At 39.5% G+C, this 70764-nt stretch overlaps 6 protein-coding genes across 13 annotated transcripts in view; 5 read left to right on the top strand and 1 right to left on the bottom strand.

Annotated features, from left to right (window-relative positions):
- The window catches only part of ldlrap1b (low density lipoprotein receptor adaptor protein 1b), a 24283-nt gene extending 20393 nt beyond the window's left edge, over positions 1 to 3890 (top strand). Inside the window, exon 9 of the mRNA XM_060871760.1 lies at positions 2640 to 3890. Coding sequence (XP_060727743.1) covers positions 2640 to 2769 — 130 coding nt within the window. The 3' untranslated portion in view covers positions 2770 to 3890. The remainder of the gene's footprint in view (positions 1 to 2639) is intronic.
- A 752-nt stretch (positions 3891 to 4642) lies between these two features.
- Positions 4643 to 11130, top strand: LOC132846937 (S100P-binding protein-like). Its single transcript, XM_060871757.1, has 6 exons — positions 4643 to 4730; positions 7021 to 8381; positions 8471 to 8583; positions 9870 to 9964; positions 10139 to 10238; positions 10492 to 11130. The coding sequence occupies exons 2-6, from the start codon at positions 7065 to 7067 to the stop codon at positions 10613 to 10615; spliced, it is 1749 nt and encodes a 582-aa protein (XP_060727740.1). The 5' UTR covers positions 4643 to 4730; positions 7021 to 7064; the 3' UTR covers positions 10616 to 11130.
- A 792-nt stretch (positions 11131 to 11922) lies between these two features.
- Positions 11923 to 15150, bottom strand: LOC132846938 (calcium/manganese antiporter SLC30A10-like). The gene is made up of 4 exons (XM_060871758.1): positions 14478 to 15150; positions 13564 to 13632; positions 13122 to 13361; positions 11923 to 12792 (listed from the first exon to the last, which is right to left on the bottom strand). Exons 1-4 carry the CDS (start codon positions 14959 to 14961, stop codon positions 12359 to 12361), a joined length of 1227 nt encoding a protein of 408 aa, XP_060727741.1. The 5' UTR covers positions 14962 to 15150; the 3' UTR covers positions 11923 to 12358.
- A 6591-nt stretch (positions 15151 to 21741) lies between these two features.
- Positions 21742 to 32396, top strand: eif3s10 (eukaryotic translation initiation factor 3, subunit 10 (theta)). Of its 8 annotated transcripts, none has more exons than XM_060871748.1 (22): positions 21742 to 21933; positions 22837 to 23027; positions 23712 to 23848; positions 23976 to 24139; positions 24295 to 24494; positions 24607 to 24815; positions 24890 to 25061; positions 25139 to 25243; positions 25336 to 25434; positions 25610 to 25726; positions 25820 to 26005; positions 26236 to 26583; positions 27086 to 27190; positions 27372 to 27485; positions 27924 to 28046; positions 28175 to 28328; positions 29782 to 29966; positions 30417 to 30526; positions 30684 to 31084; positions 31213 to 31351; positions 31517 to 31683; positions 31775 to 32396. In XM_060871748.1, the coding sequence occupies exons 1-22, from the start codon at positions 21885 to 21887 to the stop codon at positions 31969 to 31971; spliced, it is 3672 nt and encodes a 1223-aa protein (XP_060727731.1). In that variant the 5' UTR covers positions 21742 to 21884; the 3' UTR covers positions 31972 to 32396. The 8 variants fall into 8 exon arrangements, with proteins under 8 accessions (XP_060727731.1, XP_060727738.1, XP_060727736.1 ...); XM_060871755.1 differs by having other exon boundaries at positions 21743 to 21933; positions 30444 to 30526; positions 30684 to 31075; XM_060871753.1 differs by having other exon boundaries at positions 21743 to 21933; positions 30444 to 30526.
- Positions 32397 to 35700: 3304 nt separating this feature from the next.
- On the top strand, positions 35701 to 38730 carry LOC132846624 (interferon alpha-inducible protein 27-like protein 2A). The gene is made up of 4 exons (XM_060871317.1): positions 35701 to 35817; positions 35925 to 35954; positions 38283 to 38444; positions 38546 to 38730. Exons 1-4 carry the CDS (start codon positions 35808 to 35810, stop codon positions 38644 to 38646), a joined length of 303 nt encoding a protein of 100 aa, XP_060727300.1. The 5' UTR covers positions 35701 to 35807; the 3' UTR covers positions 38647 to 38730.
- Positions 38731 to 43645: 4915 nt separating this feature from the next.
- Positions 43646 to 50141, top strand: emx2 (empty spiracles homeobox 2). Its single transcript, XM_060871315.1, has 3 exons — positions 43646 to 45124; positions 46656 to 46840; positions 49407 to 50141. Exons 1-3 carry the CDS (start codon positions 44674 to 44676, stop codon positions 49572 to 49574), a joined length of 804 nt encoding a protein of 267 aa, XP_060727298.1. The 5' UTR covers positions 43646 to 44673; the 3' UTR covers positions 49575 to 50141.
- Positions 50142 to 70764: the final 20623 nt, after the last annotated feature.

Here is a 70764-nt window from a genome sequence, read left to right as displayed (position 1 = left end):
AGCAAACGTTAAGATTTCCTGACTTGGTTTTATCTGGGAACTGTAAGCCAAATTTCTTTTTATTAAAGCCCACAGCTTAGAGTCCTAAAGCTCTGAACACTTCTTTGTTCATTACACGTTCATTTTTCTTACCGAGTGCCTCAACTGGACAAATCCTACATATTTAATTAGTCACACCCAAAGCTAATTAAATCAGTATGATTACAAGCTCAGTTTCATTCCAGTTAGAGCTAATGTGAGTGTGTAGCGTCTCTCTGTAGTGTATCTGCACTCACCAGCTCAGGTAGGTCTTTTATAACAGATAAGTTGCGCAATAGCTTTTCTAAAGGTTTGTGCCCACCACTTTTTTGTTTGTTTGTTTGTTTGTTTTGGACCATTATCCCATACACAATGGGGAAAATGAACAGAAATCGAAATTATTTTATCTTTTGTTAATTAACGTTAACCTTTATGACGCTCAGGATAAAGTCATCTGCCGACTATTGTAAACGATGTTTGTGTAAAATAGATTTATTCGTTTCTGAGGGTATTTTTAAATAAGATTTAGTTTAAATGAAGCAGGTCAATCTGCCACTGAACTGTTTCTCTGCCCCGTGCCACTTTATGCACAAAGAGCATGAGAGCAGGTGTATAACGGGTTCATACAGAGACAGACTCACCTTTAGACTGTCGGACGGTTCGCTGTCGGACGGTTCGCTGTCGGACGTCTGACACGTTTTTTTAATTTTAATCTCCGGCTCCGAGGTGAATATTTAACGTGTCCCGCTCTGTCATGGCCTTTTAGAAAGTGTGCTGAGAATTCGCTGCTTGTTTAGAAACTAGGAAATACTGATTTGAGTTTTAAAGAACATTTAAACTGTCCCTAATGCACAGCAACCGATGCTTTTGCATGATGTAAATAATGTTAAAAGTAGTCCAGTCTTGTACAAATTCTGGATAATTTGTCACGTTTCCTCAGAAATTGTTGTCGAGTTGTGTTTATAAAGCTGTAGGACTTTATTTCAGCTTCATTCTGCAAAAGTTTTTCAGTAAATTTGAAGGCTTCTTAATTAAAATCAAGGTTTTTTTTCCCTTTATCTGATGAATAATGAGAGTGCGCAGGGTAATTACAGGGAAATTGGGCATTGATTGCATTAATGTGTATGCCGAAGCACTTGAGTAAGTTAATACACACTGTGTTTTATTCCTCTTATATTTCACACTATTATATTGACAACCATTCATGGTTTTTTATCAATTAAAACATCAACATGTGTGTGGAGGCTGAAAGTCTGAGTAAAAGATGTCCAGCGCCATCTACAGGCTGAGCAGAAAACGTTTCAGTCATAAAGTGAAGCTGATTAACGTTTTTTTGTGATTGTGTGTTTTCCTTCAGCCACAGTTTGGATAGTTTTGAGTCGTGTTCAGGTAAAAACGAGCTTTATTAAGCGGACGTGTCGTTAGCAGACCCGTCGCATCCTCCGTGGTCCATTTGACTCCATTCACATCTACAACCATTAAACCAAGCAGTGCTGTGCAGTGATCGTCTTCATCGTAGCTCATGTGTAGAACTCTCTCATCTTGACTCTCTCATAATTCCCTGCTAAGAACCCTGTTCAGATCCAAGAAGATTTAATAATGATTTGTTGTTTAAAAAAAATACATAAATTTAAGTAGTATATATCTATTTTAAAGTGGCAGGGTTCTTTGCCTGCTCTTAGCCACAGTGTTTATTTAAGTCTGTAATTTTCATTCATTCATTCACTTTGTTGTCTAATAGTAGTAAGTCGAGGTGAATTAACATACGATCTTTAAGATGAGTTAACGCTCACCCGAGAGCCTTTATCAGTTGGAATGAGTTAAAGAAGTCATCATGAGTTTACACTCGGGTATTTTAACATGACAAAGTTTTATAGCGACGTTCATAAATTCATGTTTGGGTAACACCGAGTAAATCTGAGCAATTTCCACACAATTCACTAGAATATCTAGTGAGGTCCTGGAATGGATGAGAACTCCAACAAATCCAGTCTGACTTACTACAAATAGACTTGTATGTCCTTAGTGCATTTTTTTTCCCCCATGCTGTTCATCCTCCGCTTTATATAATATATATATTATGTGTGTGTGTCTGTGTGTTTTGATATGGTACTCGTACAGAATGTAAAGTGCCATCTGACTGTGTCACTGTTGCCAGACTGAATAAAATCCAGTGATTTACAAAGTGAGAGTCTTATAAGAGCCTATTTGAGATCAGATCATATTTCCTGACCCCATTAGACATTTGTCACAAGTCACAATGTCAGTTCCAGCAGTGTGTTTCTTTTTTCTTGCTTTATCTGTAAATATTATTTAAAATTTCAAAATAGTAATTGATAAGTTCTGTCGTTGCTGTAGGATTTTTATGAACACTGAAACACAAAACTCTAAATAACCTCCAGGCCTGGAATTGATATCCCCTGATAACCCCATTTTTAAGAGCTTATGAAGCTAAAAGAACGCTTTAGTTTGTTTATTATGCATCTCAGCATGTTTTTATTTATTTTTTTGTTATTGTAGTTTTTTTTTTTTATTCTGCTCTTAATTTTCAGGCCAGCAATAAAATGTAATGTTAAATTGATTCACTTGTTAATTGTCGTCTCCGTGTTTGTGACCCGCAGACTCGCTGAGTGTCGTGCTAACCCCCAGGTCCTGGACACTGGGCTAAACCCTCAGGACTACAACGCTGACGAGTGCCTGTCGCCCAGCAATTGGGACAAAGCCGACGCAGAGGATGGGTTCGGCTTTTGAGAGAGCAAGACAGAAAGGATGGACGGAAAGGTGAAAAAGGGAAAGAGGACGACCGTGACACTGATTGATGGACAGAATGATGCGTCTTCATCAGAATACAAGAACTGCACAGACCAAAGCAATAATTGTTTTTATATATATATATATATATATATATATATATATATATATATATATATATATATATATATATATATATATATATATATATATATATATATATATGTATATAATATATTAGTATTCCTGTGAGCGGTATTTGGCTTTAGTCTGCCTTTGTATTACGATGCTTTCTGTTACAGTCCGTATTGTAATTTTGATTTCTGGCATTTTATTTGTCTGTTTGTGTGTATGAAATGCACGTATAAAAATGCGTGTAATTTTGATATGTATAATTTTTTTGAGCGGTTCATTTAAGCTTTGCGAATTGGGCTATGCAGTTTAACACTGTAATGTTCTCTCATTTAGAGAGATTAACATCACTTGGGTTGTTAACATTTAAAGGTATCTGTGCGTTGATGATAGAACGTGGCGTTTGTGACCCAGGTCTGGTAATCTGTAGGACAGAACACGTTCAAGAAACGTGTGATCAGACATGTTGACACTGCTTATATGACAGGGTGCTTTTATTTCACAGCTCCGGCCGAGCTCCAGCGTCTCGGATAGTCCAAAATACACGGAGAGAGTTTATACCGAAGACAATCTTTTACTTATATTTTCTATTGGAAAATGTATTTTTGTACTCCCTGCAAAGAATCTTTTCAAAGCACACAGTTTTAATTTCAGGGAACTAAGTTTAATGACTAAATGATGTGTTTTGTGTGTTTTAGTTGTATTTTTTATTTTGTTTTTCCACCCAAATTTATCAGTGAGGTCATGTTCACGATCAGATCGTTACATAAGGAACGTATACCTGCTGTGCGTAACTTTCCTGCTACTTCATAATCTTTCACTTACTTGGTTTTACATGTTTCTGCCCCCACTGGGTTTATTATGATTACTATTTTTACTGCAGCTGAACTCAGTGTTAAAATACCATTGTTTAGATTGACCTTTTCTCATTTCAGTGCTCAGATTTTTGACTGCATAAAACATTTTTTGTATTAAAGACCATAACTTTACAGTGAGTGTATGAACATGTTGATAGAATTGAATGACTTGGATTCTTTTGTTTTCTCCTCCTGCCTCCTAAATTCTTGCAGATACACTATATATATATATCTATCTATATCTATCTATATCTATCTATATCTATCTATATCTATCTATATATCTATTTCTATATCTATTTCTATATCTATTTCTATATATATATATATCTATATATATATATATATCTATATCATATCTAGACATCTAAACATGGGCTTATTCACCTTGAAGGACTTGAGTCTCCTATAGTGAGCACAGACCCTGAACCCATCTAAATAGCTTTAGGAGGGAGTGGAACCGCGTCTGCATGCCGGACCTCCTCTCACAATGACCTCAGTAATGCTGTTGTGGCTGAATTAGCACAAATCTGCACAGCTGCCCTAAAATATATATGGAGGCAAGCTTTCTCCAGATGAAGGCAGGACAGGAATGGGGTGTTCTAAAGCACACACAACCTATAACCTATTAACCTATGCCTGGCCTGAACCCTATGTGTGAAGGTGAAGAATAAAGTGTTTAGCAGTAACCACATAGGTGCACTAGTGCGCTGTGATGTAACATCTGTGATGTTAGGGCTGACGGACGTACGAAGTGTACCTAATAAAGTGGCCACAGACTGTATGATGTATCTCTATCCACTAGATTTGTGCACGTGGACGGAGAGCACGCGCTACACAAATCAGCCAATCGCAAGCCACGCCGTGCGGAAAACTATAAATAGGAGCGCGTCTGATTTTCAAATCAGTGTGTTGCAGTTTCTTCTGTAACGGTAGAAAATGTGCTAAACTCGATAGTGTCCTTAGTTTCAGGTAAGTTTTTACCTCGCAGCTAATTAACCTGAGTCTAATTAACCTGAGTCATCTTTAGTTAATCCTTAATTAAATTAAGTTTTTTTTATTTTGTGTTTTAAACTAGCTACGTATAGACTAGCAGAGAAAATTAGCACAGATTAGCTAACACCGCTAACTAGCACAGATTAGCTAACTAGCGCAGATTAGCTAACACCGCTAACTAGCACAGATTAGCTAACTAGCGCAGATTAGCTAACACCGCTAACTAGCACAGATTAGCTAACTAGCGCAGATTAGCTAGCACTGCTAACTAGCACAGATTAGCTAGCAAATATTAGCTAACACCGCTAACTAGCACAGATTAGCTAACTAGCACAGTCGTACATTTTTGTAATTTATTCCTATAAGCACATTTACACACACATATACATATATATATGAAGAATGAACATATAAACCATTAAACCTTACTGTCTGCCTATGTTTGTTAGCTTGCTAGCTAACAGCTAAACTATCGATCTGGTTAATGTTTTGGTGACAACGATCACACTGTTAAGTGGAGTTTATGTAGTTCTTAGTAAACGATACCCTTTTAACTAATAATCAGGTGTTTAAAAAAATAGATGTTAATTTAGTGATTTGTGATGGTTTCATTTGTTTTGACACTTGGGTCATTATTCTATCTAGGATGTTTTTCTTGTTGTCGCCTTATTAGCAGCCAGTGACTCATTCAGGGTTCCCACGCGTCCTGGAAAACCTGGAAAATTAATGACCAATGTTCCAGTCCTGGAAAACACATGGAAAATGAGAGAACATAAATTGTCCTGAAAAAAATCTTGTTGAAAAAAATCTTGTTTTTTATAATAATAAAAATGATTATTTTTAAATGTTCTTGATCATTTAAAGAACAGTTTACAACTGGGCGAAACAATTAACGTTAGTAACAGAAAGCGCTCTGTTCAGGGACGCTGAGTTTTGACGGGTTTTTTGTTTTGCTGTTTAATCTCGCTGTGACGGATGACGCTGTCTTGTGTTGGTGGTTTCATGTGCTAGGAATGGTTTAAGTGCTCGAATGTTTGGTAAGCAGGTTATATTAACCTTGTTAATCTGAATATCATGTGCAAGGGGAATGCACAGCAAACTAAAGCATGCATGACGGCATTGGCCTGAGAAAGGAAAGGGTATTAATATGTGCCGTCTTTTTATTTTATAAATGTTGAAATTTCATTCACATGACATGACTTCATTTAATGACTTCTGAAAACAGAGGACAGGAAACTTGCAGACAATCTAGCAAAGACCTACAAGCAACCACTGTAGATGTTAAAAGTGGCAATCAGGAAAGCACAGCTTTTCAAGTATCCAATACAAATGAAGAGGCAACATGCTCAGACCCACAAAGTCAAAGTTCTTTTCCAGCCAAGCTGTGCTTGAAGCCGAGATTCGTTGGGTAATCAAAATGGTCAGGTCACACTACTCATTCAACTCCAGCTCTGATGTGTCAGTCATTTTTAATCAAATGTTCCCAGACAGTGGTACTTCCTTTGAAGTTCTGTGCTCGTCGATGGGTAGAAGACTTGGCAGTTGCAGAGAGAGCAATCGAAATTTGGCCCACAGTGCAGATGTACATCAACAGCCATAGGAAACTTCCCGAAAAGTAAAGTTCCATCATCAGCATCATACTGCACAGTAAAGGAGGCTACTGCAGACCCTCTTTTTGTAGCTAAGCTCCATCATTCCAGACGGACGCTCCAATGGTTCCTTTTTTAGCAAAGGAGCTCCAGTCAACCACGAGAGGCTTGCTATCAAGATATATCAAAAGGGAAGAACTGGAAAAGTTAAAGACACCTCTCCAACTGCTAATACTAGATCCACAAGACAAAGCAAACCATGTACCACTTAAACAGCTTGACACTGGATTTGGTACGAAGCAAGCTTTAGAAAAGGCATCTGAAAACCTCTTTTTTTCCTAAATTTGAAATGTCCTGGAAAAGTCCTGGAAAATGATCTCTGAAAAAGAGGGGGAACCCTGCTCATTTAAATATGAAAATCTGTTTCCTGAATATTCATAACCTTGTTTAAAATATTAAGATTATCATTTAAACGTGTACAATAATTGTCTGGCTATTTTATGCTACTTGTTTTTGGATGAAACTCTTTCACTTTGTCGAATCAATCAACAAATATAGTACTGTAGCTTGAACAACTTAATAGTGCCACATGTTGTATTAAGCAAAGGGAATGTAGACTGTAGCTACTTTTTCGCTGTGTGAAAATGTAATGATTGTTTTTTATTTCTTTTTTTAAGGTGCCACGACTCCTGTGTAAAATTATCGCTGTATAGTTTCCCTGATGGCAGACAGAAAGGAGCCCGTCAAGGCCATTTCCTATAAAGGCTCAGATAAGAAGTATTTTCAGCACTTGAAGCCCCTCTCCATCTATTCTCGCATGGTCTATTGCAAAGCCTTTGGTTCATGTTCGGGCAATCGGTCATTGAGTCCTGACGAACCTTCTTGGACCTTGACAGTCGAGTTCGGTAACAGCAGGGCGTCTGTTGGACGCAAGAGACGATTGGATGATTCATGCCTCGATGATACGTACGACACCCCACCGAAAAAACCCTGCCTTGACAAACGCTCTTCTCCAGATTCAGCCTCCGTTTTAGAGTCCTTCGGTACCTTCCGAAAAGTGAAGCTAGTCACCCCACAACCCTCCACCTTAGCACTAGATCGGATTAAAAGAGTTGAGAAAACTCTGTCTGATCAGGAATCATTAGGCCTGTCCTGGATCGATGGAAGTGATAAAACTGATGGTCAGAGCAGTGTGTCATTTTCTGATGTTCACTCAAGCAGCCCGGTGATTTTACACAAGGAAGTCATCGCGTTTGATTGTGACGTAGATGAGATCATGTGTCTGAGCCCGATTGACACTGCTGATGTCCGCGCCGATGGACTAGAGGATTTTATTCAGAGCTATCAGTCTTCTTATGAGGAGCAGCGTCAGGCTGAGAAGAGGTGTAGCTCCAGGCAAATACAAGGGAAAGCGGAGTGCTCGCTAGGCAGAGACGACCAAACTGGAAGCGATGAAGGTTATGTTACTAAATCATTTTTCACGCCTGAACCTGGGGAGACAAAAGACACAACAGAAAGCGAGATCAGTAAAAACGAGGAGTTGAATTTTACAAAATCGTATAAAATGACGATCTCAAATTTGTCGAATGACAGATCACCACCTGTGTCCATCCCAATCGCATCCACCCCGTTGGACAAATCTAGGGAGTTTGTTAGGCGAACTCCATTAAGTCCTAAGCTAAACTTGGAGAAAGCGAGCTGGTCCTCACCTGCAATAATTCGCCAGCCTGTAAAAGACTCCTCGGCCGTTTCCTTAAGCGCGTATGTGAATTTGGCCGCTGATTATACAGAAGCATCAACCACAATCCCCTTCTCGATTGTTAACGAGGGTAAAGAGGCTAACGTACCTCGTGAAGGCACTACGGCGATCCACAAGTCGTTAGTGTGCCGCGATCAGGAGAATCGCACTGCTATCCGGGTGAGGGAGGATGTGCGTTCGGTCAATCAGCAGCAGGCTGCCTCTGACATTCAAGTGATGTTCAGGGAGGAAACGGACTCCGAAGACAGCTTCAACGACTCGCTGCCTCTTCAGGTCCAGGTTTGAGACAAAAAAAAAAGTCCACATGCTACATTCCATAGATTTGTTAAAAGTTATGTTTAAGATTATAATCAAGTTGTCCTGCTTAGGTGAAATCAAAGGTGGTTTTGCCCAATAAACAGCAACCAGAAGCAGTCAAAGCACCAGCACACCAACAGCCAGCATCTGATGGGCGAAGAAATGCTTTCAGAGATGTCCCAAGGTACTCTACTTTTGATTCGCTCCTGGCAGGAGCTTTATATTCCTTTATTTTAAACATACTTTAACATTCTGATAATAATTCATAATTAATAATGTTTAGAGATTCATAGGTAGTGATCAACTCCAGTTATTTACATATATTTGTTTTTTATTGATCATGTGTCCATATTTTGCATTTGTAACTGCTGACTGACAGATATTGATGACAATAAAGTCAGTTGTGTGTTTAATGCTCAAGTAAGTTAAATTAGATTTAATTTACAGTTATGTACTAAATACATGGGAATCAAAGTTTTTTTTTTTTTTTTTTTAAACAGTAGCTATTTGTGTTGACAACTTTTCTCTGCAGCAGTTTTGATCTTCCCTTCGATGGATCATAGGCTCACATATGAAGGTGTTCCTGCCGTCTTTAAGCTTTTGTGCTTGCTTGCCGGTCCTTCTGCATGTGTAGTGTGTGTTATATGTGAGATTTACTGTGCGTTTATTTTATTCTTCTTCAGGTTTCTTGATTTTTTTTTTTTTTTTATTTCTCTCAGGTTTTTAAATAAAGCACTGGCTTTTTCACCTCCGGCTTGAGCTGTGACATTAGGATATGTTGCACTATGTAGGCTAAAAGTATGTGCACACCTGACCATCGCATGCATGCTTGTGGCTCTTCCCCAAACTGTTGCCACTTGTACGCTGTTGCTTTTAGCAGTTTTTGTCCATGGAGCTAAGAGGCCCAAACCTGGTTCAGTATGACAATGTCCCTGAGTGCAAACTGAGCTCTATTAAGTCACGGTTGGTGTTGAAGTACTCACGAAAGAGTGGCCTGATCTTAACCACACTCAAACTTGCCTGAGAAGTGGTGAGATTATTATAAAGTTAAAGTGTGGGATGTTTAAAAAGCAGAAAGGGGTGTGATGGTTGGTTGTCAACAAATTGTTTGGCTGCTTGTTTAGTTCATATCGTGTAGTTCATATCACCCTTTTACAAGTGTCTGGTAACCAGCCTGCAAATCTTTTAGTAGTTATCCTCAGAGAAAAATGTGTATTTATTCTGTTCATTTTAACCCTAGCACTAACAGTTTTCCCTTTTTCTTTTCTTTTTTTTTTTTTTAATAACAAACACTATTAAAACCCTGAATGTAGAGTGCACTATTGCACAACCACCAAATTAAAGATTAATAACAATCATAAATTACTTTGGTGTGTGTGTGGGTGTGTGTGTGTGTGTGTGTCACTGGATGTTAACCATATCAGCCTGTACGTTATGAAGTGTTTGTGATCCATCTTGTGTGGTTTGCAGACCAGTGGTGTTGTACAGAGAGGAGGACTGGGAGAAAAAGAAGGAGGTGTACGTCGACTCCGTGACGAGACACATAACCGATAACGTGAAAGATGGTAAACAATTTATATGGATTGTTTCACTGCTTAAAACAAACTTCGCCATTCAGCTCATGGTAGCGCAATCGGAGATAAGGACATTTGTGGCAATATATTTTATCAGCGATTAGGATTCCTTCTACAGATTATCCCTTGCTGACGTGTCTTCCCTGATTGCCGATTGCTTTACAGGTGTAATGACTGAGCTTTTTCATCTCATGAACACCGTAGCCAATCAGGATAGAGCAGGCGATGGGAGAAAGTGGCAGCACCCGTCCGACCTCACGCGCAGGTACGCTGACGATGTAGGAGGCAAAGAGCATGCTGATGTGTGTGGGTGAAAACAAAAACACTGGCAAGGAGTGGTTTAAATATAAATATTGAGAAATGGAGCTTTCATAATTATGGTCACGTATTAAATCCATATTTTACGTTGATTGATTTGTTAAGTCAGATTTATGGAAACGTGCTCATTTTTTTTTTCCTTTACACCGAGTTATGGTAATCGTATCTGTATAATGTACATGACTTCTCTGTTCCTAAAGAAACTACCGGTTGCGTAACACTGGCCGCTTGCTCTCGTTGGACGAATGGCAGATCCTGAACTTTCGTAACCATCGGCGCTTTGTTAAAGTGCCTCAGGTGTTCCGGCGAAGCTCTGTGCACTGAGTCTTTACAGCAAAGCAAACGTCGCGCCCTCCCCAGCCCCAAATCCCTGGTTTTCCTTCTGTGTTCATGACACTGAACTCGAGCCTCTTTCCATATTTAACATGGACCCAGTGGGGACCTCACGTGGTCTCATGCACTTCTCTCTGACTTAATTGTGTATTTTAAAAAAGTATGTTGTTTTTTGAATACTTTGTGTCGTGTGCGTATGTGTTAGATTTTAGTTGTTTGTGGTTTGTCACTGATGTAACATTTACAAATTTGCAGCGTTCTCATAATAAGAAATGAAGCGATTTCCGATTCTGCCTTTCTTCAGGCATTTGTGTTGTAATTTCCCTTCAACTATATTTACACAACGCTGTGAATTTTATCCCTGTCTTCTAAAGTACGTACCTCTAACAGCCACTTACAGAAGTACCCAGATCCTGCAATCTTGTACTTACGTTTGCCTTTGGACTTGCTGGATCTGTCCCTTGTTATATTTTTGTGGATTCCTGTGTTCTTGTTTGTACATTTTGCAGGTTTTTGCTCTGTGTTCACTTTTTTGCTTTGCACTTTTTGTAGCACGTTTGATTTCAAAGAAAAATTAAATTATAGAAATTCTTTGTCAGCTTGTTTTCTACAGTTCATACATGGGAGTTCATTTGATGCAGAAACAGCTCTTATTTTGTGTTCTTATTTTGTTTCCTGGGAACGAAAACCTTCTGGCTAGCAAAACCCTTTCTACATCCAGACTGGGATCCTGCTGGACTAAAAAAAAAATAAATAAATAATCAGTCTGATATGAAGCAAAGACATGGAATGTTCTTTCACACAGGAATGTCTTGGACGTGGTGCAGTGCTCATGCGTGTGTTCGTTAATCTTCAGTAAATGCTTTGTCCAGGATCGAACCAATGACGTTAGCATACGCTTGCAAACAAATAAGGTCAGATTTCTTTGCAGCCAAGTAGAAGTAAACAGCTCCTTTACACATTTCTTGTCTGGAGCCATCAGTCAGTGACGTCGGTCACAATAAAGTCATCAGCAATAACCTTTTAAGATAAGATGTGAACAACAGTACAATTTACACTATATGGCTGAAAGCATGTGGACATGTTTTAAACATATGAACAATGTTTTAATCTCATGGTATCTTAAGTATGTAACCTAATGAACTAGCATTAATGTATCCAATGATGGAGATTTAAGCACTTATGTACGTTGCTGTGGATAACGGCGTCTGCCAAATGCCGTAAATGTAAATGACACCTGAACTTTTATGTCCAGAAATATTTCTTCTCCCAAATTGTTGCCACACAGTTGTACACAATTGTCTGAAAAAAGTACATTTATCGAGGGAAGAAAGTGCTTTACAAAACAATCAGAACCATTTCCAGTACACAGGAAAAAAATATTTCTTTACAGCACAGCTATAAGATTAATGTACAACAAACCATTAAAAAAAAAAAAAATAAAAATCAACAAAGTGTATATACATATAATTGTGGTCCTCTGTACATGTTAAGACTTCATTGATTGTGCAAAATGCAAAAAGTATTTAGAAAAATAAAATGATTTCCCAACAAAGAGAATTTGTTGTAGTCTATTGAATTTAGTGTTTTCGGCTAGAGTCCCAGTTTAGGATACATTGGGTCAAAAGCAGCAATATTTGTTTTGTCAATGACACTGTGGTATTTCACTCTGACCCAAATTAAGCCTTAGGGTCATGCTCGAAGTCAAACAGAAAAATTTTAGTCGTACGGCTGTTAAAGCTTTGTGCCTGTGTAGGAATGTATTGATGGTCTTGGCGCTTGTATTTTGAGTACATTGCTTATTTCATACATGTCTGTGTTGTATTCTCTGTGGTGAGGGAGTTGGTTTGCTTTACACAGTGGAAGTCCAGCAACATCAGGAGGGCAACAGGACACTTTTAGGCAGGAGGGGGATGAACACGGAGTGCTACAGTAGCTCTTCTCCATGCTTCCGTCGCCAAATTCCAACTGAACCGTCAGGCTGTGGATGCCGAAGTTATGGAGAACGTTCCTGATCTCCTGATGGAGCATTTTGATTGCACTGAGAGAACTATGGAGCTCGGGGAAGACTCGTACGTGCAGCGAGGCCACGTATCGTCCCTTCGTCAACTCCCACATGTGAGCATCGTGGATGCTCAGGACCCCCGGAAGGCTGCACACTTCTTGCACTGTGGGGGTGGGTCAAGAAGAAGAAGAAGAAAAAAGAAATGTTTTTTTTTTTTCTTTCCACAATAACAGGTATTGGTCGTCAAACCCAGCTTTTCAGTTCGAGGGGTCAATTTCTTAGCTATAAACAGATGACTTATCAGCAGATGCCCACTCCAAAAATAAAACTAATACATGCATTTTTTTTAACACCTCATCATTTGACATTTTATTGTTTTTTTTATTTATTTATTTATTTTATAATTTATTTTTTATAATTTAGAGAGAGAGAGAGATTGGCAGCATAATAATTATTCCTGTTACTCAATAATCATTAATTCCTGTTACTCACAGACTCTTTTGAAGGGCATGTTGCGAGGGATGATCTGCAGCAGGATGGTTGCTGTTTCTCGAGCTAGGGGAATGGCAGAGGGCATAATGACAGCCACCATGACCAGCGTCAGGCTTGGATCCACATAGCACTGCCAGTTACATGGGGCATCCTGTGCCTTGGGCCAGACATAGAACAGAGCTGAGGTAACCACTACCACCACTGATCCGAGAGCATCGTTCAGCATGTGGAGTAGCACACCTGAGAGAGGAACAGAGGGAAAATGTATTTAATGTATCAGGTTGGAGAAGAATTCAGATCTCAAAGCCCCTTAAAACTCTCGACTGATCCATCGACTAGTTTCTGGTCCACTAGAACTTTTAGCGAAAAGGAAAAGTTGTATTTTATGATAAACAGTAACTGTTTGTGGCGTAGACTTTCTGGTGCACGTGGCCAGACGTACCTCTAATGTTAAGGTGGTGGCCTTCATCCTCAAATTCATCCACTTCTTCCAATTCTGTCTGCTGGAAGCCTGTGAACAGAGAACATCAGTTTCACACATTAGTCAAATCAACTTTTACAGCATATTAATCAGTTACACTTTATTCACCAGGGGCATAAGCAAGAGTCTCTGTTAACCAAAATAAGTCTACTGCTAACAGAGTCTCCTGAAAGACCAGACTGTAAAAGTGAAATCAAAGAAATTGGTGACAAACTAGGATGTGAGAGGCGACACCAAAACTACAGAAAAACTAGTATTTAATTAATTCATTCATTTATATTAATATACGAGCTTTATTTAATGTTACATTAATACCTATTCCTATCAGAATCATTCACAAAATTAGCTACGGTATATAAACATCTGTATTTCCATTTTCTAAAAAGTGCAAATAGAATTTATATTAAATGATTTGAAAGGTTTCAAAAAGTGGAAAAAAAGCATTATGGGGAATTAATTTGTTTTGTACAAATATTATATTTGTTTTGAAAATTCACATCCATGAATCTTCAATCTATAAAACTCTGGATCCGTGATTTTGAAGTCCAGATTATATATAGTTTTAGATTTATGTGCCAAATTCTTCTTGCATGTTTCAGTGGACGTGGTTCCACTTTGTGTGTTTACTGCTGCATATTATGTCTCTGAACTTCTATCTTGTGTTCAGACTTTTTTTCTTATTGACGAAAAGTTTCTAAAACTAAAATTAAGCACAAGAATTTAATTGTGAAAATCCCCTGCCCGAGGATTTGGCCCTTTAATTACTCCTAGTGAAACAGTTTAGATTGTGAACTAAATAAATTGGATTAAACCAGTAGTTATCGTTAGATGTATACTTATAAACCATGAAAGTTATTGCTTTCGCTCGGATCCACCTGCTTCTGTGTCCGTGTCGGTCTTCGGTTCGCTGTCGCGGCGCGTCGTGCGCGCTCTTTTCTTGCGCAGGCATCTCCAGTCCTGAAACACAAGCAATCCCACCACGTTGATGCAGAGGCCGATGCTGCCGACGACAAGCACTAGAGCGGGTTTGTCGATTGCCTCGGGCTGTGCGAGCCGCTCAAGTGCTTGGGCCGACACGCAGAAGCGCACGGCGGCCAGGAACACGGCGTTCGCCAGTGCGCCCAGCACCTCGACGCGCACCAGTCCGTACGTGCAGCGCGGAGAGGAGGAGCGGCGACGAACGCGCGCAGCAATCAAACCCACCGAGAGCGAGATGATGTCGGAAAGCATGTTAAACGAGTCCGACACCAGCGCTATGGAGTTCCCGACATAACCGGCCACGATCTCAGCCAAGAAAAACATGCTGGTCATCGTCAGCATGAAAACCAGACGACAACTTTTCCCGGTATAGCGACCCATTTCTCACTGGAACAGAGTGCTTTAATTCACCGGAACGTTAAAGAGACAACTGATGATTCGGTGCAAGTTTAACAGCTTGAACCGATTCCACTTTAACTCCCTCTTCACTCGAACCGTTCACTGATTGTAATGAACCCTGGACTGCAATTAGCGCGATGATGTTTCTGAGCTTAGACACCAAACAACACACTCTCACTGTATGCGAGCTTATGTTTAAGATAAGTGTAGTGATAACGATGGACTTTGAGACGCGTGTGTGGTCTTTGGGACTTCTACTGTATATAAAAATATACACATCTTACAAGACACCAATAAACAGCTATATGTGTTTTACACTAAGTGTTATTGGGACATTTTACATTTATTATTATTTTTATTATTATTATTATTATTAATATTATGTAATTTTTGATATTTAATTGGTCAGTTTTTAAAACTTACAAACAAAAATGTTAAATGATTACAGTAACGTTGGTGTTTTTATTAGCAGGTAATACCGTAATAGTGTGAGTCACTAAAACACTAAAGAAGTGATAGTGATGTTGTGGGGCACCAGTAAATAATTTTAGAGTTTTCTTCCTCGGCCGTGCAACTGGTCAGACGCTGCTGTGACTGAAACCTTATCAGGATTTATTCTCTTATTTATTCTCTCCACCATTAATAGAGCAAGACGGCATTAAAATGGTGACCGGTGGCTCTCAAATTTGCCCCGCAACTCTGAGGTTGTGGGTTCGATTCTTGTAAAGTGATGCTCCTCATTTTGCTACATGATTTGAGTTGTCAAAATCCCCTGGCCACTATTACTGCTCCCAAAAGTTAGGTGTGATAAGCTCACTTTATTTTGCCTTGTGTGGGAGTTATCAATCATTGACCAAGCAAAAATAAATGCAAAAATTTGAATAAACTTATAGATTTTTTCCAGGAAGTTTTTTTTTTCCTTTTCTAGTGCTAAAAGTTGTTTAGATTGAATACGTCCTCATTTTAAAACGATGTGAGGTTACTCTCACTCTCATTCTCTCACTCTCATTTTCTCTCTCTCTCTCTCTCTCTCTCTCTCTCACACACACACACTCACATGCTCTATCTCGATTTAACAGTCTAAACTTAAATATGTTTATCCATGACACAGTTTGTCCTTATAATAAAAACAGTGTTTTTTTTTTCACTTAGTGGACTTGAAACTTTGTCCAATTTACTAAATTTACTGTAGTGGTTACGAGTTTTAAATCACAAGTCCACCAAGATGCCACTGCTGGGTCTCTGAGCAAGATCCATAAACCTTCAGTTGTATAAACAACGAGATAAAATGTTCGTACCCCTGCATAAGGGCATCTGTCAAATGCTGTAAATTTAGCCCCAAATTGTAATTTTTTTTTTGTTCTTTGGGTAAATTCCCAACTCTAAAATTCACCCACTAATCTCTGTTTTATATTGCTGCGTTTCCACACGCTCACACACACACACACACACACACACACACACACACTCACCGGTATTGTGTGTGCAGACAAAAATTTATAAAGAATTCTGGGTTTTGGACATGAGTATTTTACTAACATAAAAGATTTTACTAACCTCTCCCTATAAAGACTCCTGTTTACATGCATTTATGTTCCTACACAAATTTGTTCAACTGCGGATTTTATTTCGGTCAGAATTCAGACAATCCATTCAGCCTTTTTACTCTGAGGTACTCAATTTAATTTAATATTTTTTATGAATAAATATATTAGAATTAAATTGATTAATACAAGCCATATGAACATTTTTGAATCCTTTATTGAAGATATTTATTCAAACTTAAATTTTACGACTTTGTATTGTAATTGTACGTAATTGGTGTTAGCGTTTTAAATGGATTTTAAAATTGAAGGTAAACAATCCAGAAAACCTGCTGCCAAAATTTTACTATAATTTTACAGGACATTATCTTTTACACCTCGTCATAATCTGCTCTTTGTTTGTTTTTTAAAATGATTTAAGAGGTTTGCATTTTGTGACGAATTTTCTAATTTAATCATTGTTTTTGTTTCTCATTATGAGGGCATCAGGTTTGCTTTTTATCTACTGTAATAAATTCCATCAAACACTTCACCTTTCTATATGTGGTCAATAATTGACAGGTACAGTATCTTTACTGTACAAGATAATGTATCGTTTATGATCCTTACAGTTGATAAGCGGATTTTTGTGACACAACACCGCTCAAAATACTAAGCTACTGTATGCAGACAGAAAATTTCCGTATAATTTTAGGTTAAAACTAAACTCGTTCCAAATAATTGTGAACTTAATTCTTTTCCAATGCTATGATTTTATTTGAATTTGCAGTAGCACAGTTTTAAAGTTGGCTTTTTATTTTTATTTGAATTCTATATTGACCAAAAACTTCTTTTTTTTCTAGTTTCCAAAATCAGTCATATTCTTTTTGTTTCCTTTAATTATTATTATTATTATTATTATTATTATTATTATTATTATTATTATTATTAATTTTTTATTTATATTTATTTATTTATTTAAATTTAAATGTAATTAAATTTAATTTAATTTTATTTTATTATTACCATTTTTCTACAAAGTCAGCACATCCGCTCCAGGCTACTAGATGCTCAATTTGCTGAATTCTTTGTAATATGGGAGGAAACAGCTAAAGACGAATAAATCAGTTAAATAGATGTGGGAAGTTGGTTAGTTGTGGACCAGTGCATGCTGGTTAGTTGTGGACCAGTGCATGCTGGTTAGTTGTGGACCAGTGCATGCTGGCCCTGTAGGCCACTATTGTACAGCCCGAGTAAAGAAGCTGTAGTTTGAACGAACCGCGCTATGTTAGAAATTACCATCTAAGCATTTGTAGTTTTATCTGAACAACTTTCATTTAAGAGAATAACTTGATGTGTCACAGCTTCATGCCACCCTGATGGTGGATGTAGCTGACTAACACAGTGCTTGACATTATACATTACATTACATTACAATTATGGCATTTGGCAGATGCCCATATCAAGACTTACTGTATGTTTTATCTCATTGGGGTAACACCTTAACCACTAGGCTTCCACATCCATTATGGGGTATCACCATTACGTCTTTGATGTCTTTGAACTGGTAAAAAGCGCTTGAGCACCAGCTGGATTGTCATCAGTTCTGGCTGGTTGATGTCCTCCATATTATATTGTATGAAATCTACAAAAAAAAAAAAACACCTGCAGCTTGAGAGAGAGGCTGAAAGCTAGGAGCAGATAGAAAAATAAACACTGTTATGGAATGGTGAAGTCTACCTGTTTTCTCTGTACACACACCCACACACACATCATATTTCAGTAATAATAGGGCAGGATGTCTAAATGACAGCTGATATACAAAAGACGTTCCAGGAGATCAAATTCCTTTACTGATAGATCAGATTTTGAACACATTTCAAAGGCCGTATAACATTAACAGGAGTGCCTTATTGCCTCATATATCTGTCTTCGTATGCTACAAAGTACAGTTCGCCGTGTCAGTTCTCGTGAAACACCTGTCCTTGTGTGCCCTTAGTTATTCATGTAATACCACATAATACCCAAAAAAATGCTTTATAGCAAAGCCAAAATGCTACAAATGCACTATAAATCTATTTACATGCAATTATTTATTAAAGATTCCATAACTTGAAAGTACATCTCAAACTGTGTTAAACTTTCTTTAAAAAAAAAAAAAAAAAAAGACATTGCATGAATTATATTTAGTCAGAAGTGCAAAAGTAGATATTTTTGACGTGATAAAATAAGAGTAAAGACATAACAATGATAACTCAGCAGTGTTACAGTTAAAAGTAATCATTTGGAATTATAAAACTTCTGATGAACCTCCAGTTACATCAAGTGCAGCAATAAAAGACCTTTTGAGTGATTATTGATGTGACCTTGTAGTGATTCCGGCCTCTCGTTTGAAGCTCATGTAGTTTATTAGTATAGAATTTTTCCCCCTTCTCACTAACATTGCTAGGAAGAGATTCCACAGCACATGGTACTGAAAAAATAGTTCATGCCTTCTTGTCTGGATGCATTATAAGATTTAATCATATTACCCCTATTCTATCCACACTTCAATTGCTTCCATTAATATTTTACAGCTATAATAAAAAAACAAAACCACTGATGATCTGTAAAGCACCAAACAGTGTTGAGTCACAGTACCTGAACAAAGTTTTTTCTCTTATGATCCACCACGCTTGCTTCCATCAGTAAATTAAGGTTCTTTCTTAACACCTAAAATAATGAGTATACTTCAGAGTTAGCCTTTGGTACTTAGACCCAGTTCTTAAGTATTATATGTTTAGTCATGCATGTGTTAAATATTGTATTATTTTTTTTTGTGTGTGTGTGTGTGTGTAAAGGTGTTATGCTTTGTTCTACCCTCTCCCATGACATATGACTCTTAAGTTGTATGCTTGCGTTAAATCCTAGCTTGTTCTTTCAATTATGCTGTCATAGCTAGATCTGCTGGAGATACTGCTTGTACTCTGATCACAATATACGCGGTTTTAAAGCCGCATACAGCATACATAATACGGTGCCAAATCCTGGAACGTCCACCAGATCCACTTGGTGGATCCTGAGGTTCTTGTGCTGGGAATTTTGACTCAATGTCTGCAGCTGTGGATGATCTACACAAGTGACCTAAAGCTTCCTTAATACTTGGATAATCTCAGCTATACATAAAAACTGCTGTTGTAATCCTAAAGACTGTCCTGTGCTCATCCGAGGAAACCTATTCTCTGTTACTCATATCGAACATCCTTTCATCACACTTAGTATTGTTTGTATTTATTATCTTACACACAGGCGTCCTTCTGACTCTGGTTCTTCTGGTTCCATTGAATCTCAGAGGATTTCTAAGTTTAAATCTATATTCAAACTTCTAGAAAATTGCTTTGCAACAATGACTATTTTACGGTTAACAATGCTATACAAATAAAAATAAATAAAAGTTACTGTTGAACTAAATATTTAGTTCTAAAGAGGATTTGTTTTATGGTCAGCTAGTGATTACGGTTTATCCAAGTCAACAAAGCACAGCTTGTTCGGCACAAACACCTTGTGTAATACTCGTACAACCCAACGTCGCAGTCTTGGTTATTTCACCGTGAAACAATTCCAAGCTCATTTGCATTTTAGCATTGTTACTATGCCTTAAGAACCAGGAAATGCTCCTAATCATGTAATTAATCACAACATATAAAAAGAATAAGTTACTGTAGGTAATTAAAGAATTAAAAGGATTTTGTAGGAGTGGCACATTCCTGCATTTGTTCATACACTGTGCACAATTTTAAAAAGGTTGTTTAAAAATAACATGATAAATTGTTATTAACAAACAAACAAACAAACAAACAAATAATAATAATACTAATAATAATTTTGAAATTAGATTACAAAAAATCTTGTGAAAAATAAAATTATTTCTAAAAAATATCACATAAAACAGACTTGTGTGAAAAAATCATAAAGACAAAATGTGTATGAAATAAATAAATAAAATATCAGATGAAATCATTCATTGTGGAAAAACACATTTAAATATAATTTTTTTTTTTTACGTATCACATGTGAACATTAATGAATACATAAAAATAAATGTGTTGTGGGAAAATTACATGAAAATAAATAAATGAAGTATATATGACACATAACACCAGGGCCGGCTCTGCGCATAGGCAGAATAGGCAAATGCTAAGGGCGCCGCTCACCACTAGGGGCGCCCGTGCGCCCAAATTATTATTTTTATTAATATATATATATTTTTTATATTAATATATATGTATATATATTTTATTACCTGAGAAGTAGTTTATTGCTGTAAGAAAGGCAAGGAAAGCAAGGTATCCGTAATATAGTTTTTTTTATATAGTTTGTGTGTGTTTCCAAAATATTTTCAAAATAAAGAAAAACAGGACAAAGCTGTGCAGTTTGTTTCTGTGTAAGTTTATGAACAAAATGATCGGAACACAATTGTCTGTGATTCCAGGGGCACCAGGTGAAATCTTGCCTAGGGCAGCAAATTGGCCAGGGCCGGCCCTGCATAACACATAGTACGACGTGCTTTTAAAAATGTTCTTGTGAGGGATTTACTTCATGTTTATTGCTTTGTGCTTTAAAAAGAGATTATGACATGATTATGGGATTTATGGCGAGATTATGGCGCCCCCTAGCGTGAGCTGCAGTGAACACAGGTGTGAACCGATTATTCTGACCTGTCAGGTGGGAGGAGCCACGTCGTGTTTGACGTAATGTGTGTAGGAAATGTTTAATATTTAAGAAGTAAATCATAAGCATATTATATACCAGCAGGCACATGTTTTTTGTGCTCAACTCTAATACTACTAATATTAGTAATAACAACAATAATACTACTAATAATAACAATATTCTTATGGTTGTCATAGTAAGAAAAGGTTTCATTTAGTTTAAATCAATAAATGAAAAATATTTTCCACACAGCCGATAACAGCAACAAATTTATTTATTTATTTATTTATTTATTTATTTATTCATTCTTTTGTGGGGGAGGAGTATTTATCTATTTATTTATTTGTTTGTTTGTTCGTTCTTTTGTGGGGGAGGAGTATTTATTTATTTATTTATTTATCAAGAAACGAGTCCGCCAAACGACTCTATTGAATCCACCCGATACAACGATGAATCGATTCGACAGTTTTTGGTGTTGATTCCCAGAATCATTTTAGGCGTTCAACGTACATACGGGTCCTCGTGTCGTCACTGACTAAGACACTTTCACGTGCTCTCGGTCTTTTTCGGTTAGCTTTGCCGAAGTGCGGTGGTGTTCTGTGCTCAGCGCGGATGGACGAGGAACATCGATCATTTACACAATAAAACTGCGACAGCCTCCAATATCGTCCTGCGAAGCGAGACACAACAATGCCGGCGTATTTCCAAAGACCCGAGAACGCTCTGAAAAGAGCTAACGGTAAGCGCCCTGAAGCTGTGAGCAGTTCGGCTGCATCATGGCGCCGCCGCCGCCATGTTTTTCCCCCCATCATTTCTAAGCCAGGCCGTTGGGGCGTGTCCTAATCCGCTGTACTCACCCTTTCTCTGGAGCACTACGTAGGCTGTACAATAATGGCGCGTGCACCCTATCTAGCAGCTCTGTGTCACATTTGGGACAGCGCCTCAGTTTCAGGCCTGATTAGCTTTAAAGCTTAGCTAACATCCGAGTATTGTATTATTCGTCGTTTTTTTGAAGTAAAATCATCTACATTTCCCCCCTTGAAACATTTCCCTGAATGTAGTGTGTTGTTTTGTGTTTTTATCCAGCGACAAAAACGCATAACTTTGGTGATTTCTACCCAGGAACTAGCTAGTTGACGTAGCATCATGTTAACCAGGCTAATCAGGTTAGCTTCCCAGTGACAACCTGCAGCATAAAAACCCAGTTTAACACCCAGAACATATTAAATATATAACGTCTATATTTTCCCGTTTCTTTCCTTCGCACCAGGTTTCACCAAGACACGTTTATGAGGTCGTGTTCAGTTGTGTTAAGTTTAACACAGTATGTCTTTTGTTAGCCAGTTAATCAGCTACGTCAGCACACAAAGCACGTCTGACTGTAAATGTCATTTATAGTCATTTATAACTCTGTAATACTTTAACTTGTGCAGCTTGTATTATGCACACAAAACAAAAAAAAACATGGTTTACATTAAGAGTCAGAATGATTTAAATCCCATGGAGAAGATTCAGGTTTTTAATAATTACAGTTGTGTTCATTGATTATGTTGTTATTCGTAACAGAGGAATCGTCTGATATTAGCAGTAATTCGTTAAAAAAACACAATCTGTTTTTTTTTTTTTTTCTTCCCTTTCTTAGAGTTTCTCGAAGTTGGTAAAAAGCAGCCTGCTCTGGACGTCCTCTACGATGTCATCAAGAGCAAAAAGCATCGAACATGGCAGAAGATCCACGAGCCGATCATGCTCAAGTACCTGGAGCTCTGCGTGGACCTGCGCAAGAGCCACCTGGCCAAAGAAGGCCTTTACCAGTACAAGAACATCTGTCAGCAGGTCTGGGTCTAACCGTGAAGAGATCAGACTTCTCACTTTGTCTTTGCATGCAGGATCGGATCGTCTTTACGTTATGTGTAGTTTGTTTATTTTTATTTTTTTTGCAGTCGTACGCTAGTAGTAGAATGACGCAGTAGAATGAGTCAGTAAGCAGATAGTGGAGTGTACAATACACTTAGACACAAACATTTATCACGAATATACACACAGTACGATATTAACAAACACGCAATTCTCTGTAGAAATTTGCATCCAAAACGTGTGATTTTTTTTTATATTTTTTTTATTTTATTTTTTGTTTTTGCAGAAATGGTTAAAGAAGCACCAAAAACTCACATTACAGGGCAAGTGAAAAAGGTGTAAATAAATAACTAATAGTAGTAGTAACCTCAAATTTGTCTAATCTTGTTTGCTTAATTCGTAACAGTGTTGTCAAAAGCAGAATGACATGGCTCTGTAATTATAATGTTGTTCGTGATGATTTAGTGCTCTCTGCTGGGAAAAAATGGAGATTACAACTCTGTAATTCTAATGTATAGTGAGAATTATCCTAAAGGAGGGTGGCTGATTTTTAAGGCAGTAGAAGTTTTTGGTGAAATTCACTTTGTTTCCCAGCCGTGAGTAAAATATCTGTTCAGGTCTTTCCTGGTTATCGCTACTAAAAGATATTCCTTCGCCTCTCAGGTGAACATCAAGTCTCTGGAGGATGTGGTTCGTGCCTACCTGAAGCTTGCAGAGGAGAAGACTGAGACAGCCAAAGAGGAATCTCAGCAAATGGTGTTGGACATCGAGGATCTGGATAACATTCAGACCCCAGAGAGGTACATGGCAATAGTGAATAGTTTGTTTTTGTGTGAAACTTGTGCACATGTCGATCTGTAAAGTTTAGAAGTTTACGATAACGCGGAAGCCTACAAATGGACGATTGATTTATTTTTGCCTGGTCAGTGTACTGCTGAGCGCCGTGAGTGGAGAGGACACTCAGGACCGTACCGACCGCCTGCTGCTCACTCCATGGGTCAAATTCCTGTGGGAGTCGTATCGCCAGTGTCTGGACCTGCTGAGGAACAACTCTAAAGTGGAGCGCCTGTACCATGACATAGCGCAGCAAGGTCGGTGCATGCTGCGCACACACGGGAGATCTTAGACGCGTGCTTTTATCACACAGGAGCATCAGTTCTGAATGCTACCGGCAACACATGTTAATTTTTCTTTTTTTGGTAACACTTTTTTTTTTTTTTTTTTTTTAATATTTTTTTTTAACCAGCTTTCAAGTTCTGCCTGCAGTACACTCGCAAGGCCGAGTTCCGTAAGCTGTGTGATAACTTGCGCATGCACCTGGGACAGATCCAGAGGCACCATAACCAGAGCACAGCCATTAATCTGAACAACCCAGAGAGCCAGTCCATGCACCTGGAGACTCGATTGGTGCAGCTGGACAGTGCCATTAGCATGGAGCTCTGGCAGGTGAGGCTACATAGAAGTGGCATGAATGCACTGGAATTGGTTTATTTGCTTGTATGTAAACATGGCAGGGGAGAAAAAAACTAAATATAAGGTGTATTTGCTCTCATTTCAGGAAGCATTCAAGGCAGTTGAGGATATCCATGGACTGTTTGCCCTCTCTAAGAAGCCCCCCAAACCCCAGCTGATGGCCAATTACTATAATAAGGTGTCCACGGTGTTCTGGAAGTCGGGTAACGCCCTGTTCCACGCCTGCACGCTGCACCGCCTCTACCATCTCTCCAGAGAAATGAGGAAGAACCTCACCCAGGATGAAATGCAGAGGTTAGCGGCGTTTGAATTTCATTTATCGAAGAAGATCTAAAATGCTCAGATTTTAAACGTACCGCGTTCCACAGGATGTCGACCCGTGTGCTTTTGGCCACTCTGTCCATCCCCATAACCCCAGAGCGCACCGACATCGCCCGCCTGTTGGATATGGATGGGATTATTGTGGAGAAGCACCGCAGACTGGCCACTTTGCTTGGTCTGCAGTCGCCACCCACCCGCCAGAGCCTCATCAACGACATGGTAACATGCGCTTTGGTTTATTTCAGCTAAAATGCCTATTACGTGGCACCACATTCTAACCTCTAATCTTCTCGCAGGTGAGGTTCAACCTTCTCCAGTATGTCATCTCTGACATCAAGGAGCTGTACAGCTGGCTGGAGGTGGAATTCCATCCCCTCAAACTTTGTGGACGTGTCACCAAGGTACTCTTCTGAAATTTGTAAAATGAAGGATTTAACGAGTCGAAGATGCGGTCATCGTAATTCCTCCTCTGACGCTATCTGTGGTTTTCCAGGTGCTAAACTGGGTGAGGGATCAGGCAGAGAAGGAGGCTGACCTGCAGCAGTATGTTCCTCACTTACAGAACAACACCATTCTCAGACTTCTACAGCAGGTTGGTGTGCTGACCTCATTTCATCACACATTCACATAACACGGTGTGAGATTAGTCAGAGAAACGTTACACCAATATTTGCCTATTGTAATTTAGCAGTTATGTCAACAACTAAACGCGGAATATCGGCTCTTACTATTCTAACTGTGCGACTGTGGAATTTTGTTTGTTTTAGGTGGCTCAGATCTACCAGAGCATCGAGTTCAGCAGGCTGGCCACCCTCGTGCCGTTTGTGGACGCCTTCCAGCTGGAGCGCTCCATTGTTGACGCTGCACGTCACTGTGACCTGCAGGTGCGTTGGTTATGGTTTCCGTTTCCTCCGGTTAGTTGAACGTGTATCTTAAAGCTGTAGCTCTGTTGAACATTCCTGCTTTTAATTTGTCAGGTTCGTATCGACCATACGTCCCGAACCTTAAGCTTCGGCTCGGATCTGAACTACTCGACCAAAGAGGACTCTCCGGTGGGACCGTTCCTGCAGAACATGCCTTCGGAACAGATCCGTAACCAGCTCACGGCCATGTCCTCTGCTCTGGCCAAGTCCATTCAGATCATCAAACCGGCCTCCAGTCTGGTAAGGAACTGGCCACTTGTCGGTTCTTGCCGGTTCATACTTATAGATGAAGTACTCAATCAATAAGACATTATGTTCTTCACCTTTACTTTTTTTTTAATCTAAAATCCATTTATTGTTTTTTTATTTTTTTTTTAAATTCTTGTTTGTTTCTAACTTGCTGCATGTCTCTAGGTTATTCATCATTTGCTCTGTTGCACCGCTTTAATTGTTAAATCTTCGTCCCGTAGCAAGAACGGGAGGAGCAGCGTCAGCAGGCCTCGGCGGCCTACCTTAAAAATGCCCGTAAGGAGCACCAGCGCATCCTGGCTCGTCGTCAGACCATCGAGGAGCGCAAGGAGCGTCTGGAGAGCCTGAACATCCAGCGTGAGAAGGAGGAGCTGGAGCAGCGTGAGGCCGAGCTCCAGAAGGTGCGCAAGGCCGAGGAGGAGCGCCTGCGCCAGGAGGCTAAAGAGAGGGAGAAGGAGCGCATCATGCAGGAGCACGAGCAGATCAAGAAGAAGACGGTGCGCGAGCGCCTCGAACAAATCAAGAAGACCGAACTGGGCGCTAAAGCGTTTAAAGACATCGATATTGAGGTACGGAGGGCGGAGTCCAACATGTGACGAGGAGGAGGAGGAGGATGAAGAAAATTTGAGTCATATTGTGCCGAATTGCTTTTGGTACCGTTTAGATGCACGTGGACAGGATGATAGACAGGTTTGCACACTGGGAAGGGGACATTTAATCTCCCTATAACCATAAGCTCGTATCGGATGAGTTATATTATGTAGATCAGCTTTGGGTTTAATTTTACAGATTGGGTTCGTAGTCCAATTGGGTTACGTTTTTTCAGTATGTCCTGAAAAGGTTTGTAGACATGTCACAGAACCACATAATGGAGCATGTTATCAGTCTACAACATGAATAGTGGACAGTCGGCGTTTCCCGTTCACATTTAAACCAGATCTTGGACCAAATAGTTAATTATTCTTATTTTTAATGACGGATTATTATCTCCAACAAAGAAGTGCAATTTAATTTAGTTAGCTGAATAGTCTCGTGTGTTTTGTGTTGTGACCTGAACTTGTACCTGTGCAGGATCTGGAGGAGCTGGACCCTGATTTCATCATGGCCAAACAGGTGGAGCAGCTGGAGAAAGAGAAGAAGGAGCTACAGGAGCGCCTAAAGAACCAGGAAAAGAAGGTAAGAACTTCCTCTTTGTACTCCATCTTACATTCCATCCCAATACAGATTCAGATCCGTATCTCACGTTCTCCTCTTACTCGGATCCTGACCCCGGATTCCGTTTCATTATACAACAGCCACAGCATTTCTAATAATAACACATTAACGCGTGAGGGTTTTGTATGTTAATGTGTTTCAGATCGACTACTTCGAAAGGGCGAAACGTTTGGAGGAAATCCCCCTGATTAAAAAAGCCTATGAGGAACAGCGCATCAAAGATATGGAGCTGTGGGAGCTCCAGGAGGAGGAGAGGGTAACGCCTTACAGTCCATCTCCACAGTCTGCACAGTCCAAAGAGCTTCTCCTCTGCTTTGAAAGAAGTTCTGACAAATATCCGCATACTCGAAAAACAATATTCTTGGAAATGTTTGCTTGGCTAAAAACAGCTAAAGATTACTTCGTCCAAGTCCCTCTTTCAGCCGGGGTTTCAGAATCAATTTTTATGTCATCTCTAGGCCATAGATCACCCTAATGCTTGCTCTTATTACAACTACACCACTCAGATAGATAGGCGCTTTGCTTAAGAAGACGTAGATTATTATTTATTTATTTATTTTTTTTGGTTACTCCAGTTATCCTCATGTGGAAACTGGCGCGGTGAATGTGAACGTGCATATCAACATCTGTAGCGATGATAGGGAACATTTCACATGCTGATTTCACGACATGTAATTGTGCACATCTGTATTAGATCAGCAACCTGAAAGTGGAGCGTGAGAAAGCTCTGGAGCACAAACAGAGGATGTCCAGGATGATTGAGGACAAGGAGAGCTTCGTATCTAAAATAACGGCCGCCCGAAGCTTCATCTACGAGGTAAGTAGGCTGGCTGTGAGCGCGACAGCAGCACAGACACACTGTAATACTTGTTGTTGCATGTGGAGATCGACGGGTTTTGTTTTCACCGCCGAATCGTGTGTTAAATGACTCTGAATCTACCAAAGGAAAAACTGAAGCAGTTCGAAGAGCGCCTGGTCGAGGAGAGGAAGAAACGCCTCGAAGAGCGCAAGATACAGCGCAAGGAGGAGAGACGAAGCGCCTTCTACCGCCAGAAAGAGGAGGAGGCTCAGAGGATCCACGAGGAACAGCTGAAAAAGGGTACTGTTGGTCATTATGAGTACTTCAGCTTCTAACAGGACACACATTTCCAACACATCTGTACTGTACCGATGATGGTTCAAAGAACAAAGCTCTAGACCATAGGTCACTAACAGGCGGACCGCGGTCCGGGTCCGGACCCAGAAGCTGTCCAATCTGGACCCGGACCTATAGCCAAAACAAAAGGTTATGATTTAAAACTTGACGAAGCGCTTCTATTTTAACCGGCGCAGCTTTTGCAGTCTTTACGGTAGTGGAAACGCACAGACCAATCAAGTCTGTGCATTACTGAAGTAAACACTGCGACTCAACAGCGCAAGACAGATGAGAGAGAATTAAAGTAGTTACACATGAAAGAAAGATAGCGTTACATGTAGAAAGCAAAGGGAGAGAAACAGACGAGTGAGGCGGAGAAAGGGAGAGAAACAGACGAGTGAGGCGGAGAAATGTATAATTCCCATAATAGTCAAGTTATTGATTTTTTTTTTTTTATATTATGAAAAATCATAAAAATTAAACCCATTTCCTCTAAGTAAGTGTTGTATTATAACTATCAGGACATCAGTGGTGTGTGAGCTGGTGACAGTACAGTGTATTATAACCATCAGGACATCAGTGGTGTGTGAGCTGGTGACAGTACAGTGTATTATAACCATCAGGACATCAGTGGTGTGTGAGCTGGTGACAGTACAGTGTATTATAACCATCAGGACATCAGTGGTGTGTGAGCTGGTGACAGTACAGTGTATTATAACTATCAGGACATCAGTGGTGTGTGAGCTGGTGACAGTACAGTGTATTATAACTATCAGGACATCAGTGGTGTGTGAGCTGGTGACAGTACAGTGTATTATAACTATCAGGACATCAGTGGTGTGTGAGCTGGTGACAGTACAGTGTATTATAACTATCAGGACATCAGTGGTGTGTGAGCTGGTGACAGTACAGTGTATTATAACCATCAGGACATCAGTGGTGTGTGAGCTGGTGACAGTACAGTGTATTACAGTGAAGTTATTGACTGTTTAGTATTGGCTTTTCGGGTTTTGTACTTTGCAGACGGTCCCTTGGAATCTGTCTCTCAGTCGTCCGCACATAGAGACTTGTGTATTTTGTCCATCACAGAGACTTGTGTATTTTGTCCACCACAGAGGAAAGTATTGATTGTTTGCAGATGCTGATACAACTACTAGGCTACTTCAATATTTCACACTAACTAGTTAGACATTATGATCTTCCGGACCTTTTCTTCAAGAAATTTTCTCTTACTGGTCCTCTTTAAATTTTAGTTGAATACCTCTGCTCTAGACGGTTTAGAGACCAATTTATAAAGACATATTATACCTTAAGTTTAGAAATAAAATCGATTGGGTGTCTGTAATCGTATTGCTGTTGAAGCCGCCTTTGTTTTCGGTCGAGACGATGCGACGTTTGGGATTTGTTCGTGTTTCAGAGCGCGAGGAGCGCGAGCGTCTGGAGCAGGCGCAGAGGGAGGAGGAGGAGCGCGAGTACCAGGAACGTCTGCGCAAGCTGGAGGAGCAGGAGAGGAAGCAGCGAGCCAGGCAGCAGGAAATAGAGGAGCGTGAACGACGCAAGGAGGAGGAGATGAGAAGGCCCCAGGAGGAGAAGTCCAGCAAAGTAAACACACACACACACACACTCGTGCTTTGATCTTCTGCCGTGTTTTAGACATCATTGTTTCCCCCACAGTCACTAATGATCTGTGTTGTGCAGCTTGACTTGATTTAAACACTTTGTAAAAACCAATATTATTGTTTCAATATAAAACGTAACGCCGCTGCCTCTGACCTGTTTATGTTGCTTTGGTTGATTAATAGACAGAAGTCTGAGAACTGCAAGAGTAAATAATCTTTACAATAAGATATGGCTATTTATTTTTTTTATCACACCTAAAGTTTTTTGTTTCAATGTTTGGTCAATGTTTACTTTGCTGCTCATTGATGTATGCAGATCATAAATCTATGACGATCAGGTCAGAGGTTAATTTGAACCAATGACCGATGACTTCCAAGCACCAATGTGAGAAAGATTGTCAATGTAAAATGTAAATGATGTAATCACATTCAGCCTGGAACAATCTTGGTGCCACTGCAGGACTGGGGTGAAAAGGAGGAAGGTGGCTGGAGGAAGCGTACAGAGACCAATGATTCTGAGTGGAGACGCCCCGTTCCTGACAAGTGAGTGTCTGCCGTTTATTACAGGATGCTATAGAGGGGTCAGGCACTGGCTTATCAGCGACAGTGCTGTTTTTTTTTTTTTTTTTTTTTTAAAGAAAGATTGATGTTTTTCTTTTTTAAGAGTGCTGCGATTTAACCCCTCTACTAACTTGTGAAGCAGAGATTGGCGTCAAGAAGGACGTGAGGAACCTGAGCGTGAGGAGCGTGAGCCACCCTTTAGAAAAAGCGCAGAGGGTTCCCGCCGTGGACCTTCAGATGACCGAGGTCTTCGCAGGAGCGTCGATGACGACCGTGGTCCCAGGCGAGACTTTGATGAAGAGCGTACGCTCAGGAGAGACCCCGAGCTCGGCCCCAGACGCGGACTGGACGACGATCGCGGACCTAGAAGGGGATTCGACGATGACCGCGGTCCTCGACGCGGCTTGGACGAGCCTAGAGGCTCTAGACGTGGTGATGATGACTGGGGTCCTAGAAGAGGTGGTGATGATGATCGAGGCGGAAGGAGGGGAGTTGATGACTCCAAGCCTTGGAAGCCTTTGGGCAGGCCAGGTAGGGATGGTATGGAATATTAAACTAACTTTTTTTGTGTGTATGTTTGTCTACATTAAAGTGTTTGGGCAAATGTGATGCGCTTTTATTTTTTTTTAAATATAGTTTTTTTTTTTTTTTTTTTGTGCGCTTAACAGGTGGTTGGAGAGAGAGGGAGAAGGCCCGTGAGGAGAGCTGGGGTCCTCCACGTGATTCTGGTACTCGTGATAACGATGATGAAAACGAAGAAGAGGAGCGCCATGACGGAGAACGTTTCAGAGAGCGTCGTCCGCCCAGGTACTCATTCTTGACCTTGTGTAATCAGCAGAAGTTTGGAGTCTTGTTTGAGAAATGGCGTTTTTGTGGCAAATATCCAGGCACCGTGTTCTATTTGGTTTAAATAGCATGTACATGTAGCTGATCTAGACTGTGAAACCTTAAACGCTGTGTGTGCCATTGTAGGGAGGAGGGAGCCTGGAGGAGAGGTGGGACTGACGAGCCCAGCAGTTGGCGCGACAGTCGGCGTGACGACTTTGACCGCGACGATCGCCGTGATCGACGTGACCTCAGAGATCGTCGGGATGATCGTGAGCGTGACCATAGGCCCTCAGTCCGCGAGCACGATGATGGTGAAGCCCTTGTTTGCTCTGCGACCTAAAACCTTTACATCTCCCGTGCCCATGTATTTGAAATGCTAATGCATAATGCATCACGATTCAGGTGGCTCCTGGCGCCGCGGAGGAGGAGACGACCGTCGAGAAGATCGCAAGGAGGACCGTGACGCTCCTCCAAGAACCCGTGAACGCGAAGGGGAAAGAAGCACCTGGCGTTCCGATAAGGAAAAAGTCAACCCACGACGCACCAAGAACGAGACCGACGACGACGGCTGGACCAAAGTGGGCCGATCTATTCATTAATCGCATCGGGGTTGTGACAAAAACCTCTGGCATCGTTGTTAATCGAATCATCATATAGAGTTATAGTTTGACATGTCGCACCAAGCCAAGAGTGAGAGCCATTCGTTCTTTTTCAAAATCATTTGTGACCAATTCTACCTTCGAAGTACATCGTTCTGCTTTTTTTTTTTTTTTTTTTTGCATGCTTGGAGAATTTAATTGATCTAGTGTAAAATTGTGTTTCCTCGAAACAGTGGGTGAGCAGATGCTAAGTGAAAAATAAATAAACAAATACCTACGTAATAAATTAAAATGACGAGACACATGATGATAAATCTGGCCTGGAACTCGGTGTGATCCTTTATCAGCGCTCGCTGCAGCTCTCGTGGATTGTGTGCTTTTTAGAAATATGGAAACTTTATTAATAAAGTCATTTGCTCAACAAACAGCAGTTACTCTGATCTCAGTGTTTTTTAATGCCATGGATGTTGATTCAAAGAATTTCAGGTTGTTAATGCACACACTACGGTACGGTTTACGTTCCCCACGGCTCCCGGGTGGAAGAAAGGGAACTCGAGTTGTGTATCAAGTCATTTATTAAATAGAATTTGGACGCCGAGTGGTTCTCAGGGTGTTTCCTGCTCTATGAACACACACGAAGACCCTTATGTCCTTTAACTTCATGTAAAGGTAAGTGATAGACTGTATAAGGAACGAACCTCTGGGTGCCAATTACTTTCTTTTTAATCTGTTGGTTATAAAACATCAGCAAAACAAATACAGAAAGTTAATCCCTGTTTTCTCTTGACTCCAAGTAGTTATAATTCGCTATGTTAATCTTTTGATTCGTTTTACTTTTATATCTCAATACTTTATCAAAGCCTTTGAACCGATGTCCAGACATTTAAGGGAATATTTTTGTCTTTATTCCCCCCTGAAAGCAAAAGCACTGGTGTGTTTACAAGAGGAACTTTTGGTGTAACACGGAACGTTCCAGTCGGTGCGCTGGTGAAGATGGACGGCTCCGTTTCTGAGAGTCAGGATGTTTGTGTACAGTTTTTAATCCTCTACTTGATTTTCATTCTGACGGACTGTTCTGTTATCTCTTTAAGCGGTAAATAGCTTCAGCCATGTTTTTTTTTTTAGCTCTGATCAGGTGAAGTATGATAAGTCTTGTTCAGGTGATGAGGCAATGGTTATACATGAACTTCACATAATCCTGGCTATTACATTCAAGATGATTGGTTATGACTCGGTACAATTGTGCTTTTTTTTAATGAAAAATCATGTTTACTTGTTTAGTCTTGTTCATATATAATATTGTATATAATGTATATATAAAATATAATGTGTAGTATATAAATGTAGGTTATATTAAGTGTGTATATACAGCATAATGAAACGTATAGTCTGTGTTTGTGTGTGTGTATATGCACACACACATTAAGACATCTATATATACACACAGTTCTCTATGCTGTATATAACACAGATATCTGCTGCAGGGTCTTACATTCAAAGATAAACCTCCCAAAACAGTCCCAAACTTCAGAAAGCCTTGGTAGCTCAGTGGGTAAGTGAGATGGTCCTTCATGCTGACAACCAGGATTCAAACGTAACTCTTTTCTTCAGACAGACGCAGCTTTCAGCAGCAGTACTAGGAAGTAAAAGGTAAACACTCCCAAAAATACAGTGCAGTCTGAAAGCTCTGGTAGCTCAGTAGGTAAGTCAGGTGGGTGTTTGTGTTGGTGACCCTGGTTCAAAACCCTGTCTTTTCTTTAGAAGTTGTCAAACGTGGCAATGCAAAGTAAAAGATAAAGCCCCTAAAAAAAGCAGCATAACAAGTCAACCCTGGTAGTTTGGTGGGTATGTGAGGTGTCTGGGGATGCAGAGGAGCACAGGTTCAAATCCCTGCTGTTTATTTTGAAGACCTTGTGTGTTCTATGCAGGGTATATAAAGAAAAAGATAAAGCCCCTAAAAAAAGCAGGGTTGTTTGAAGGTACTGGTGGCTCAGTGGTCTGAGGGTGAGGTCTGGCCTGTCACTGCATGGACACACAGGATTGAGACTGGCTGAAGGTACTGGACCCAGGAGGGGCACTAAATCCAGCAAAGAGAGAAAGAAGGAGAAAAGCTGGTCTGTCCCAACTGGGGCTCCTGGGGTGGTGAAAGGAGGGGTTATGCTGCTCTGGGCTGTGTATAATATTACTGTTATATGTTGTACATTTCATTTTTAATACTGTATATATTACTGTTCATGTACATTTCATACACATACTTTTTGCACTATTCTACTATCCTATTGCATAAACTTACATACACAAATATGTATATATACACTAACATGCATACATAATATAGAAACAGTAATACATACAGTATAGTAGATTTTATATATAGCAATATTATCATATATTATACACAGCCCAGAGCAGCATAACCCCTCCTTTCACCACCCCAGGAGCCCCAGTTGGGACAGACCAGCTTTTCTCCTTCTTTCTCTCTTTGCTGGATTTAGTGTCCCTCCTGGGTCCAGTACCTTCAGCTCACCTTCAGCCAGTCTCAATCCTGTGTGTCCATGCAGTGACAGGACAGACCTCACCCTCAGACCATTGAGCCACCAGTACCTTCAAACAACCCTGCTTTTTTTAGGGGCTTTATCTTTTACTTTATATGCCCTGCATAGCACACACAAGGTCTTCAAAACAAACAGCAGGGATTTGAACCTGTGCTTCTCTGCATTCCCAGGCACCTCACTTACCCACCAAACTACCAGGGTTGACATGTTACACTGCTTTTTTTTAGGGGCTTTATCTTTTACTTTGCATTGCCATGTTTGAAGACTTCGAAAGAAAAGTCAGGGATTTGAACCAGGGTCACCAACACAAACACCCACCTGACTTACCTACTGAGCTACCAGAGCTTTCAGACTGCACTGTATTTTTGGGAGTGTTTACCTTTTACTTCCTAGTACTGCTGCTGAAAGCTGCGTCTGTCTGAAGAAAAGAGTGAAGTTTGAAACCTGGTTGTCAGCATGAAGGACCACCTCACTTACCCACTGAGCTACCAAGGCTTTCTGAAGTTTGGGGCTGTTTTGGGAGGCTTATCTTTGAATGTAAGCCCCTGCAGCAGATATCTGTGTCGACAGTGTTACCAGACACCAGAGTCTGTTATTCTAACCAGTATAACAGCTGGGCTAGTGTCTGTGGGCACGTGTTCAGATGCCTCCTCTAAGCTGTCAGAGCTCTCTCTCTGTGTGTGTGTGTGTGTGTGTTGTCATGCTGTGTTGTGTTTTGTGTGTGTGTGTGTGTGTGTGTGTGTATCCTTTAAAAAAAAGTTTTTTCAGCCCTGCAACCAACGATCACTGGATCACTTAGACCATTTCCAGTTTCATGGCTGGCTAAAGTTGGGGGGATTCCACTGTAAAGAGCATGACATATTTATTAGGAAATGTATGAAATAAGTGAAAAGGATTTGTTTTTTGGCCATTTACAGCAAACAGGGCTGTACAATTCAACGTTGCCTCGGTGTTTGGTGTTCTCTGAAGTGCGTGCGTGTGTGTGTGTGTGTGTGTGTTTGTGTGTGTGTGTATACATATTTATTCCTTCTTTACCACCAAGCTGTATAAGATTGAGTTATTTTTCTATGAGGGACAATAAACAAGGGGCAAAACACCAAAACTGACCCGTGTTGTATATTATATAGTTTCCTGCACGAGGAACCGTGCCAATCTTCTAGAGAATTGTCCTGTGTTTATTTATTATAGTGTTAACTGGCCAGCTTCAGCCTTTCGTCACAGTTACGCGTAGGTTTCGTTTCTGTGTAAGGTCTCATCAGTTGCCTGAGCTGTGTGGACATCATGATCTCTCGTAAGTATCCTGTTCTTCTATCCTGATATTTCTAAAACCTTTTTTTTAAAAAAAAAACAGCTGATCACATGTTATTGATGCTTTTCTGATGCCTGCCTTTCACACAGCAACCATGATATCAGCTGCAGTCGGAGCAGGTAAGCCTGCAGGAAATCCAGCTCCTCAACTCCACCATCACTGAAAAATCTATTTACTAACACTATAGATTTGTAGATTCATCGATATCTAAATAAGCAGAATGATCAGCTAAGGATGAAATTGTTGTCTATGGTAACTCTACACATTTTGTACATTTTATCAGAGTTCATCATCGATTTGTTTGCTGTTAAATAAATGCTGAATCATGCAGCAGCAAGGCGAAGACGATTCCCAAAATAGCAAGCTATTCGTCCTGCCTTAGCACTGCTGCCATAGCAGGAGTCAGCTATGAAGGCAAGAGTTAGAGTCTAATCGGGGGAAAATATAGCTGTGACTTGTGGAACAGTAGTTTAGCAGGTGCATATGTGCTTCTGTGTTCTTTTATATTCAGTCTGTGAACCAGAAGGTTCACAGCCACCATATAATTTGAGCCCACAACATAATACATTGTGCAAAATCATACTTCCAGAGCAGTACTAATGTGCGTGCGCGTGTGACACACACACACACACACACACACACACACACACACACAGACTAATATTGAAAACAACCAGACCCAAATGGAATAAAACATGGCCATAAAAGGCTTGAAAAATGACGCAGCAGGTGTGAGGCAGGACCACGAACACAACCTCCCTTTAAATTAAGTTGCATTAAATCGTGTTGAATTAATCAATGTTGGTTTAACTAAACTTACCTTCAATTACATCTGCATGATATCCAGATTTACTTGGGTGGAAAGCCAGCTAGCAAATCCACAGCATATTTGTTCTCTCAAATACAGACTGTGTGCAAAAATCCATCTGTTTTATTAAATTGGACTGAAACTGAAACTTTGCCGTCCTCCTCACTTACTGTCAGACCTTCAATACCTAAACGTTCCCACAAAATGATTATCTTCTGACTTGACGCACGTGTTTAAGATACACGCTTTGCACAATTTTGAGCTCAAATTTGTGACCAAACTTTACGACCCCAGGACCACGTCAGCGGTTCTGTAGCTCACCGGTGATGGTGTTACTCATTTAGTAAACATAGCTCCAAATTTAATAACTACTGACCCGAACAGTGACCCTAAATTTTATATAGAACTACTGTGTAGCAAAATGTCTATCATCCTCTGGTATATATGAGGAAGTAGTTAAAGTGTAGGTGAAGTGCTTCAGCTACATGCTACAGATTCAGATTGAGCTGTTTTTCATCATGGAAGGTACAACAGCAAGGGAAAATATTAAACATTACATACAAGTGAACAAATCTCAGTTGGTTTACAATAAGAAAGAAGCCCATTAGGCTGTACACATGGAATTTTAGTAATGATCTACTGCACTTACCAAAACCTGTCTTATTAAACCATGGAGTCTATAAACTAAATCTGATTGTAGTAATGTAATGGTGTTGCTCCACTGCTGCTGAATACACAGTGCTTTAAAAATAAAAACCCACCATAATGATCTATTTCTATACGGCTACCTAACAGCCAAAGTTGATTTATTCTGTTATGTTTGAGAGTGTCGTAACTGCACGTCCTTCTGTGGCACAAGACTAATGAAAATACAGCAACAACCAAACACACAAGCACCACGATCAGACAGTCAGACCCATACTGCTTTGGCCGTTGACGGTTTTTGATATTTTAGCAGTCTGCACCAGCATTTTGTTTTTTCTGGGTATTTACATGCACTTTTTAAGGAAGGTCCCTGCTTTTTTTATTTTATTTATTTTGTCAAGGGAACAAAAGTAATTAGTTGCTTAGCAGTTTTCTGGCCAGATGTGTCCTCTGACATAAAAACATTAGGTGGAGCTTGTCTACTAATTGTTGCATCCTTAAAAACAGCAGCAGCTCTTAGGTGGGCTCGGGAACACTGACACACCCAGAAGACTGCGGTGGATGACGACAAAGCAAAAAAAATAAAATAAAATCCCTTACAACAGATCAAAAACAGCCTGCAGGAGGTAAACATATCGGTGTCAATAACCAAGAGAAGGCTCCACCAAGTCAATACGAAGAGAAAGTTTCACCAAGTAGTGTTAAAAATGACAATGTAATGTTTGTCCAATTACTTTAGGTCGATTTAAAATGGAGGTGTTGTTTATAACAACTCTGAACTTGATCTGAATTGAATCTTTGAATAACATATTTAATGTGTAAGGTCGGATCTTTTCTTTTAAAGCTGTACCATGTTACTGGTATCTCTCACTGGTTAGCAGAAAGCAAACCTCAGTGTGAATGTTTTAGTTATGATTCTGTATACACTTATAGGACTGCACCGATAAGATTCAGAGTTTTTGTCCATTGACTTCTCCCATGTGTCTGTTTGAAGCCTTCTCTGTGCTGGTGGCTCCGTTAGTCCTTTCCATTTCTGGTTTCACCTCTGGTGGCATCGCTGCGGGGTCCCTTGCATCATCAATGATGTCATCAACTGCCATCGCTAACGGTGGTGGTGTGGCGTCGGGAAGCCTCGTTGCCATCTTGCAGTCTTGGGGTACTCAGAGACACATTTAGAGATGCAAAAAAAAACAAAGCATGTATTGCACTTATCTCATAATTTATCATGATGATGATGACGATGATTATGATGTTTAGGTGCGGCCGGCCTTACTTATGTGGCCACAGCTGTCGTCGCGTCTGTGGGAGGTGCAGTCGGTGGAGTGGCCGGGTGGGTGACCAGGCTGATCATACGCTGAAACCTTGTTTTAAACCAGTAAACACTTGGAACAAACATTATGTGCTTTCATGTGATCTTAAATAAAATTGGATCCTTCTTCCTATCGTTTTTTTTTCTTCATTTGAACATATTCACATTGAAATAAACTGTGGGTGATTGCAATGCTATTTAGCCTTTGTATCTCTTCAAAATGAATAGAATTATTTTATTCATAGAATGAACAGACAAACAAACAAAAAATTGCATCAACTGCATAAGAACATTAATGGCATTCTAATGATTTATTTATTTTTAATCACTAAATTACTTTCAGCATCAAAAAGTGTCAAAAATAGGACGTGGTAGCTTAGTGGTTAAGGTGTTGGACTTCTGATCGGAGTTTGGATCCCAGGTCCACCAAGTTCCCACTGCTGGGCCCCTAAGCAAGGCCCTTTAAACCTCAGTTGAATAAATTCAAATAAAAAATAAATTGTTAAGATAACTAATTAAGTTACTCTGCATAAGGGTGTTCGCTAAATGCCGTAAATGTTAAAAAGACCTAATCAGTAACCAGGACAATGTACTTCCAGAAACTGTGGGATGATCCAGCTCATCATGAACTTAAAACAAAGCAGAGTACAAACTTTTCCTCCAATTTCACCTACACGGCACAAACTACACTACAAACAATGCACTTCAATGTGGACTACAACAGCGGCAGCTCCTATTTTCCTTCTCCTGCAACAGAAGACATTCTGAACTCTTTTAATGAAGCATATTAAATTCTATTTAGTATAGCATAGTTACACAGGGCTACTTAGGGTGATGTATTACCGATCTGAAGGTTGTGGGTTTGATTCCCACATCCACCAAGCTGCCACTGTTGGGCCCCTGATCAAGGCCCTTAACCCTCAATTGCTCAGTTGTATAAAAATGAGCTAAATATGTAAGTCGCTCTGGATAAAGGCGTCTGCTACATATTTAATAATCAATGCTTTATTTGTATTGAGCTGCTGTGAAGGACCAGTGTCTTTTACCTTACCTTTATTTAATAAACAGAATTTTGAATGCATACATCAGTTGGACATAAACGACAGCTGTATAGATTATGTCTTAGCGGAATGGTGCTGTAGGACCACCCGGACATTTTAATCCTCTCTTTAATTCCTCTCTTTTCAAATAACAACAAAAAAAAAAGACATCCAAAATGAAACATTTAGGCGCTTAACGCGTGACGTGGCTTTCTGTTTGCCACGTTTCAAGCTCTAGCTGGTCACCATTGAAGGCCTGAATTCCCACGACAGAGGTGATGAACTTCCCAAACTGGATTAAAGCTCTCTGTTTGCTCAGCCCCTCCTGGATCTCAGTGCACAAACGTCCCTGTGACCTAACGAATGGTTATTACATTCATAACCTCGGACCTACCGCTGTTTAAACCAAAGCAGTAACCAGCATTCGGGTAAACAATAAAAACTTTATAGCATTAAAAATAAAATTGTGTGCGTGTTTAATAGCAGTATAGTATATTAGAGGGCAGTTTACGAATTAAAACAACGTAATAAACTTAACAAAACCAATGTTTTAAGGCATAGACGCTCGTCAAAGGTTAAAAGCATCTATTTAGATCAGGCCACTTAAAGAAGGTGGTAAATAAAGAACTCTTTCTAATCAATAGCATTAGTTCTTGGTAACTGTGAGGTCCACTGAGTTGGATTATCAGGATTAACAATTTAACTAGAGCTTCGGAAATAAAGAAAAAGCATCACGGAGATGAGAGCATTTTCTCAGCTGTAAGTGTTTTTCGGTGACAGTAAGAAATTCTAATAAATTCTAATGCATTTTTATATTTAAAAAAAAAAATGTTTGGTTTAATAATTCACTTGCTGGATCCACGTTTGATCGTTAAGACACAAAAATAGCAAGGAAACTAATATCTAACAACAAAACAACAACAACAACATAATAATAGTAATAATAATAATAATAATAATAATAATAATAATAATAATATGATTACAAGCGAAATAATTCTCGACTCACATCAAATCGTATTTCATTTCATTTTATAAAAGGCTATAATTATGTGAAATTGTGTAAAAAGGGGGTCAGATGCTTTTAAAAGTTTTTTATTTCCTTTGTATAATTCAGTTACTCCTTTATATGAATAACTACAAAAGTATAAAAGATCTTGAGTTAAACATTAGGCTAGCTTTTTTACCCTTACTCCCACCCGAGCGGGCGCGCGCTCACACACACACACACACACACACACACACTGAGGCGTGCGCGCGCACACACACACACACTGAGGCGCGCACACACACTGAGGCGCACACACACAGTGAGGCGCACGCACACACACACACACACGCACTCACAGAGGCGCGCACACAGTCTGTGAGCAAACGATTAAATATTAAGCAGCGGATTGTCATCGCTTTACTCGTGTTAATTCGTTCATCCACAGTCGTGGCACCTAGAATTCGTTTCACTTCTTCTGCCTAAAACCATTGTCGCGTTCACAAATCTCTATTTTGGACATAAACGTTCATTAATGTAAAGGCGTCCACATATAATTGCCTCCATGATGAGAACGCCTTGTCATAGGTTAATTACGACTTAAAGTGAATGCTGATGAAGTTCTTCTGAGAAAGTCTGACCTGACTGAAGGCTACTAGGGAAAACAAGTAAAGACACGAACAGAAGAAAGATGGGTTGGTTTTCCTACTTAATTTTAGCTGTTATATCTCTCAAGAATAAAACAACAAGATTTAGTGGTAAAGAGTACAGTACAGTGCACGAACTGAACAGAACATTGTATAATTATTTTAAGGACTTATTATTTAACGTGATATTAGGTTTTATATAAGAGTTGTCATGATTGTTGGACTAATAACAGATCAATTCAGACTAATGTAGCACTTCAGAAACTACTAATTATGAGGGTCACATTTTTTGCTGTTCATGTTCAGATCTAGGCTTTGTGAAAAATAAATTTAATCATAATTAAAATGTTAACAAATGTAAGCATAACACTAACAAGCATTACTAAACATTCTTTTATACAAAACTTTGCACACACAAGTGATCTTTCTAAAAATACATCTACATTAACCACCTCACGTCACCTTTCCATTAAAGCTTAATACGCCTCTTTTTCTCCCATGTGAAAATATTAGAATTTTAGGACAAGGTCTAAACCCATGTTTTATAGCTGTTTTTTTTCTTCCTTAGACTAATTTTGCTCTTCCTCTCATATTTGAAACATTTTCTGGCGGCTTTAAAAATCGTTGGAAGGCTTCGTCCTGCTGTTATACAGTCTGGAAAAAGTCTCATTTTCCTGGCAGGATTTTAACCTGGGCAGGTTCAGTATCATCATCCATCATCATTTTAGGGCTCCTTTTTTAAAATCATCATTAGCTAACAGGTGTCTCTTAGCATGAGAACTAGCTGGCTACACAAACATGACTTCTAATCAAAACACGGGAGAAAATTGCTTTGGTCTGAGCAGCATTTCTGCCGGCCAGATTTTTTCCACCCCTTTTACTGTACGCGTTCGTCAAGAAAACAGAATGTCGGGAAAGACTTGAAATACGACTTTTTTTCATATCAAATATATATGTATATATAAAAATAGAAAGCACAGCTAAAAATTCACCCATACTCACGGGCCACAAACATCACCTACCCAGACAGCCTCCTCCAAACTGAAGCACAGTGAGACAATATTCCAAACATGTACATTCCAAACTGTTTTGCCATGTTTTTTTGTTTTGGGGGGAAAAAATAATTTGGGGTTTTTGGACGTGAACTACAGACTGCTGTAACTTAGCTTTTTGTGCAATTCACGAACAAGCCTACAGGCGGCGTCCTTAGACTTTTTTTCCCCTCTTAACTCCCACATGACACTGAATAATCGTCTTCAGCAGTTTTACATCAATCATGAATAAAGGGGGTGGGAGCAAACAAAACACAAACACAAAATACACCGATAGCTACTAGAAAGGTATAATAATAATAATAATAATAATAATAATAATAATAATAATAATAGAAAATGCGTGTTACATAAACTGCATCCTGCGTCGTGTCTACTCCTAAAATAAAGTCTAAGTCTCTGGAAAGCAGTATTGATATAAAGTTTCCTAAAATACTCCATAAAAACATTATACTTTGTTAAAGAAAAAGACTGAAAGTAAACACTGACTAAAGCTGAACTTGTTTACTCGATATTTGTTTGAGTGCAGAATACATCGATGATACTGATTATTAGAAACGCAGAACAAAAAGTGCTTTTTCTGTCCCATCTATAATCCAAATACATGACAGAATGAAATGTCGGCTACTGCGCTAAGGGTTTATTATAACAACAACAACAATAATAACTAACAACAACAACAACAACAACAATAACTAACTAACTAACTAACTAACCAAGTAACTAACAACAACAACAACAACAATAATAATAATAATAAATGTTCACCTACTTTGTATTCTAACTGAACTATGCGTTCATTGTGAACTGCAGCTTAAAGATTATATATACACATATTGCTATTGGGACAAAATAAATAATAAAAAAGTTAATAGCACTTTGCAGTAATGGCACAATAGCACGTTATAATATGTATTGTTTATTTTTATTTTTTTTATTCTTTTTTTATTAAACTTACCAGCTTACATCTAAAAATCATGAACGCCTGAAAATGGTGAAACTTATTCAGATGATGTTTAAAATGTTTCGAACATGTTTAAATTGCAAATGTGTAAATAGCAAACAATGGATCATTACAGAATGTTTCGTCATTTATTATTAGCGATGTATCCTATGGAGCCGAGAACACTGGCGCATATCAGGGACATCCTGGATGGGAATGCACTCCATCACAATAATTATATCATATGGAAAAAAATACAACAAAAATAAACACCCATGAATAATAATAATAATAATAATAATAATAATAATAATAATAATAATAATAATAATAATAATAATAATAATCCTCATCATCAGTTTAACACGCACCTTTAATTTTCGTCAATGAATTCTGTAACATTAAATAAATGGTAATGTTCATAATGTTCAGCCTTATGGGTCAGTTAATGAGCGCTTATAGAACGTAATAGGCCTCTTAACAAACGGAGCTGAAAATCTCGCCTGTGTCTAATAAATGAGCCTCATCCCCCATCCTCCTGACCAATAGAGAGAGAGAGAGAGAGAGAGAGAGAGAGAGAGAGAGAGAGAGAGAGAGAGAGAGAGAGAGAGAGAGAGAGTCTAAACTTAACTCATCACATCGGAAAAAATGAAAACGCGGAGGGTCGCAAAGCAAACGCCGGAGAGGCCACAGAGAGTCTAAAACTCTCTGATCTGATTAATTCAGGAATATCTCGAAGCAGCGTCTGTAGCTTTGTGTTGAACTGTTGTGCAGCGTTTATCTATTATTGTAATTCAGTGACAGTTTTTGTGCAAAAGCATAACAAACATTTAAAAATTAAACAACAACGTTATTTGGCCTGTGAGAGAAATAAGTAACGCACAGAGGTACCTCCGAGTCTCTGCAACGAGATCAGCGCGGGCATCTCACCGGTTCCGGTAAAGGGGGGGCGAATCCGTTCCGTTTCTCTTGAATCCGCCTCTCTCTCTCTCCGTTATCCGTTCGGTGAGGGTATCTAACGCGCTTTAGAGACTGTTCTTCCGTCCTCGGACCCTTTAAGGCAAACAGGAGCGAGGACCAATCACCGAGGCATCACGGCGGCTCCGGATAAGAGGAAGGTGTTTACAGGAGCTCGGGTGCTAATTAGGCTGAACAGAATCTCCGCCACAACTTGGCCAGGAACCGGTTCGTGTGCGTCCATGGAGCGCGCGGAGAAGCAAAGCGCGTCCGCCGTCGCCATGTGTGCATTTTGTACAGAGTTTTGAAAAATCTTTTCGCTTTCAAAAATCGACACTCTGTAACTTATTTATTCCTGACAACTTTTTGGTGGAGTATTTTCCCCTCCGATTCAAGGACTTCACGTTAACAGTGAGTGGCGGAAATATTTTTCCCGGTTTTTAAGCACCATGTTTCAGCCCACGCCGAAGAGATGTTTCACTATAGAGTCTTTGGTAGCGAAGGATAATAATCCTCCTCCTCCTCTTCTACCGGCGTCCAGATCCGAGGAGCCCACGCGACCCACGGCGGCGGCGGCGCTCAGCTACGCCGGTGCCAGCCACGTGAGCCCGTTTCTGAATGGCTTTACCGGCGCGAGGGGCGTTTACTCCAGCGCGGACCTTGTATTCGCCGAGGCCATGTCGCACGCGCCCAACTCAGCCGTGCCCGTTCACCCGGTCGTTCCCGCTCCTGCTCATCATCCGCCACCACCTCCGCCACCGCCGCATGCACTCGCCGCGCACCACGCGCTTACCTCCTCGCACGGGCCGCACGCGCTCTTTGCTAGCCAGCAAAGGGACCCCGCAACTTTTTACCCGTGGTTAATACACAGATACAGATATCTGGGGCACAGATTTCAAGGTAAGTTTACAAACGAGTTATTATTATTATTATTATTATTATTATTATTATTATTATTATTATTATTATTATTATTACTACTACTACTGTGTTGTTAATTATTAGTGCTAGTTGTAATATAAGCAGTACAAGAAGAATAACAATACACAGCTCTAACTTTCGTTTGTTTCCTTTAAAAAAAAGTGTTCTTGTAGATCGAAATAAATTTTAGCTTGCGTCTTACTGTTTGCTAAATTACAAAGAAACAAAATTACACAAATATGAAATCGAGCACATCGAAAACATGGTTTTAAACGCACTTTTTTGTTCATTGTACATTTAAGGTTTTGCAAATTTGTGAAAAACAAATTAAACTCAACTGTGAAAAATTGTTTACAAACTTAATTTTGTATGTATTTCAGAATTATATGCTTGTTCAAGGAAAACAAAACTACTAATGCAAATGTACCAAATTAGACTAAATTTAATCTATTGGCCTAACCAACACAAACGGGCTTGCTATTTGAGGAAAGCTAAATAATACAATTAAAATAAGACAGCAAATTGCAAGAGAAATAGAAATGACTCTTTCAATTGGTGTAAAATTACAAGGCCGAAAATAATGGCTGCATTATTTATTCTGAAATAATCCGAGAGGATATCCATCCGCTTCTCTCCTGGCTCATAAACAAAGACTTAATGAAGTCTGTGTAAAGGAAATTAAGTTGTTTAGTGTTAACAAAAGTGACATCGAATTATGGAAAAGAAACAGTCGCTTTATGGCCTGGTTTGCTTAAATGTAAGCATTAACACCAGCACAAAATAACGCTTGTACGTACGAACACATTATGAATTGATGTGTTATTTTATTTTGTGTGTGTGTGTGTGTGTGTGTGTGTGTGTGTGTGTGTGTGTGTGCTTTAGCTTTCTAACCTATATGTTGCATAATCTATTTTTTACGGTGCACATTATGATTACTTTTTCAGTTAAACTATTGTTGCACTGGATATTTTTTATTGACGTTACCGTTTATCTCTTATGTTTCTGTAAAGTGTTTAATAGTAGAAATACGTGTTAATTGTTGCATTACTCGACTGATCAATCATTTCATCAGCAACTAATAAGTGACTAATTATTCGAAAACCGTGTAGCGTTCTGTGACAAGTCAAAATGTTAAATAATAATTAAAATTACAACCTTATTGCTCTTTTCTATTTGGATCATGCTTGAATTCACACTACAGCAATTTCTAGGCCCTGTACTGAGAAATGCGAGATGAGCTAAAGAATAAAGACGAATAATTAAACATCCAGAATTGTTTTTTTTTCTTTTCTTTTACAATTTAAATAAAACTGCATCGAATGCACAGTGCTCGTGGTGGCAACAATTTCTTGTGCTAAATTTCATTAATTTACTGTCAGCTCGATTGCTTTGGAGTATTAATACAAAGGCCTGTGTGGATGTCTAATAGTGACGATGGGTTACAAAAGTAACGTAGATAACGTAGCGCTTTACATGCAAGAAACGATCAATATTTCGTGCACTATTGCAGGAAACGAAACGAGTCCGGAGAGCTTCCTTTTGCACAACGCGCTCGCCAGGAAGCCCAAACGGATTCGCACGGCGTTTTCTCCGTCGCAGCTGCTCCGGCTCGAGCACGCGTTTGAAAAAAACCACTACGTTGTGGGAGCAGAGCGGAAGCAGCTCGCGCACAGCCTCAGCCTCACAGAAACTCAGGTAGGACCACATCTACCCGACTCTGAGATACACGTGTATAACTTAAACGTAACATTAAAAATGTTTTTTTTTTTTTTTTTTTTGTATTTGATGCATATTTCATGCATAAATAGCAGCGATTACAGGCTAAGCTACAGTTAGTCGTGCATGACCCAAGTGCGCATGCATGCCACTAAATTTAAGATAATAACTTCTTTAAGTCTGAAATACATGTCCGTGCGCCTTCATTACAACTCATTGTGCTGTTTGGGATTTTTTTTAAAAAATGAATATGCATTACGAAGCGGTGCTCTTTTTTTTAATTTTTAACACGGTGAGTTTTCTGCGTGTTCGACTGCTTGGGATTGTGGAAAAAACAAACAAACAAAACAAAAATAAAAACAAACAAAAAAAACAAACTGGCCTATGTTATCAGGAAGATTTCAGCTTTCGCAACGAGCACTTGTTCATATTATTATAAAGATATAATTATATTCAGTAATTTGCAGTATTTTTAATTAATTGTGACTAATCAGATAGAGTTAATATTTAGTTATCAATGTCTAAATGATCTGGCGATTTAGGAGCGCATATGTACAACTAATCAACGCATTAGGCTACTTGCTTATGTTTTTGTTTTTAGTGGCTCACGGTTAAATTCGTGTTGACTGAAAATGAAATTTTGGTTAAGATCAGGATTATAAATGTATTGCGTAAGCTCAATTTACCACCTCATATTAACTCCTTATAGAAAAAAATCTGCCACTTATCCGGTTAACCAGTTTAAAGGGGACACTTCAGAGAAAGAGGCGCCATATTTAGAGTCGTATTTGTGTTTATATGCCTCGGTGGCTGTATTGTGCCCGGTGTGAGCACAGATCCCCTTTTCTAAACGAGGCCAAGAGGGAGAAATGAACTATAGGAGCCACTTCAATGCTTCAATTAGCGTCCTGAAAAAAGCGCATTAAATGCACCTCGCTGGCCAAGCTGGCTTTGAGGCTGATATGAAGGATAAAAGATGACGAATTAAAGCTAACGGGGGCAAAGAAGCGGACAATATGCAATAAAAAAAAGTTTTCCTTCCTTCTACGCTCATTCAATATCGTGGCTCAATAACCTATACAATTCGAATACAGAAATCTCCCAGTGAGTGACAGCGGCACAGTCACTTTCTACATATGTGTGAAAAATAAATGTGGTGCTTACTTGGTAATGGATTTTTTTTTTTTGCACTGTTACAGTTAGTGCACTAAACACCACTACGGTGTTCAGTCTCACTGTGAAACGTATTCTCACTGGTAAAATGTGCAAAAAAATATCTGCATGAAACAGCATTAAGTATGAAACTGTAAAATCATGGATGCTAGTGTGTTTATACACAGTTATATTTAACACCCTTAGAACAGCAGTGACATTCACTCTATCCTTTTCTTTTTATTTCCGTTTACGCACTTTGAGGAAAAACGGCTAGATCTCTTTATACACTTTTAGAACCATTTTTGATGCAAACATAAAAGTTATTTACGAAACATTTATCTACCTTAAATCGCTTTAAATGTATATTCACCTTTCTATGTAAAATAAGACCATATATTACAGGTAGAGAGGATAACCATGACTCAAAGGCTATTGACTATATTCTGCATTTTCATGTTTTAATGGTTTTTCTTGAGTGTTGTACAAGAGACGCAAAAACAGTAGACACCACAGTATAAATGGTTCAGAGAATTTTATTATTTTGCTTAGTCGTGGTGCACTAAATATTTATGATGGATGGTTGGACATTTCTTTTAAGTGATCCTTTTTGGATTAAAAATACACACAAACAAACAAACACAAAAAAACAACAACAGCCGCCAACGTCTACCTGGAATAAGGTTTCCACTATATTATGCTTGTATACTCTCAGAAATAAAGGCACCTTTCCTTGTCACTTGGGTGGCATCATTAAGGGAGTAGTGTGTATCGTTTACATAGAAAGGTGGTGTACTGTGCCTTTAATTAATTTTTAGCATAGTGGTCCTTAGAGTCCAATTATGTACATTGCATTATTAAAAAAGATATCTAGAAAATAGATACACGATAAAAAAAAAGTCCAAAATATCTCATATATGTATATATTTATTTACATGTACAGAATGATTTTCTTTATTTAGGCTACTGAATATTAATCCATGTTTACAAATAAGCTATAAGTACAATTAAACATAATGAAGTGGAGATTTAGTCAAAAACGTTAAGATCCAACGGAAGCACATTATTTTTTTTGTCGGTTCCCAAGTACCCTTTGGAGTATATTTAGACTGTGGTGTTGTGTCTCGTCAGGAAAGAGATCGCTAAATCAAATGAAGACTAGCTATTTAGACTTCACTCACGGATAGAGTGACTGTGTGCCTTTTTTCCTGTATAAGGCTATTCATCTTCTTCCAGACCAGTCACTGATACTAAAGCTGAGAAAGCCAGCTCGCTTTTTTTGGTTTTGTTTGGTCAATGAATGTATAAACCTACCAGAAGGACGGTTTATGACTTTATCTGCGTATTTTCTTGTTGTCTTAATTTTTGTTCTCGCTTCTGTTTCCCTTTATAGGTCAAAGTTTGGTTTCAAAACAGAAGAACAAAATTTAAGCGTCAAAAACTGGAAGAGGAAGGCTCGGACTCGCAGCAGAAAAAGAAGGGCACGCATCACGTGAACCGGTGGCGGCTCGCGACAAAACAGGCGAGTCCCGAGGAAATAGACGTCACGTCGGACGATTAAACATAAACAACCCAAATAATTAACTAAACACAAGACTCGAGGTGTTTTTGAAGCCTGGAAAGCACGACGTGAAGTGTGACATGGATAAAGGACGCCGTAAAAGACAGAAAAAAAAAGAGAGAGAGAGAGAGAGAGAGCAAAGCCAATTTCTCTTCTTCGGATCTCGGCAGCTGGAGGGTGAGAAATTCCTACCGCTGTCACCACGAGGAACTTGTCAATACTGTATTCCACGTTGCCAAGGCAACGTGATTGACAGGTAGTACACGGCCACGCCCCCGCCCCACCTCATTATTAACTCACTCAAAATCACAACTCCTAATACGCATAGGACATTTGCACTTTTGATATTTTTTTTTTTTTTTTTTTTTTTTTGCTCAAACCAACCAAAATATTTTTTGGCAAAACTTGAATTGCATGATAAAGAGCTATTATTTTTTTTCTGGGGGGCGGAGGTGAATTTAATTTAACCCTTCTTAACTTTATTCGGATTCTCTTTTTAAATCTGGGAAATGTCGTGTGTGTTTTCTTTTTTTTTCTTTTCTTAAAAAAAAAAAAAAAAAAAACACAAAAAAAAGTGTGCAGTCTTTGAAATTATAATTATCGTGTCCAAGTGGTTGTGAAAACGATATGAAGTAGCAATGCTGCGTTAAAGTGTTTTTTTAATAAGTCAAAAAAAAAAAATGAACGAAAAACTAACAACAATTACAAAAACTAAAAAAAAAGGACATTGACATTCCTTGAAATATTAGCTTTACTATGACGCCAGATCTTTGGTGCAAATAATTCTTTCACTCCGTATTACCCACAAATTAATAAAATTAAATCTAAAGATAATTGACGGCCGCCAAGCAGCAAAACCTTCAAAAGCACTGAGCGTATATATTCCATGTACAGAGATACTTAAAATCCTAATGTTTCTGTTAGAAAATTCACTTTTACCAGAATGTACATATTTTTTGTGTTTTTGTGTTAAGTTTGCTACAATTTTAACACAAAAATATACTTCCAAGAAGTATATAATTGTCAATATTTTGTCAATAAAGTTTTATCATGTTGCTCAGAATAAAAACGCAGAAAGCCTCGGCAAGTTTGTGAACAGTAGCTAAAGCTCGATCATCTATAGTTTCAGATGGGTGAAAGAGATTAGAGGTTTACAGCTAAAGAAGCTTTTTTTGGGGTAAATCATTCAAGCAACAAAACATTAATGATGTTCTTAGGTATATGCATTTGATATATATGGTCATATACGGAACCACAGGCTACATATTATCATAGGTCTCGAAATATGAGCAAATATAATAGATGTATGATGAGAAACTGTGCATATTGGTGGTCATGCCTATATGCGGTATAATACTGTTCATAAGATCTTTTATCCAGTGATGTCGGGAAACAAAAACAAGCACAAAATGGATGCTGCTAATGTCAGTTAGATACTTTACCGGATGAAATCCTTGTTGTTTTTTCTTTGCATCGTTTTTGTCTTTCGGTCTGATAGGCGACATTAATCAGTTTTATTTTCACGATCAGAAAAAAAAACGGCGTCTGGTCCGTTCAGGCCACAAAGAGTCCTTACAAGCTTTTGTGAAAGTGCAAATCAGTTTAGGCAATTATCATAAGAGTAATATGAAGGGGAAAGGAGGAGGGATGCTTTGCCCAGTGGTCCACTTTAATCTGTTAATCCGTGGATCCAAAGGGGGCCTGGTTGGACATAATTTAGTACAATCTCACTGCCCCGCAAAAGGCGATAAGGGGGAAAGCTGCAATGTGCCTCAAAAAATGGGGGCTTTGTTTTTAAATTCGTGCCATGTTTGGAGCAACGCATTATTTGTTTGCATGCACCCAGGAGTTATTGTTGGAAAAGTGACATTGTCAAATGTACACAATATTATACAGACTTTATTTTTTCTTATTCCGGAAACATGGCGCGAGACATTTTCTAGTATATGGAAAAGGATATTTGATGGCCTGTGAACTATAACGGCAATAAAGAATCTTCAGAGAAGATTTGGAACACCACCACCATCACACTTTACACCCCCCCACCCCACCCAAACTCGCTTAAAAGCTTTATTACAAACCCAGCTTTGAAATAGAGGGATTAGGAGGCTGAAAGGGGGGTCCCACAATGGCTGCAAGAAAAGGTTTCATGCTAATGAGGTTAATGCCCTTTTGTATCTCTGGACTGCACAACTTCATTACTCCTATCTGGAGGAGCTCAGTCCACTCGAGCACCCCCCGCCTTCCAAATAAGAGAGAGAGAGAGAGAGAGAGAGAGAGAGAGAGAGAGAGAGAGAGAGAGAGAGAGAAGGATTTCAGAGCCGTCCTGTTCAAACTAGATAATTATATCTTTTCAAGTTGGCACCGAGATAAAGACAAAGTGCCTTGATCCGCTGCAAACAAATTTGGCTCACCATAGCGTTTTATTATTATTTTTTAAATGTGGGTAATTTTTAAATTAGTAAAGTGTTTAAATAAAAATACAAATAGAAAAAAATGATTTAAACATTTTATTTAACTCATTTTTTTCTATTTATATATATTATCTCCCCCCGTATAGTTTTAAACAAAAACTGAAGTAATGGGAATTTCTTTTTTAATTATGAAAATTTTGAGTGTTTTAAAGTCTCTCTATTAGTTCTCACTGTATGATTGGAGAGTTAAGTATTAGCCAGTATGATCTAATATAATAGAACACCAAAATGGTCTTATTGATATTTTATATGCAAGGACTCCTTATCAGCTACAGATGTTTTATAGGATGTCACGAGTATACTGTATTGATTTATCAGCTGTGAATTACATCATAAGACCAGTATTATTTTTTTTCCCAATAATAGATCATACTGCTTCATCGCTCGTTCCTTTTTTCCAATTCTATTCGAATTCAATTACATCATGATCTTGTCATAGTTCCCCATTGATTGTTCTATTATTCTAGACTGATCCCATTCATCCGCATCCCAGGAACAGTGAAAGGTGGATTATGAGCTCGACCTAAAGCGCTATGAATATCCTGCCACGAATTTCCTTTTAACCAACAAGCCTTCTGGGCCGTTGACCTCGTGACCCGCTTACCTAAACTCACAGTGCGTTAACACGTCGGAGGAGGAACATTAACTGCAATGCCACGCTTATAGAGTAAAACAGCGATCAATCACTATCAGTTCCTTCATGTCTGGCTTCATGCAATGCACAACATGCTCTCAAATAACACAAACACGAGAGAGAGAGAGAGAGAGAGAGAGAGAGAGAGAGAGAGAGAGAGAGAGAGAGAGAGAGAGAGAGAGAAGAAGTAGATGGTAAACCCTGCGCCTTTCATTGCGCAAGCGATGCTCAAAAACTGGCCGTCATTTAAAAACAGCCTCCTATCAAATAACCCCAGTGACCCAAACCTTCTAATCGGCAATTACTAGACTTAATTACATCCGCTCATCCGGCTGAATGGCACTTTTACTAGGACGCAGGACGCACTTAGCTCACAGGATAAAGCCACGCATTGACTCACAGAACCTGGAAACATTGCATAATTGTCAATATGAAGATTAAAAAAAGAAACAAGCTGCCATTAAAACCCGCCGCTCCAGATTGACAGTGTGCTATTTTGATAAATTGAGGACGCGTATCCACGTAAATCAGACCTTTGTAGGAGATGCGTCGCACTTTTGACTCCACTAAATGACTCGTATTTTGTGCGCTTAATAAATACTGAGTAAACAAACATTTAATATTTGTATTTACACGAGTATCAGCAACACCACTGCGTCGCATGTTTATTCAGAACAAAATAACTTTTCCCATGTGGTGGATTTGACTTGGATACTTATAGACAAAATACTTATGGTCAAATCACGTTATATCCTTATATCAAGTCTCATAGTTTTTATTTTAACAAACAAAGAAATTCCTCATTGAAAAAAAAACAAAAAAAAAATATACGGAACAATTCCGATATTAACACGTGTTTTCTGCATAAATCCATTTGTTGTCTAAAATGACAAATAATTATCATTAGAATATCAATCATATATCAGTGCCTTAACCTTGCAGTAAAATGTGCAGGTAAACAAAGAGGGAAATAGTGTTTGATTACATATGCATATCGTTACATTTTTTTTTTTACTACGCCTAATATTTATTCCTTTGCGTGTTTACTTATTTATTTTATTGATCAGTTTAGTGAAGTCAAAAACAGAACCGGTTTACACGGTAAACTAGGCGTTTTATTATCTGGATCAATACAGACTACACATCAAGCACAGAACTGAAGGCCAATTTAATTTCTTTTAATTCTCTCCTCTGTGTGTCTGCTCATTTTCTTTTAAATGATTGTTTCATTAATTAGTGTTTACTTGTTTACCCCCGAGCAGTGCGTTTTTCATTGACTGAACATATGTTTTTAGACTCTAGCGGACTTCCCTGGAAAGCAGGATTCCGTCTCAGAGGGTTTTCCCCCTTTAAATAAACAATAACTAAATTAAAGGCGCAGAGAAAGCAGCCGGCTCACAGGCTCAATGAGATCGACAACAAACTTGCTTTTTCTGTTATACCAGCTGCTCTAAACACCTAACATTAAAATGTTTGGTTCAGTAATAAGGGGAAAAAGGCTAACGAGCAATTAACACCCACTGATTCAACATGTTTTTTTTTCTTCCAACACCACTCCACATTATATTTATATTCAAGTTCTTATTATAATATCTGTTTTTTTTTTTTTTTTTAATTTAGCCAAGTCTATATCGACAGAAACAGACACAAATGTTCGAACTAATTTTCCCACTCTTAACCTCATACATTTCCAAAACTTTAAAAATAAGTTGTCCTCAATTTTTTTTTTTCTAAACTTCTCCAGCGCATAAAGTGCTTAATAATGAGCTGATTATTTGGATCATGTGTGTCTAATGAAAAGTTCTAACTCTACATGGCAGTGGTTTCCTGAGACCAGTGATGCTCTAATCTAACTGACTCTTGAGCACCAGTAAAGAGACATAAATCCCACTAATGTCATAAATCCCTCTCTCTCTATCCATATGATCCATAAATATAAACCATTTGATTCTCTGTAAAGATACTTCTGATGCTCCATTTACTGTAATGTGCTCAGTGAAACACATACTACTCCAGTGTTTGTCGCATCTGATGGTCCATCTTATTTATCAGGTTCTCCATCCAGTTCTGCTCTGACTACTGAATAATTCAATACTACAGCAATACAATGTAAATAATCCATATTTACCAGAAGTGTTTCCACTTAGAATTGCATAAGCAGTTTTTGCAGTGCTAACTTTTTTTCTAATACATACAATTTATAATATTGTGAAAATAGTGAAGCTTTATTATGAGATGGATTTAAAGGTAAAAATACTTGGTATTTGGAAAAACTACAGTGTCTGTCTGTCGCTTCTGTTGTGATGTTTGTAAAACGGGTTATTTTTGTACAAAAACAAACAAACAAACAAACAAACACAAAACAATAACTGTAATCGGGAGGAAATGCTATTTCAATCGAGTGAAAAATAGACACACACAAAGATTGGAGAAAAAATAAATTGGCCCACGCTAAACACAAACACACAAATCTATCTTCAAGGAGCATTTACAGTTTTACAACAAACACTCCAGTCATCCTCAAAAGGACCAGCCAAATGTTCTCACAAGATCAAAACGGTCAGATATTCTGCTGCTTATGGGGACATTCGGTCCACAGCAACAAATAAACACAGACACACACACACACACACCACACACACAACACAGAGGATGTTTTACAGTGGTGTGTTTACACAGAATGGAGATTGAATCACGGCTCGAGAAGTGGACAGCTAAGACAAATTGCAACGTTTCTGAAATTATTATTGCTTTTAAAATACTAATAAGAGAAAATTAAAGTGTTGCAAAACATCTGAAAAATATTGGCTAGGTAGGAAAAGAGTTTGGCGTAAAATCTCTTTAAACCGATATGTTAGAGGGTGTTTTCATTATCTTATTGGTTATTGGACATTCAGGAAGTTTGGTATTAGTTTGACCTACTGCAGTCTCAGTCAAGGCTAAAAGCTTCAGCAAATAGACTTTAAATTAAACCCTAATTAAAAAAAGCCTGACATATAAAACTCTGTTGTGCCATCTGTAGTGTCATGACTACCAAAGTGTGTCGCTTGGTCAACGCAACAAAATGACATCGTACTCAGGACAATATACTGTCTAGGCAAACACACACAACTTTTACACACTTGTGTGTTGTGGCAAATGTTTTCATTTCAACCAATCAGGAGCAGCGAGAACTTCACTAAATATAACAAGTATATTATAAGTGTTGTTTTGAATAACTCACTACATTTCTAATTAACCAGATGAAAGCTACACTTCACACCGCTAAATGCTCGATTCCGACTGTTCAAAAACACTGACCGATTTTCTATAACAGAAGCTCTAGCAGTAGCTCATGCATTTGTGTTAATGCACTTGTTCCAAACACATTATATTTCTGTAGGAGCAGCTCGGGTTCCTGTACAGAGAGGATGATTCAACAGTTATGGAAGGAGTCTCCGGTGTCGGTGAATTGTAACAGCGAGAGCTAAAGCTTTATCCAGGTTTTCAGGATTTTGTGGTTTCTTGCTAATATGCTAATATGCTAATCTGCAAATTTTCATCTTTTTCATTTTAAAAGGGAAAACAATGCTGTTGTTAACTAACTGCTGAGGTATAAGAGGAGTAACCTGTGCTCTGTGTCTATTACCTTCCATAAAAGCACATCCCAAGTGTTTTATGTCTTACATACCGCATGGTAATAAAGGTACACGAGTCAGAAAAGCAAACGAATAGATGCATATTAATAGCAATGGAATAGAAGTTCACAAAACAAGTGAACCGACGTGTGGTTTGGTCTGCACACGAAGACGCAAAATAACTGTCTTTTGCAACGTTAATAAATATACATCTAGCACATTTTTCACAGGTTTGTCATAGATCTTTATCGGATTGCAGACCAGCGCGCCAGAACAGCCGTCGCTCATAAAAACTGTAACCTGACATTTTTTGATTTACTAGCTACGCTAGATGGTCTGGCACTTCAACATGCTGAGAGAAGAAACCGATCCAGTTATACGAATAGCTGACAAAAATGCTGATATTATTGCGGTCCATCACTCTGGAGTATGACTATATTTAATAAAGCCTGAAGCGTTTACTAACGAGCGCCTGCAAAACACTCCACTGACAAGCCAAAGGAAACTGTACACATCGCCACACAAGCTTCAACTTTGTAACCCCAGAGTTTAACAGCACACCGAGGGTTAGAGGAGTGGAATCTTTTCCTCTACAGAGTGCTGCAAAACCACTACCGATATAGTACGTTCTCATGAATCTAAAGGTGGTAATCAGCTAGCGGCAAGAATCCTCGTTAACCAATAACAGTGCAGCAGTGCAAGCCAATTAACGTTAAACAAATGTCCTTATAACGCAGGAGATTACACAGAGCTGCTGATGCCACGTGATGCTTAAATCTTAATAAGGTGTAGCCATAATAATAGTTAAATGTACTAAGGCCATGAGATTAACAAATACTTCAGTATTTTAAAATAAATCAGAGACAGCAGATGCATTAAAGCATTCAGGCACTAATAACCTGAGAGCACACTGATGACTTATTGATGCAAGTGGCACGAAATATCAAAGAACGATCAGGGGCATTGCAATATGGATGTACCAGTGAATTTTCACACCGATTGGATCGCACCCATCCGTCCCGGCCAACAAAATAACATGTATTAAGCATGAGGTTCCACAACATATTAAGTCGTGGACTCGAGTTACAAAATTCCTGGCTATAACGTAAAAAACCATGAGATACTTAGTTTGTGGCCTTGAAATATTAAATGGAGGCTTCGATATATTAATTCATGGTCACGCCTTATTAAAAAAACAACCCACGGCAGCTCTGTAATATAAATAATAAGGAGAGATTATTTTCATGGCACAGATTTCTATTAGGTCTTTGTGTTCCATTTAAATCCAATCATCAATGAAATGTAGCAGTGTTTATAAAGCAAAGCCTCCTATAAATGTAGCCTCCATTTTTTTGTCAGTCAGGACCTGTAACTCTAATAAACCATTCAGGATGTGTTTATGTTTACAGAATATGTTTTAACGGCTGCATCGAGAGCATGCCGAATTTTCATGCCTCTGACAATCCGGTAAGAAATGTTTAAAAGAGTGAGCAGAAACTTGCTGAATCGAAAAGCGCCGGCTGTTTTGTCTCATACGGTGAACAGAGAGCAAATCAGGCCAATTCACACAAGGGTGTGTGTGTCTAAGTAAGAGAGAGGGAGAGAAAAAGGGAGAGGAAAAAAAAAAGTGTGTGTGTGTGTGTGTGTCTAGTTCCTCTTTTCTACTGTCCAGTCACTTGCTGTCCTTTTAGGGTACTCCAGAGGGTAGTTAGAAGGTGTCTCGTTCTCACCACGAATCTAATTAGATCCCTGACTGAGGTCTTAACATTTCTTTGAAGAGAGAGAGAGAGAGAGAGAGAGAGAGAGAGAGAATGAACGCTGTTCAAAAAGGTGCTAAAACACCATCTCTCTTCCCTTTCCTCACTCTCCTCCACCCTCACCCCATCCCGCCAGCCCCCTCGGAAGAAAAACAAAGAGCGGCGAGCTAATGAAGTTGGTAATTAAGGAGCTTCTGTCAGGCACAATAGGTAATTAGACATTCGCTTCCCTCCAGTGCTGGCAGTCCAGCCTCATCAGTGCTTGGGATGACCAAGCATACTAGCCTTTCAGACCCCCCTGAAAAGGGAGAGGAGTGCTAATTTTCGCCTCCTCCTGACCTGGACCTGCTAGATCTCCTCAGGCCCAGAGTGTGCTGTATCTCCTCCCACATTCTGTATCGTGGTTCAGTGTGATTGCTAAAGTCTGTTACAACATACACACCAGGCACTCGGGTAAGAGAAGATCTGTGGTCAGATCGTTAGTATAAATACGCACAGCGTTTCTGGTTCGAAATCCCAGAACCAGATACTAGATAGAAATGCAATTGCTTCTTCCTCGGCACGGATATTTGCATAAACTTGCGTCGGCTTGTGCGCAACAGTAAAACAGTCAGGGATGATTATTGTTACGAGAAGCTCATAAACAGCTCCATGAACATCTTTCACCTTTAGAAGCCACTCTTGTTGCGCGTCTATAAAACGCCATAAAACAAGTAAAACGCTGTGAAATGAGTGTGTATGTGCCTCTCTCAGCATTCTGAGGGAAGCCATTCTAATTATCACGTTTCCTTTAGATTGCTCGACCGTGGTGGAGATAGAGAGAGTTCACTTGGCCTCAATTAAGCATATTTATCTCTGATTATCCGACGGTGAGATTTCTGTGCGGGCGAAGAGATTATTCTAAAGAGGCGGCGATACGCGGGAGGAGCGGTATGTTCAGACGAAGTGACATCTTTCAGCCGGAGAAGAAAGGAGAAATGAAAGAAATGGAAATTGAATCAGGATGAGATGCAGTTTAAACTCCCTTCTGTGTTTCTCCATACCGGTGTAAACATAGCGAATAGCTTTTTCCAGTCACTGGAGGATAACACAGATATGAGACATCTTTCCACAGACAAGTAAACAATGAATTTACCTTTTCAATTATTTACAAAGAAAATGGTTCAGAAACTTTTAACGTGACACTCGGCTATTCCGTCACGTCTTCGGCTATACAGTGTGTTTCCTCTTCTCTGTCCCTAAACTGAACAAAAAACACCCCGTATGGTTCAGTCTTTGGTGTAATTTTGATTTTTATTACACAATACATACTAAAAGCTACATTTTCTTTCTTCTCCAAAGGCATTTTTGGGGTAAAAAAAAAAAAAAAAAAGAAAGACACCAAGAACAATCATATAAAAGCTGCTAACAAAATGGTTCATGAACCCTCCAACTGAACCAGGAAGAAAAGGCCCTGCGATCGCTTCTTCATACTGTTTGTTCTGTGTATATTATTACTGTTAAACTAAACTACTAAAAATTGAGGTTTGGATTGATGCCAAAATGAAAGCACTGAACCCAAACCTATACGGTTCACCGTTTACTTCTGAGATGTTGTACTAACAAAACTTTCCTACAGACGAACATATGGACAAAGTGGTGGCAAAATTCTTCACTAGAAATTCGCCCTTGGGCTCCTGAACATGAAGGAGTACATTTGACCTTACTGTGACCTCGACACTGTTTGGCTCAGTTCCAAAATCTAATCAGTTCATCTGCTGGTTACAGAGATGAATGTATACAAATCCGGCAACCACACGTTCAATCCGGAAACTTAACGACACTAATACTAGCATCTGAGGTGTAATAAGGCATCTGTTATTGGCAAATAAAACATGCGCAAAAACCACATTGTCTTATATGTACTATATTTTGCTCAGGGTTAGATTAAATGTTAAGTCTATTTTGCGCTCATTCCATTTAATAATCCTCTGAGCGCTACACCCCTGAACTCTGTGCCAATCTCTCACATACTGTAGATGTGTCAGGGATCTGGTGCTTGAACGGACCTCTTTGATCTGTGGGTTCATTTTGACATTCCTGGTAACCATTTACACTGTTTAGACGAGACGTGCCCCGCTGCGGGGCACAACACCTGGGATTTGAACCGCTGACCTCACGGCCGAAGCTCGGGGATCAGCGCGGACAGACAGAATCTCTGCTCTTCATATCCTGTTTGGCCCCCGGCTGTGCCGAAGCATGTAGTCAGCCCTGGAGACATGTCACCTGTGCCCAGGTAATAGCAGCCATAACATAGGAAAGGGAAAAGGTCGTAGGAAGAGGAGCACAGCTGTGTCCACAAGTGGAAAAGCCTTGTATTTTAAGGCGTCTTCAGCTACCCAGGCAATTTTGGCTGATAATATCAGACAATACAGTAATGTGATGTGTTTGCACTGCAGAAAGCATTTCAATAATACAGGCGTGGTTTCATGAATTCTTCAGGACATCTACAGGTTCTCAACGTGGGACCCAGGAATCCCCCGGAATCACGAATAATTTTTACATTTAACTCAATGTGCAAAAAAGGAATCACAACCCACCGTTAGTAAATACTAACAAGTAATAACTATTAGCCTGTTCGACTGGTTACATACATACATACATACACGTGGGTTTGTGAAAACTTATTTTACAGTTAAACAGCTACAAAGTTTGAGGAACCAGAAACGTTTGGCTTATGCCCAAGAGGAGTACATTTTTCTGAAGAAAATACACATGAACAAAAATAAAACGTAGGTTACTCATGTAACCGTGTTCTATGAACTCCGGATAACTGCCAGGAGCAGAGTTTCAACATCTGGATACCTTCCTTGCACACACATGTTGAGCCCTTTAACACAGTCTTGTGGTGACCATATGACACTATAAAATGCCATTAGTATTGGCTGACGTTTCCTTTGGAACATTCTCATTGAGTTTGGGTTTGTTTCCGAGTGATGGGGAACCCTGACGGTTATCCAGAGGTCAGAGAAAATGGTTACATGCGCGCTAACCTAAGGTTCTAGTTTCACCTCGGCTAACCAGAGGTGGTATTTCAGAACCTGGCTAATCTATACTGCTATGAGGAACCGACGCCCCCGACCGACTAGATGGGTGGTTAGACAGGACCATCACATTCACTCCAGTAGAAAACAACTGTGATCTCATATGCATAGCACAGACAAAGTAGGCCACTAGGTCCATCATGAACCTCATCTCACCAAGGCAAACCATGGCCAGCGTTGGAAATAGGTATGCTAGGGTGAATTTTCCAGTTCTTCTGCTACACCTCATGTGCTTCCTTGACAAGACCACACCCGTTTGCTTTGTCTGCGCTATTCAGATTAATCCGATAGCTCATAGCTGATTCAAGAACATTGAGATCAGCAGCTCCGGAGGACAAGTTCACCTCGATGGAGACAAGCTAGAACGTAGAAAAGCTGGAAAGGGAATGTTGGCAATATCGAACAAATGGTATCCAGGTGTTAAAACATCACTCCTTGTGGTTAGGAGGGATGATGTTACTTTCTTCTGAGAGCACAGTGGAGAGAAGGTTGCTGTACTGAATGTCAGTGATTAGTCAAATGCAAGCAACAATTGCTGCAACGCTGCTAAAATAACATGAAATTAATTCAATAAATTCTGTGTTTCTATCTATCTATCTATCTATCTATCTATCTATCTATCTATCTATCTATCTATCTATCTATCTATCTATCTATCTATCTAACACACACACACACACACACACACACCCCATTTCTGGATCTCTCCACTTCCTTAGAAGTTTCTGGAACCTCTTAAGAAATCTGCCGTTCTTTGATACATGACCTTTAATACATGTGGTTCTAAAGGTCCTCAAGAAAAACATGCAAAATGTGTCTTCTCACTGTACCCTGCCCTTAAATCACATTTTGATAAGCTGGGCTTACGAGCCTCTCCTCAGGAAGAAATAAATGAGTCATTCTGAGCTCAGCGTGCTTTCCAAAACAAAGGCTGAAAAGGAGGCTGGAATTTTTGGAACGTTGTCTGCTTCCCAGCAGGTGCCTGTCAGCTCCCTAACAGATGTTCGACATACTGCTTCCTCCTCTTGCATTATTCCATGCCAAAGAGCCACAAGAGAAAGCGAGCGAGTCAGCGAGCCAGGGCGGCGCTCATCCCTCACCGTCCGGCCTCGACCCTGCGCCTCTCAGCGCCACCGCCACGGGGGAGATAAAGAGCCTTGGACTGCCTGCTTGAAGGAATCCTAAATAGTAGTGGCTGTAAATCAGGCTCCCATGGACCTATGGGTAGCAATTATCTTTTTTCGCACTAATAAATCCCCTCCCCATCGCTGATAAGGTGGTGTTCTTTCTGAACCGCAGAGAGGAAAGAAAACAAAAGCGTGCGTTTAATGAGGGAGGAAGAGTTGGATGAGGTAGTGGGATTTTTTTTTTTTCGGTTCAGTTTCCCGGTTCATTGGAGGCCGATCATCTTTAGAGCTCCTTTTAATATGCTTTTGTTCCTGGTTCATTTATATCTATCGCACACGCAAGACATTTTAAGAGCCCGTTGTTCATCGCAGGTGCAAAGTGTCTTTGAAAGTGCGAATTTTGATACAGATCCTCAGAGTTTTTTCGGATATCCACGATAACGAAGCGCCATCTAAACTCTTGGTAACGTTCAGCGCTGGAGCAGCTCTGTGGAGACTTAACCTGTGAGGAGACTGCTGATCTGATAGGACGCTTCTATGATTGTATCTTTCAGGTTGATGTATTCTTGGATGTTAAGCCGTGTTTTGCAGCAGGAGCTGGTGTTTTAGTCTACTGATATCTACATGAAGAGCCAAAATAAATGTTTCAAGCCAAGAAAAATTCAAGTACAAGGCAGATGCTTGCGTTGACGACGCATTATCCTTCTTTTGATATGCTCACACCTATGAGCTCGCACCTGCTCATGATAAGAACGGCGTCATGAATAGAAGACATAGGGTTGTTCTCTTATAGGAAAAAACATGCCGGCGTTTAATTCCTCGTACAACAAAGCAATTATGAAAATCTTGTATCAGAAAATGTACTTCCTGTTTATTAATTTTTGGGCAGCTAGAAACAGTTGTTCTCTAACCAGGTCCACTTTTTTAACCAGAAGCTAGTAAGAGCAACAAATAAATAAAACAACCGTATTCCTGAGGAACCCCACACTCCAACACTCCTTTATCCTGAAGACTTGAGACCCCTTCCCTGAATGCAACACTCTGTACTTTGTAATTATTTACTCATATGGTAAAGAATAAAACAATACAGAGTTGCCAGGTCTGTGATTTTCCCACCCAAATTAGGTTAGCAGTGCGAACAAGCTGAGATTTTGTTCCTGTGATGAAACAGTTGAGGTGTTTATTTCATGACTAAATAAAGCTTTGACATAGAAATGTCAGTATTATTGATAGCCCAAGACCAAATGCCCTCCGTAACCCATATCGAAATAAACTCCTCTATCAGACGCTCGACGAACGACGTGCTTCTCACAAAAGCATCGGGATACTTTATTACGACCTAATTAACAATTCCACACGATGATTAATGGATAAATCTTCTTAATGTCTTCCTTATTGTTGCAGATCTCTGAGCGTAAAGCGAGACCAGGTGTGTTTGCCAGTACAAGCCACAGAGAACAAACATCGATTAAAAAGAAAGGATGGAAAAGAAAGAAAGAAAAAAAAAAACAACAGAGCACAGTAACAAAATCTGTTCTCCTGCTTTTTTTCCACAACTTCTTAGGTTGGGCCCTTGTTCCTGGTGAAGACTTAAGTTTAACCTCGTTAGGAGAACACACACACACCAGATAGATAATTATTCCTGAGAGGATCAGCCTCACTAATACAAATTAGAGTGATAATGAAGCCACTGAGACTGGCCATTGCTGCTCCCTGAACATCACCAATGGTGAACTATTATCTAGAATTAGAGCGTTTGTTTACGTTGTGCGCTAAAAGCCTTTTTGCCGTTTATAAAAGTAGTCTAGGTTGCGAGCGTGCGGTTTCATATAACTGGATTTATGGGAATGTTCGTATTAAGAGGTTTGTGTCTCAAGCTATTTAACATCGTTCGGGGAAAACGAGTATTTGGAAAATAGCAGAAAACCCTAATCTTGCTTCTCGTAAACGATCGGTTTGGCTAATAGGCACAAGTTGTATGAATTCTTGAGTGCTGTGTATTTAGGCTGAAAAGCTGTTTAAACAAAAAAAAAAAAAAAAATAGAAAAAAAGAAAAAGAAAAAAAAAAAGGGAGCGATGCTGCCGGGCGCTTGTAAAAGTTCAGTGTGAAAAGACAATTCACGTCCACTGTCTGAAACGCATCTGGCCTTTTTATGCAACGCGACGATTTAAGCGTGCTGAAAGTCTACTTCAAAAGATGTTCAAAACTCTCCTAAGGCAGAAGGAAATAATTCCTTTTCTTAACATTTCAAACTTCACTCAAACATGAACTATAAATCCGGAATATTTCCCCCTTTTTTTTTTACACTGACAGATGGAGATTCTCCCTGAGGTCAAGTGTAAAAACTGACTGATGAAGATCTAGGTGTAAATCTCTGCGAGTGTAATACTGCTGCCTCTTACTGAAAAATAACAAGATTATATAACACGTGATTACATGAAGAACAAGCACCAGTGCCCTGTTTCAACACGCCAAGACGTATCGGATGAGTCGTGCGAGAAATTAACATGTAAAACACGTGAAAATTATTCACATGAGACTTTTAGATACGATTCCTGGATTTTCACGTGATTCACAAGCTATCCGTTTCTCACTTGTAAGTCGACTGAAAATACAAGAAGTTAATCTAAAAAAAACCCCAAAAACAACAACAACAAAAAAAAAAAACGGGAAAATGAGCTGTGAAAATGTAAACACTTCCAAAATGAATCAATAATCTGGAAATATCATAATCTGTAAATATACCTAAACGATTGTGCAAATACGAGTTGAAAAATGAATCATTAAGTAGAAAATAAAAAATAAAAAAATCATGATTTGAAAAATGTGTCATAAAAAAATTTAATTCCAAATTAAAAAAAAAAAAAAAAACAGATACAGAACAAAAAACATACAAAAATAAAAATATACGAATGAAGTGTTTAAGAACCAAACAAACAATACTTTTCTGTAGTGGATATATTTTAGACAGCAATTATACACTTTGTCCAAAAAAAAATAAATAAAAAAAAATAACAAAAAAAATTCTGTAGAAACTCTACAAATATGATTTAATTAATTTTAGGCCAAAATTTTGAATTAAAAAAAAAACAGAACTAGTCTAGGCGAGTAAAGGTTTTGCTTGCGTCTTGTTTGTAAGCTTGATGACCTGCCAACCGTAGTTCTGTGGTTTCACCCTTTTTTTTTAAATCAACCTCTCAATAAAAAAGAATTGTATCAGACAGCCTCTTTTCTTGGCCTTAGAACAGGTTAAACAAACCTTGCAGTTTTATTACACACGCTCCACTGAGCATGCTCAGAAATCCACAGTGCTCAAAGGTTACAAAAAAAAAAAAAAAAGGAAGTTGAGGAGAGAGACAAATGATGGATCTCACCCCACCGAAGGGGCTTGACATTTTAGCCGGAAAGGTTGATCGGTGCCATCGGCTGCCAATTAAAGAGCGTAATAAAGTCTTTAGAGAGGACGGAATGAAAATCCACACCCTCCTGCAGCGGTGCTGTCAAAGAATGTTCAGCGGGGCTGAAAGGACGGGTCTATTAAAGCTTGTGTCGCACGCAGGTTTGACACGTTTTTAAAGCCGTTCGGATTCCCGGTTTAAGACGCCTCTTTGGTTAAAGTGGAGGGACGGCGAACCCGGCATGTATGGGAGATGAAGAACCACCTCGAACAAACCCAAGCCTCATATAACATGCAGAGAAAAGAGCCAACGGGGCAATTAAAGGCATCCTCTGACCTAGCGGGCACGTCGCTTGAAAGCCACAAGCCGTAGTTCCTGACAGGGGAAACTCCCTGAGCTGATAGCATCTCTGGGACAGCGCTAAATAACCCAGTTATATATTTTCTCCAGGCTCCACAGAGTGATTGAAAGGGAGTGAAGGAGCAGATTTTGGCCTGAGGCAAAGATAAGCAGTACTAGGTGTGTGAGACGAGTCGGGTCCAGCAATCGCTCTGTGATCTGGGGGCGGTGTTTAGTGCCGTTGTAAGATCCGCTAAACTGGCCCTAATTTGCCCCGTTGTAGGAGGTGTGTGATGAAGTGGAAAAGATCCAGCGGGGGGAAGAAGAGGCCTTTCGTCTGTCAGAGACAGAGTTAAGCCTCGGCCCGAGGGCGGCACACTCGACCGAGATGAAGCCAGAGATAGAAAAAGGGGAAGAAGGGAAAGCAGAGGATGAAAGATGGTCCACACCTGAGAGTTAAAGCTCACTCAGCGAGCCACCATGAGATGTTTCTTCTTTATTAAGCGAGTCACTCAGCAGGTGAATTATCTATTAATGAACAATGACTCATTTCACAGGTGTGCAAACTTCAGAACTCTAGCTACCATTTACACAAGTGCGACTCTAACCAAATGTTCTATATGTATCTACAGCTGTATCTACAGCTTTTAGGAAACTCTGCTATCCATTCTGTGTTTTGTTTGCGTGTGTGGTGCGATTTGTCTTCTCAAATACGACACGCCGTCATTTCTCAGAAGCCTCAAATTCAAATCTGCGTCTCAGATCCACACCCTGGCACCGCGAGGATCCGGAGCAAAGCCTTTACCCGTCTCCGGTCTTCCTTCGCGTCACTTTCCTTACAGCGATGATGAATTCCAAACTGTTTGCTCGGATGTTGTTGAAAAATCGACTAACAGCGGCTTAATATCTGCGGAATTATTCTTATTATTTTTGTAGTCGTCTAAGTGTCAGAGCTAGAACTTAACTAGCTCTAAAATGTAAAGTGTAAAAGCCAAAGGATGTTGCATTCTCTGAGGTAAACATCAGGACACGACTATCGATGGATAAAATGTACACATTCTGTTAAAAATACTCGAACAAAGTGTTTTTTTTTTTTTTTTGTTTTTTTGTTTTACATCTTCACACACACACACACACACACACACACACACAAAAAAAAACTTAAACAAAAAGGATCCATTTTCAACCATCCTTGATGTTCAACAACCTCAAATCTGGGTTGGCAGAACAGATGACCACAGAAGAACCTGGAAGTGTGTCAGAAAGAGAGAGAGAGAGAGAGAGAGAGAGAGAGAGAGAGACAAAGAGAAACAGGAACATAGAGCAGAGAGAGAAACTGTTTATAGTACATGAGTGGTTTGATTGTACACGGAAGTAAATTTCTGCACTGATTTTCTTTTCACCCCGTGTACACACACACACACACACACACACACACACACACACACACACACACACACACGGAGGAGTGTGAGTGTGCTTGCCCAGAGTGAATAATCTTGTTTTAGTTGGTCTGGCTGCATGTCAGGATCTCTGAATAGGACTACAGGCTCTCGGTGATGTTACGTTGTTGACTAAGCCCGAATCTGCATTGACGTCCAAAGCAATTATCCTGACTTTTGAGCTGTGAGCTGCATTTATTACTGCATAAAAGCCCTCATTCATTTATTACACATCTGATTATTTATTTAAGACTCCGGTGACAGGCGCTCACGTCTCGTGGCATTATGAGGTCGTCATTTCAGCGCACGATTTGGTGTCTGATGAACAGGAATGAGCTCATTGAAGTCACTGCGTATACAGTAACAGGTGCTGTAACATGATGTTTAGACAGATTCATAATGAAAGGTTCTTTAATATGAAGGGACAAAGTGCACATGTGCATGATATTAGCGTATACGTTCGCAAGAGTCGTACGGACATTATGGAAGCTCGACTAATGAGGTCTTAAATCCCTCCAGGATAAAATCTCCCAGAATAGATCGGGTCAGAGCGGCCGTGACTCTAATGCCTCCAAGCGGAGACCGCCGAAGTCCACTCTAGACCGAGATCCGAAACACACCAGATTCCACATGCTATTGAATCCTTCTTTAAAAATCCTGGCCTGGGTTTGTGCTCTTTGTGGAAGAATACCACGAATATAAATAACAAATAACAATATGAGCGAAAGTAGGGACGATTCTCATAAGAACGAAGACGAATAAAACAATAATATGCTTTTGCCAAAGTCTGGGCATGCAGTGCACCTAATGAACGTAATTACATTACACTAGAGAGCTGCTGAACGTTCGATTCTGATTGGTTAGAAAGTGTTGACTCATGTTCAATAACAGCAGCACCGACATCTGTTCCAGGTGAACGGACACACTCGCTCGAATACGTAAACATTATGACGTAATGTGTGGAACTGCTGAGTCTCCAGCGTCAGAGCTTGGTGCATTGTAACACTGTTTTTTTAAACCCTGACCTAATCAGTATCTTCACCCAAGTTCTCTCAGTATGGAAAAGCAGAATGCATCATGAGCCTCGGACACAAATCGGAGCAAAATCAGTTCCAAGAGCAGAAATAAACACACCCCCGAGACGAAAATCCCGTATTCATAAATGCAGTCTCATTCGCCGAGATTTAGCGATGTTAAGTGAAGTGTTCTCTTAGCACATGCTGGATTACAACACAAAATCCTTTCATTAGGCTCTCTCTTACTTTTTCTAAAGCACGAAGGTGTTTTTTTTCTCCCTTTCCCTCTAAGCTGATCACGAATGCTGGTCCAGAGGCGACCCCGGGGTGACAAAAAGGTGTTGCTTGGATATTTCACCACACGGGGCGAAAGACGATTGCCTCAGCGGCGCCATCTCTGCAGGGACCGCTGGTGTCATTAGGCATCCACAAAGCGCCGTGGCCGTCTGAGGTCCACAGCCTCGCACTTGGCTCATTAAAGCCGAGCAGGAGTCGAGCTTCTGCTCCAATCCTCCTCTCATTAAACCGCATTCAGCTAATAGGCCAAATCCACACCAGCACCACCGCTGAGGCGAGAGGCCGGACCAGTAAACGAGTGTGCTCACACCCATCTACCTCCTTCATCTCAGGCCCCTAAAGGCTCACCTGAAGCCCTTGGAGAAAAAAAAAAAGCAATTCATCCATGTAGTTGAAACTGTGACTTGTTACAGTTCTGGGATTCTCAGGTGAATTTCGAGCTATTAGTGTTGTTTGTGTTTTTTTTCCTCCCAGTACTAAAGACAGGCCCTTAAGAAGCCACCACACCAAAGATCATATTCGGCTCGGCTCGGCGGAGTCGCTTTAAATAACGAAAACGTTTCACGTGAGTTGAGACTGCGGTAAACTTTTAAACGGTTCGTTAAAGTGTGATTCGATCATTAGTGGTGCTTCGTGTGTCCCATTGATATCACATCGGGTTCAAAAAAGGGGAATAACGTCAAACATGAATAAAACAGTACAGCATGTGGAAAACATCTGAAAGCTTTTCTTTCATTTCTGTCCCAGTTCACTAGAACTAGACTTACAATCAAACATGCTCCAAAGGTCGTATGATTTCTGCTTTAATGTCTGAATCCATTTAACGGTTTTCAACATTCACTCGGTGACATGAACGTGAACACATTCACCCCTGAACACATTCACCCCGGAATATTCCATGAAAGCCATGTGGAAGTTGCAACATCCTGAAGATCCTGAACAATCGACAAACAAAAGAACAAAAAAAACATGCACTTAGGCTTTTGTATTTCTTCTTTAATTGAACGACACTGCAATATCGACCGATGAGGTCACTTTGAAAGTGGATGCGGATGGTAGCGCGATGGCAACCAATCACAGAACCACATAAAACCTCTGGTATTCCTGAGCAAGAAGCACATGAAGCCCCAGTTCCTCAGTTGTATAAATGAGAAAAAAATGCAAAAAAAAATAAAATAAATAAATAATAATAAAAAAAAACACCCAACCATCTTGACGCTGATGAGAATTCGAGAGCAAAAAAAAAAAAAAAAAAAATGAAGTCCTGTATAGCTAATACTGTTCCCTGTGATTAGTCGGCACATTTTCTGAACAGTTAAATGCACATTTTTAGATTTTAGAAATGTTCATTTTACTGCTAAACGTCTCCAACGTCGAACGCCCGAGCCGACGATGCAGACGCCGAGAACGTTCATATCCTACGCTCTTTACGTACAGTAAGTAAGCGAAAGCGGAGGAGGAAAATCATCTTTCTCCCCTTCACTGCCAGCACCTCATGGCCGAGGGTGTCTAATAAGGAAGCGGATGGTAATTACTGCCGAGAGTCTTTGTGATAACGGGGATCAGAGCTATTGCGCTGCAGTTCATTAAAGCACTGAGGACTAACATGGGAAAGGTGCTGAAATTAGAAAATGATATCGCTTTGTGGCCTTCCTCCACCAAATACCATGTTTTCATCATTACGGATCATAACCTTTTCTCGAGGTAGAACTACTACTTACCTGATGTGCAATAATAGCTGCTCTGTTATTTTTTCTCATTTTTACTTTAAATAAAGCCGTGAGGCCAGACGGGTGCGAGTGCTCTGTAGATAAGTAACGTTAGTGCGTTAGAGTATTAAATTAAATGAGGGCGTATTAAACGCTACAGAAAATGCGGACGCAGTTTAATTTTAAAGTTCACGTGCCTAATGATTTAATGAGCAGTTTTAAGAACTACTATAGTAAGAAAGCACCATTAAAAATGAGCAACGTGACGATTGTTGTACTTTATAGTAATCTTGGCT

The sequence above is a fragment of the Tachysurus vachellii genome, chromosome 6 (genome assembly GCF_030014155.1).
Source record: "Tachysurus vachellii isolate PV-2020 chromosome 6, HZAU_Pvac_v1, whole genome shotgun sequence".
Lineage (NCBI taxonomy): Eukaryota > Metazoa > Chordata > Actinopteri > Siluriformes > Bagridae > Tachysurus > Tachysurus vachellii.
This window is presented reverse-complemented; position numbering and strand designations above follow the sequence as displayed.

Excerpts from the sequence above, each read along its gene's own strand:
- LOC132846937 (XM_060871757.1), top strand. The coding sequence starts at position 7,065 with ATGGCAGACAGAAAGGAGCCCGTCAAGGCCATTTCCTATAAAGGCTCA. Across the intron at positions 8,382-8,470 it reads CGCTGCCTCTTCAGGTCCAG|GTGAAATCAAAGGTGGTTTT; the intron begins GTTTGAGACAAA and ends TGTCCTGCTTAG. Across the intron at positions 9,965-10,138 it reads AACCGATAACGTGAAAGATG|GTGTAATGACTGAGCTTTTT; the intron begins GTAAACAATTTA and ends ATTGCTTTACAG.
- LOC132846938 (XM_060871758.1), bottom strand. The coding sequence starts at position 14,961 with ATGGGTCGCTATACCGGGAAAAGTTGTCGTCTGGTTTTCATGCTGACG. Across the intron at positions 13,633-14,477 it reads CGACACGGACACAGAAGCAG|GCTTCCAGCAGACAGAATTG; the intron begins GTGGATCCGAGC and ends CTCTGTTCACAG. Across the intron at positions 12,793-13,121 it reads CATGCCCTTCAAAAGAGTCT|TGCAAGAAGTGTGCAGCCTT; the intron begins GTGAGTAACAGG and ends CCACCCCCACAG.
- eif3s10 (XM_060871748.1), top strand. The coding sequence starts at position 21,885 with ATGCCGGCGTATTTCCAAAGACCCGAGAACGCTCTGAAAAGAGCTAAC. Across the intron at positions 24,140-24,294 it reads CCATGACATAGCGCAGCAAG|CTTTCAAGTTCTGCCTGCAG; the intron begins GTCGGTGCATGC and ends TTTTTTAACCAG. Across the intron at positions 28,329-29,781 it reads CGAGGAACAGCTGAAAAAGG|AGCGCGAGGAGCGCGAGCGT; the intron begins GTACTGTTGGTC and ends TTCGTGTTTCAG.
- LOC132846624 (XM_060871317.1), top strand. Across the intron at positions 35,955-38,282 it reads ATCAGCTGCAGTCGGAGCAG|CCTTCTCTGTGCTGGTGGCT; the intron begins GTAAGCCTGCAG and ends GTCTGTTTGAAG. Across the intron at positions 38,445-38,545 it reads TGCCATCTTGCAGTCTTGGG|GTGCGGCCGGCCTTACTTAT; the intron begins GTACTCAGAGAC and ends TATGATGTTTAG.
- emx2 (XM_060871315.1), top strand. The coding sequence starts at position 44,674 with ATGTTTCAGCCCACGCCGAAGAGATGTTTCACTATAGAGTCTTTGGTA. Across the intron at positions 45,125-46,655 it reads TCTGGGGCACAGATTTCAAG|GAAACGAAACGAGTCCGGAG; the intron begins GTAAGTTTACAA and ends GCACTATTGCAG. Across the intron at positions 46,841-49,406 it reads TCAGCCTCACAGAAACTCAG|GTCAAAGTTTGGTTTCAAAA; the intron begins GTAGGACCACAT and ends TTCCCTTTATAG.